Raw genomic sequence first — 72,089 nt, 5'->3', positions numbered from 1 at the left:
ACTGTGAAACCAGCTGCTGCCTAACGCAACAAAGAAGATAAATCCTTGAAGATCGTCTCGAAGTATGTTGTTCTGTCAGACGCAATTTTAGTGTTGCCCTTTTTGTTTGAGATTACAAGAATAAGCGAATTGTCTAACGAATGTGAATAACATTTGAAGCAATGTATCGTCTTTTAATATCATTATTTGGATTTTTGGTGAGTGTGTTTACATAAAAAAGATTGCTATTTATAGTGTATTCTGACTACGTCATCGATAATATCTTTAGAAATATATCGAAGCCCATTGATCAGTCGCTTGTACATGTATGTGTAATTCGGGCTTCGTTTACGTTTCTGACTATTGTTTGGAATTCACAATGAATAATATAAGGTGTCGTATTTCATGGTTAATAATTATATATATATATATTTAATTATAGGAACGCATTTTACATCTCAGGAGTATTCATTTGTTTTTGACATCGGATAAAGTGGACTTAGTCATTGAAACAGTATATATTATTTATTTTAAATCCCATCACATATGCCTTGTCCAATATCACATTATTCTAAAACACAACACAAGTATTGACGGTCAAGCTATTCTCTATTGGATACATCTGCATTTTATTAAATGCAAGCTTTGTTTATCTTAAAAGTTAGAGTTTTCACGCATATTCGACACCGAAGTGGTCTTCATTGATAATCCCCTATTGTTTCGTCCAATATCACAATTTTTAAAATCCCACACTTGTATTGACCATAATATGATCAAGATATGCTCTAGAGGATACATAAGGTGTTTGCTTTTCCTTGGACATTCATTTTATCGATTTTTAAGTCATTGATAGCAGTTCAGCATTGAGAATATTTAACTGTGCATATTATACGTTCAATGAGCTTGAAATTATGGACTATATTATTAGTATAATCCTGGCATGTATGCTTCAATTTTTCATATTTTAGATATCATTCCTGTTAACTGACAAACTCATTGTGTTAATTCCTAAAATGTTTTTTTTTATCATGTACTAGTATATGAACTTGTTTAAGACTAATTAAATCATATGTACAAAGCTGGCCAAATGAGTATTAATTATACCCCGCCATAGGCGAAGATATATTGTTTTGGCGTTCGTCCGTCTGTCTGTCTTTCCGTCCGTCCGGCACTTTTGTGTCCAGAGCCATATCTTGGAAGTGCTTTAGCGGATTTCATTAAAACTTCGTATGGGTATATAATATGGATTAGGGTATGATGCAAACTAAATGGCATAGTACACCATCTCTTAATAACGTAAACGAGTTATGACCCTTTGTATATTGAAAAAATGCTTTTTAATATAAGCTTGGAGATTTATCTCTATTAACACATGAGCGAGAGCCAGGCAACTTTCCATAGTTGTTCTAAATCATCTGGGGGTGCTTCATATTCAACACCAATAATCCTAGGGGCTAAGGTCATGACCCTTTGTATCTTAAAAAATTGCTTGTTTATATAAGCTTAGAGCTTTATCGCCATAAACTTATAAGCCAGAGCCATGAAACGTGTCATAGTTGTTCGCAATAATCTGGGGGTGCTTCACATTCAACACCCATAATCCTATGGGGCTAAGGTCAAGTTCACACATTGAGGTCAAATATCACAAATTTGATGAATTATTAATTGTATAGTCATTCCTTTACTATGCATCAAGGGGTACTAACTGTCCCCAATTGTTCTCCATTATCTAGATGACTGTCAAATATAAGATCCAGATTGCAAGGGTCATGGTCACAGTCACACACAAAGGTAAAAAACACACACACTTTGATTAAATATGCCTTATTTGGTAACGATTTTACGATACTAAAATGGATTCTCAAAATGTCCTGATGTAATTGTTCTCAAACAAAGTAACACATCAAAGGTCACCCATTTGTAGAAATATTTATTATTTAGCCATTATTTCACTATGCATCAGTGGATTTTTTAATAACCTTCCATAATACTTCTCCATCTTTGTCCTTGCTGTGCGTCATATGTAAGATTCATGTCTAGGGTTAAAGTCAAGGTTCGAGTCTAGGGTTAAGGTAAACGTCACACAATATACTTCATGTAAGGCCATACGATTCACATCAGGGGTCAAGGTTACACAAATGCTCCATGTAAGGTCATACGCTAAACCCCTAAATTTACCAGCAGTTTTTTTCCAGAATTATGTATACATCTTTGTGCTTAGAAATTACAGGTACAAACGAGTTAAAAAAATAATTTACAAAAGGCATAACACTTCGTTTATACCTTTTCTGTTAGTACTACAACCATGCGTAAACAAAATTTATTGGGCGGGTGATATCAATTCAACGAATTTGCTGGTAAATTATATATTGTACCAATGGATTATATTTCAAGCTTATAACATGAAGTATGTGTTAGAAGTATTGTTACTTAATGACTGTCTTTAAAGAGTTTGTCGTGCGTACAATATTTTCAACTATTATAACTTTTAATGTACCATGCATTGATCTCAATTTACGCTATACATGATATAAAAAGAGCAATAAACTATGCGTGCTTCCAATGTTATTTGATTGGTATATCTTTATAGGTCTCGACTTTGACTTGCAGATGACTTTTCGACCGATTTGTATTATTAATATTTATGGGATATATTTTTAAAAGCAGTTTGTCTTGTATCTGTATGAAGGGCTGAACATCGATTCCTTGTGTGCAGAAAGGTCGATTTTGTATTGCAGCCGCACAGTTTAGCTGTTTAGTACAGAGACTGTCTTAAAGTTCAAATATTTATGACCTATTTACAGTTTAGTGACGGAAAATATATAAGTTGACTTTTGAAACTAACTGGTCTAATGTACTCCTCCTGTTTACCAGCATTTTAAATTTGTCAAAACAAACGAACGAAACCGCCAATATTTGTAGTTTTTTCAGCGCATGCACTATCCACGTTTTTTAGACTGAAATTCAGAAACAAAACTTTGTTATTATTATTGCTTTATTATATCCATGTAGCTACTCGACCTTTGAAAGTGGAATTTTGCACATTTGAATAATAGGCAAGCTTCTTTATTACAGTGCTGTAATTACATACTTGCGTTATATATATTTAACTTATATTCAAACTTAATATTAATCATATACGTTATGGGAGCATAAGTGACTGGTCAATGGTTGTTTGATTACTTTCAAGTCCAACATTACACATGTGTGTCAGCACTAGCACGAATGCTTTATAAGTTTTGAGCATTTTTGAAGGGAAAATGTCAAACAATAATGCTTTAATCAACTTCGAGGTTTGTTATCACGTTTTTACTGTCTGATGTAATGTTGACACTATCAGCAATTCACAATCATTTTCAAAACGGTGTGTTCTAAAATGAAAATGTGATCGGCTTAGTCCGTTTAACGGTTAATTTTTAACCCGCATTTCACTTGAAATCTCAAAAGGCAAACAAACAATATACAGACACTCATCACAAAAGTAAGGTTCATGTGACCGTTCCTAAATCACCACGCGTCATATAAGATATTAATAGCTATTTGCTATTTAAAGAAGCACGTGACAAGCTCTTATTGCCATCATAAATATAGTGCAACAATGATCGAAATAATTATATCCGTGTGTAGAATCGACAGCATACCATGCACCTAACATATGTCGCGGATTTCAGTGCATAAGCGGTCCATCAGCCTTGAAGTAACATACGATGCCGTGCAATGTAGTTAATTATCGGATATCATACATAGAACAGACATACTGTATTCTCTGGAGGGATACAATGCTCTCGGTGATAATTGGTGAGGCATTTTCAAGACGAAACATAAAGGAATATATTATATTAAGAAGTGAAACTCCAGCTGCTGGAGCAGTATTGAATTCTTATTTTATACAATTAGTTGGTCCTTTATTTAAGGCAAGTGACCGATTGACAAAACAGTACAGAACAACACAAAACAGCACAAAACAGCAGAATACAAAACAACATAAACACATTATGTAGAGGCAATACTTGAAATTCGAGATGCAAGTATACTTTCCTAATCGAGATCATTTTTGGGTATGTACCTATCGTTTATTACATACGACAAATACTTCGTGTGATTGTCTTTTGTTCACGTTTATTTTCGTTGCAACTGAACTCTAATGCATGCATTATTGACTTGAATATCTATTGTATAATATGTTCTATGAATATATCTCATCGTAGATACAGCAATTGAAAATATAGTAACTCATGAGCATAAAGGATCAACATATGAATAGGTAATAATTATCATAACGAAACATATGTTTAATATGTAAAATACATTAATATAATTATGCAAAGAAAGCAACACATCCACGTACAGAACTTTTTCGGATTCAGAAAAGATATCGGATGATGGGTCAAATTTAAGTTCCAGTTGTTTTAACATCATGTCATATTTTAACAGTTTTGTTTTCCATGGTTTAAATTACAGTAGATATATTTCATTCAGGTTTTCTATTTAATATAATGTCTCCACTTTCGTTGTCATCTGTTATCGTCCTAAATTCTTCCTTAGAAATGGATTGTGTCACTCAGACCTTATCTGCAGTTGTGCAACTGGAATAACATAGTTACTACATTTATTGTTACATAAAGGATCGCATAGACTGATGTTTTGCACGCAAAATACGATCAGATTGTTGTGTTGTAAATTCAAAAAATAAATATCGTCATTTCCGGCTTTAACATATTGAAAATGCATACCGGCAATGGGTCAATACGTTTGCGTTAAAGTGCGAACATGAAACACACGGTATTCAAGTGAACGAATACGATACAATGACTAGTAGTTTGTACTTAGGCGATTTAACAAATGTAACGCATAAACATGTTTTTATTTTATTAAAATTAAATTATATTCTGCTCAATTAATTGCGAGTTAAACTAAATAATATATACTGATTCAATTTTATATGATGGCTTGACAATGTATACTAACTAAGTTTTCTTCATACAATAGTGGGTTGCTAGGAGTAAGAAGTAGAACTGCACTTAGTTCAGTTCCATGTGCATTTAATGACAGAATGTTATTCTATATAATTTTATTGTTTGTTACCGTATATCCAATTTGTATATAAGGGCTTGACAATGTATACTAACTAAGCTTTCTTCATGTAATAGTCGGTTGCTATGTGTATGAAGTAGAACTGGACTTTGTTAAGTTCCATGTGCATTTAATGACACAATGTTATTCTGTATAATTCCATTGTTTGTTACCATATATCCAAGCTCTTGTTGATGCCGGTCTAATGCATTATCGTAATTCAAGTCAACGTGGTAGACTTGTATTGTTCATTTCTAAAAAGAACGTTTGACTGTACATTTCGTTTTAAATTGCGTAATTACTGCACTTACATGTACGCGAAAGAATGGCTCTAAGCATTTTAAACAGTTTAATTAATATTTTCCTTATTTTAGTCATCGAGTTTCATCCATAGCTATGTGTTATCTTGAAATGGTTGATTGTCGACATTGTAAGCTTTGAACCGAAATTTAAGCCCGGGTTTTCGCAGAGGATGATTCATGTATTATACCATCCAATAGGATATTAAACAAATGTTAGCCCTTGCGACAATTTCGTTCACAACACAAAGGCAAGATACGAAGTAAGATTTCAACAAATATTTCTTAATTGCCAAACCTATTATATAATCGGCCATAAGCACTCATATAATCAATTCACAATTAAATTAATGTTCGGCTTTAACATGCTTAAACAATTGTTAAAATAATGAGAATTAAAAATAAAATAGCCTATTAGTTTCATTTTTTATTAGCTTTTACATTTTTTTCATTTATGTAAAATAAGTTAACGCCAATAATGCAATGGGTTCATGATTGTCCTTTTTGTTTGCAGTATATACATTTAGTAACATTTTATCAGAGACCAACTGATTCAAAAATATCACGCAATGAACCATTTTAAAAAGTGTGTGCATGTAAATAGAACATCCCACTTAATAATTGTCAAGATGTAATATCCAATATAACCATTATAATATTTTCAAAATTTGATATGTTTTTATGCCCCGAATGGAAAGACCTGGGGTATCTTGTTTTTGGCCTGTCTGTCATTGTTTGTGTGTGTGTGTGTCCCAAAACTTTAACCAAAACTTTAACCTTGGTCATTACTTTTGCAATATTAAAGATATCAACTTGATATTTTGCATGCATGTGTATATCATGGAGCTGCACTTTTTGAGTGGTGAAAGGTCACGGTCAAGGTCATCCTTCAAGGTCAAAGGTAAAAAAAAAACAAATTCAAAAACTTTAATCAAAACTTTAACCTTCTTCATAACTTGTGCAATATTGAAGATAGCACCTTGATATTTCGCATGCATGTGTATCTCATGGAGCTGCAAATTTTGAGTGGTGAAAGGTCAAGGTCAAGGTCAAAGGTTAAATTTATGGCTTTAATGCGGCGCAATAGGGGCATTGTGTTTCTGACAAACACATTTCTTGTTTTAGATACTCGTTATAATATTATTTCGAAATTTGAAGTGTGTTGTTTCGACATTTTTTTTCATAAAAAAGAATTAATTGAAATCTACATTCACGCGCTGCATTAACCCAACATTGTAAAACCTACTAATTCGATATGTATCGCTCAGTTAAAAGATGACTTTAAATGACAGAACGGGGTTTCCAATTATGTTGGTGGTCAATTGATTGGCCTTAGGCTAAGAAACCAACTGATGCTTACCGCAACAAAGAAGATAAATCCTCGAAGATTGTCCCGAAGCATGCTTTTCTGTCGGACTTAATTTATTGTTTCCTTTTTTGGTGGGAAAAGAATAATTATAGCAACAATATATGACTCTTAATTACATTTCAATTTTTGAGCAATGTATCGTTTTTAAAACCAATGTTTGGAAATACCATATGGCACATTTGTAGATGTGTATGATAACTGTGTTTACAAGAAAAGGATTGCCACCATGTGATTCTCAAATCAGCCCGTTACTAAAGCTACTCCTGATATTCGGTTTTTGTAGTGTGTTCATGTACTACAAAACAACACAAAAACAATAATATTGTATACCTAAGTTTTTGATTATACATCAGGAAATATATCAAAGTCAATTGACTTGTGTTGCATTGTGCTTGTATGCGGAATACGGGAAGCGTTTACTTTTTTGACCAATATTCAGAAAGTAATAGGAATACTATAATATTCCGTATTTCATTGCTAAATAATCCGATATGCAGTGTATTACATGAAAGCTTCTTACACCTAATGAGTATTCATTCGTTATTTGACATCAAAAGAGTGGAATTAGTCATCAAAACTTCTCAATGGCTTTGTAAAATGTTCATTACTTTTAAAACACAACACACGTATTGACCGTCAAATTGTCAACATTTTTTCTAGATACGCATGCATGTTATTAAATGCATGTTTTTGTTACATCTCGTGAGTTTTCATTCTTATTCTTCGATGCTGAAGTGAACTTTGTCATCGATACTTTCCTAGTGCTTTGTTAAATATCATACATTCTAATCATACTACTTGAATTGACCGTCATATTGACGAGCTATAGATAAGGTGTTTGCTTCTGAAATAATTGCAGTTATTAAGATGTTTTTCTTCACAATTTTACGACATAGCTGTTGATCGTGAATAATGTTTCCTTTTTCGTTTAAAAAGGTTGAAGTTCTGGACTTTATCATTTATATAATCGTGGCGTATATGCTTCATTTAATCGTATTCTACTTAATATTCTACTTTGCTTTCGTGATACCTGGCAAACAGATTGTTTGATCTGATCAGTATGACTTTTTGAATCATTTCCTAGTGTATTAACTAGAGTTAAGTTTTAATATAAGTTTTCAAAATGATTTTCAATAAATTAAATGTTGTACTAGTATACACAATTCAAGTTAATAACGTGTAAAATGCTTTGGTATTGTTCTTTCTAGATGATTCAATATGTCTTCTTTGCTCGGCGTATAAACATCATATGTGATAAATGTTTAATGGAAGCTTGCCATTTATATTAATAAAGATTTATAATTCGACTCTTTAATGTTCCGAAAAGCCGTATTTGTAGTATCGTCGTACAGTATTGATGTTTATTACAGTGTTTTAGTTCGAATATTATCAGCCTATTACAGCACAGTTAAGGAAAACTAACTACCGCCATTTAAACTTTGTTAAACAATCGACATAAAGAAAACGCCATTGTTTGCGCATTCGCTTTACGTGACTGGCTTCCATAGAATATTTTTTTCGGTAATTGCCTTAATATATCCGTTTTAATCCGTGTAGCTACTCGAGCTATGAAGTTAAAATTAGGCACATCTGCTTACGATGGAGGTAACTAAATGCCAATGCTGTAAATACATAATTGCATGTCATATGTTTTAATGCTATTCACACTTATTACTTTAAGCTTGTATATGATGGGTGCATTAGTGACTGCTATACGTGTTTTGTATATTTCAATGTATAAATTTATACATATATACCATCACTAGCATAAATGCTGTTAAAGTAACAAAAATATCACAAGGGTAAATGTAATTAAAGGATTGTGTAATCAACTGCAAGGTTTCTTAGCACGTTTTCATCATCTAATGAAATGTTGACGCTATCAGAAATTTAAAATCATTTTAAAATGATTTATGACAAAGAACAGAAAAGTGATCAGTTACAACTGTTTTACTGTTCAGCATTAACTACTATTGACATTAACTACACTTAAAAGTTAAAACGGCAAGCATTATACAAACAATGATCACAAAAGCCAAGTACGTTTGACCGTTCTTGACCTCGCGTCATGTAAAACACTAGTTAATTGCTAGGTAAAGGAATATGTGCCGACAGGGATAAAGTACAGCTCAGATCGGAATAATTATATCCCTGTGTGGAATCGACTGCATATCATGACGACGACAGACAAACGACGCGGATTTTATTGCATTAACGGTCCATCAGCCTTAATAACGCATACGATGCCGTGCACTGGAGATAATTATCGGATATCAAAAACAGACCAGACATACTGTATTCACTGCGATGCCATCGGTGGTAATTGCTGAGGCATTTTCGAAATGATAAACACATGAAAACATTACGTAGAGGAAATATTAAAACACGAGATGCAAGTATTATCTCGCCATCGAGATCCTTTGTGGTGATGTATCTGTCGTTTTAAATATGACATTCACGAAAAATAATTATTCTGACATTTTTTTTTATTTCACGTGTATTTATGTTGCCAACGTACCTTATTGCATACCTTTGAATTGTATCTCACCTTTAAAGTATGTAGGTTTATTATATCTCTAAGTAGATACATCTATTGATAAACACTCATTCCTGATCTAAAACAAAAAAAAAGGGAAAACGTCGTGATACCAAAACGAACCATATGTGTAATGTATAATAATATTTATATAATTATGGAAACAGAAGCATGCATGTTACATAATGTGTGTATCTTATAATTGTCAGTTAAGTTGTAAGCACGCATAAAATGTTTTGGATTGAGAACAATATAACGGATGATGAGTCAAACCTAAGTGTTATCTGTTTTGATATCATATTATATTTTATCCATGCAGAACGAAATAGACTCGTCCGACAACCACCTTATTTTTAATGCTTTGTTTTAAATAGCTTACATTATAGTCTAATTTTGGCACATTTTGCATTGAAGTTTTCGATTTAAATAATCTTTCCACTTTCGTTGTCATCTTTTCTCTTCGTGATTTCGTTTTCAACAATGTATTGTAGTCATTCAGAGGTATCTGACGAGGCTTTGTGTGTCATGAATATCGAAGCAATAATGTCACCAAATGCTTATTTAACATGTGCAATTCATTACATAAAGAATCGTGTGTTTCTTGTATTAACGTAATATATTTCGTTTCGACGTTAGTAAGGGACTGTCTGGTCATTGTGGGAACAATCCATAAAGCAAAAGTATGCTGCAGTGAACAAAAGTCACTACTTTTATTGTTACATTATGAAGGATATACACACAAATGTTTTACACGCACACAGCGATCGCATTGTGTTCAAATGGAAAATGATTGAAATCGTAATTTCCGGTTTAACGTCCTGAAAGCTCGTACATGCAATCTGTAAGTACATCTTCGTTAACGTGTCAACAAAACACACACGGTATTCACGTGAACGAATGTGACACATTAACTATTAGTTCATACTAAGGCAATTATTCATAAATATATTTTGTTTTCATAAATGATATACAGCTGAAGGTTACTCTTGTAATTGTGAATTAAAATTTCCTTCGTCATATCACACGACTCAAATCTTACTTGTGCATATTAATTTATTGTTATTATTATACATTATTTTCTCTGTACACGGTGGAAATGGTTCTTAGTATTTTAATACATGCGTTTGATAATCATTTTTAGTCATGGAATGTATTACGTAGCGCTTTTGTCATTTTTGTTGTCACTATTGTAAACTTCTGTGTCGACCATATTCCTTCCTATGTTGCTTATGAATAGCAGAATATTATTCTAAACATTTCATCACCGACCAGCATTGTGGGTTATGCACATTCGGTCGACCAATATTTGGATCCATCCATGCATTTGTGTTGGTCGCTAGCGTACGGTCGACCGTTTTATTTGGTTCTTCGACACTGATCTTGGTCGACCAAACACCCTTAGAATATTTTTCCCAATTTTCGAAAGGCGACTCGTTCATGTTTTGTTGTTAACGAACTTAAATCATAACAACAATTATATTGTTCTTACAACTTATACTATTTAACTAATTTATTGTATTAATGTGTTTCAAACGATTTGTTCATACAATGTATATGCCATTCGTCATTTATGATAAACTGCTATCGATTGAAGAATATGTCTGCAGTGTTTAATTATAATTTATTTATGTGTTTGTACATTTAACTAACATTTCATGATATCATATATGTCCCGATCAGTTCTAATGCATACCAAAAGTGTAGTTTTTTTATACCTAAACATGATAAATAAACTCGCAAATAAAAATGCACATAATTCAACCCAGCAAACATGCGTCGTCAATACAACGTCAGGTGATGGTCGGATTTTGGTTGGCTTGTTATCAACCAAAAGCCAACGTTGGTACAACGTTAAAATATTAACATCAATACAACGTCAGTAATCAACGTTGTACCAACGTTATATATTGGTAAGAGTTAACCTTGACGATCACCCAACCGGGGTGGTTTAAACCACTCCAAATATGAAAGAAAGGGTAAATAACTTGTACAGTAATCGCTATAAATCTTCGGGTGCCTATTTAACTCCCCTGCAAAATATCGAAATAGGTGGAGCTGCATTTCAAGTCACAATTTTCGTACATAATTTATTATGTTTTTTTATTGAATTAATTTTTAAATAAAAGTAAAAAACTCAATGTTTAAATATGTTATTGTGTCTTATTATGTCAATAGAAAACAAAACACGATGGTAAACGCATGTAAAACAATGAAAATTAAAATGCGAAACTGTGGCGCATTCGCTTAGCAAACCGGCATATTAAACAACCGAATGCGAAAAATCACCCGAAGAAAAAACCTCCGATTCAACGAAAAAGAGAGAAATAAATTGACCAGGAAAGACAGGTATTCAAAGTTATCATGTTTGTTCATGCATGATGCATGAGTATGCCGAAATAACAGCATGCCGACCGTCATTTAAAATGCAAGTCCAATGTCTGAAAGTGGGTGGGGTAAAGTACTGAACTGACGATGTTCTATGGGCAATATTCAGCTGTCCCTAACTTAAATAAATTAATTGTAATCAAAATTTATTTTAATTGTTTGGTGTCTGTTTAGTTGATAACTAATCTTGAGTGAAATTAATTGCAACAGATGTTTATGTTAATTAGCTTTATTATCGGATATAAATCATAACTTTGATTGCCCACTGTTATATATATATATACACGCGGACCCCCTTGTTTCGACCAGAGAAACCGGCATTTAGTGTACCCTTTATGGTATGACAAAAAGGTCAACAGCTCCAGAAATCCAGCTTTTACGTATTCTATGGTGTTTTATAATATTCGAGCTGGAGACAATTCCTATGCGAAAACGTATTTGTATCGTGCCAGTCATCTGTTACACTCGCATTTTAATTTCCCTTCAGTAATGCAAGGCGGAAAAATATATTAATTGATAGTTTAATCATTAAATTTTCAATTTGCCAAATATAAACATGCAGATTACGATAATTTATTTAACGACACCTTTATTAGTTTATGTTACAAATAGGTCATAATTTTTTGTATTCATGTCCGCAAATTAAATGTTGCAATGTTTTCAAATGACATGTCAAGGGCTTGTTACTCCGCCTTCAAAATTGGAACCGTTTCAACAGTGTTTTTTAAACGTAACCACGTAGTATTTGAAACATGGATTTAAGTATTTTTTACACAAGTGCCACTTTAACATTAGATAAGTTCATTGAAAATAAATGAATTATTGATTATTTCATTCACAAATTTCTGGCACGCATGACGTCCCGCTTATTTGAATATCATGTGTGCAAACAATTCAATGTAAACGGTCACTTGCTTGGTAGATTTTCTTGTTTGTATTGTCAATTTGGACTATGTTCTACTGCAAATTGTGCTTAATGGTGGTTTAACCGTTGTTCAATATATACAGACCATTTTTTTCACGGGGCAAGGTAATTATTTAACGTTTCATGATAGATGTTATTCAGGTACGTTTTCATGCTGGCATTTCTCCATAACGCTGGGTGAGCGACCATAGTAAAAACTAAATAAAGCCGCATTTTAGAGTTGTGGAAGCCATTCAAGCCAGAACTAATTCCGCTAGAGTTCGCTAAAACGACTTTATTAATTCACTGTAATTTTGTAAATTTTCGTGCATATTATATTTTTGCAAGTTTTAAAACATTCTCATGTAGTATTGGTAATTCAAATAGATACAATTCATCAGGTCCTTAATTTTGTGTCAGTTTTAATACTAATTTAATGCAAGGCGACAAAAACGTACTATAATTCTCTTCACAATTTTTGCAAAGATGAGTTTTGGGATAAACGAATATATAAGTTGCCGATGTACAGGATGGAGATGGTACGGGCTGGGGGAATAGGCGCAACCTACTATGACAAGCAATATTCTGTGTTGTATGCTGTTTACAACTACAGTGATTACCATGCATGATTTTCAATATATATGAAATATCGCCCTTAATTAAGAGACACGGGAACTTTTGAAATAATTAGACAATTAACCCACACCAAAATTATGCTGTATTTCAGGTTAATAAGCATGTTTGTTTGCAGCCCTGAAAAACACGTGTATAATTCTTTCAGGCTAATAATCTTTTACTGATTGGTGGATCAAATACAAAGCAGACTGTGCAGAACATATTAGAAAGGTATCACATAAAACTTGTTTGTTATTGTCCCCTACCGGTGAAACCGGAGGGGATTATGGTTTGCGCTCTGTCAGCCTCTGTGTGTCTGTCGGTCAGTCTGTCTTTCAGTCCGTCACACTTTTTTGGATCCTGCGATGACTTTAAAAGTTCTCAATATTTTTTCATGAAACCTGAAACATTGATAGATGGCAATATGGATATAATGCACGTCATTTCATTTTGTTCCTACGTCGAGAATTCTATTTTCTATGGAAACAAATAGATTAGAAATATTGCTGAAAATGTTGGAACCTGCGATAACTTTAAAATTTCTTCATATTTTTTTCATGAAACTTGAAACATGGATAGATGGCAATATAGAGATTATGCATGCCATTTCATGTTGTTCCTACGCCAAGAATAGACTACAAATATTGCTGAAAATGGTGGAGTTTCACCGGTAAGAGACTTGTATTGCTTGGCAATAGTCTTGTTCAATATTTTAATTTCCATTGAGCTGTTTGAAGACCTTGTTTGGTGTGTTATTTGCTCACTGTCTGACATTTTATAACCATACTTCCATCAAGATTTTGTTAAAATGATCTACCTTCTCTTAATGAATGCTTTCAAACACCTGGAATAGTCAATCACTCTTAATGTGTTTCCTTAATCTCTTTTTGCTTTCTTACTATTGTTTATTTAGTGGAATTTATTCATATGTTGACTTGCATGTTTACTATTTCAGATATATGTCTAAAAGACTGATGCGTAAATGTAATTCAAAGGGAGTTAAAGGGAAGCTCTCGTTCGATTTATCAGACATTCAAAGTTGTAATTGGTATGTTTATTTGCCTTTAAAGTATAAGTACAAAACACATGCCAGACTTATGCCTCAGTCACACATTCATGGATGCCATTGCCGTTCCACTGCGGATTAAATCTCACGTATCACCCTTTAAGTGTCCAAGTTCGTGGTCTAATATATATATATATATATATATATATATATATATATATATATATATATATATATATATATATATATATGGATCATGTACTACGGCGTTACCATTTGTTTTCACATAACTTCTAATGATATTGACAGTTTTGAATTGTCATGGTACGACACGATTAGATACGGAGCTGACACAGATTAATTCTAACAAATGCGTACGATTTAAATTATAAACACAGACTTAAACGGATCAGTACTTTCTGGTACAGTTAGTAGGGATGAGCTACATCTGTTTGATCCATAGTAAATTTTGAACATGTCATGAACAGGCAAGTGCTACTATGTATGACTATCAATATCTACAGAGACAATACGGAAAGCTACAGACCACTAAGATTGCCACGAATGACGCCGGATCGTATCCGCGGCGTAGTATAATCCCGTGTCATTTCTGTGTGTGTGACTGAGGCATAATATAGTAGCATAAAGATATGCATAGAATATACCTTTTTGTAGAAGCGCGAACTGTAAGTAAAATAAAAATGAAAGTAATATTAAATGGCGTTATATTACATTCCCGGGACAACATTTATGATATAAGTAAATTATAGATTATATTAAATTTAGGCGGCTTTAACAATGTACAATGAAAATTAATGTAAAAAATTCTTATTGCAGCTAGTGCCAAGAAAGGGAACACAGAAAATGTGACAGAACACACAATCAAGGAGCACATCAGCTACCATCTAAAATACGCCCAAACGGAGGAGGAGGTGGCAAAAGATACATTGACAATAATCTTTAAACTGACACGTTTAGGATGCTTTTGCGCTTAGGATGATTTTGCGGATAAATGTTTTGTGGCGTATAGGTGCAGTCAAGCCTCTACAAATAAGTTTGCTACTATTACTGTCTGTGATTGTTTTGTTTTAAACAGTCTTATTCTACATGTATATTTTAACGTTTAATAACAACGTGAAGAAGGCAAAGATTTTGTATTTTATTGATCCATAGCTTGTAAATAACTATGTGGTCTTACTATATTTATAGCAAACATGTGCTAGACACTTTTTCAAACATATAATGAAAATGCTACAACGAACATTTTAATTTGAATACACGTTTGAAATCTCAAACTCCGTAATATCATCATGAACTGCTCGGTCGATTTCCATCAGACTAAGTCTGTAATGTATTACTTATTTAAAGGACTTTTGTGAGCGATCCAGGCAAATTGTGTTCTAACTTCTTCTTTACATTGCTTTGATAGATATAACATGTGAATGTTATTAATTAATTCATATTTAATGAATTGACCATGTCTGTAGACATCTGTAATGAATATACTTCTTGGAAGAAGTACACAAATGTATTGTTTGTTCGTTTTCATTTAAAGAAGTACTTTTTGAAAACAGATAATTATGTAAATATGTGGTCATTGGAATGTCTGTCAAAATCCTCTTTGAAAAATAACATTGGAAAACAAGATTTGTGTTATTTCATTATTTGTTTGGAAGTAAGATTGTGTAGGGAGGTTGTACACTATGATTATCAGGTTGTATTTTGTTTGGGAGCTAAGTTTTAGGGAGGTTAGGTTTTGCTTGCTTGGCGGTTGCATGATAGTTATTTGGTTTTGGGAGAAGGTTGCATGCTAGTTATTTGGTTGTGGGGAGGTTGGGGAATGGTTGAATTTCGGTTGCATGATAGTTATTTGGTTGTGGGGAATGGTTGGGAGCGATTTGCAGGTAGATTGCATGGTAGTCACTTGTGGAAAGGTTGTATTTGGATTTGGAGAAGGTTGCAGGGAGGTTATGAGATGGTTGCATTGTGGTTGCAGGGACGTTGTGAGATAGTTATTTGGTTGGAAGAAGGTTACAGGGAGGTTGGGAGAAGGTTGTTAGGAGGTTGGGAGAAGGTTGTGGAGAGGTTGGAAGAAGGTTGTATTTTGGTTGAGATTTAGTTAGAATCCGACGTTGGGTCAACGTTGAAAAAATGACGACGCAAAAGTTTGCAAAATCAACCACCACCCAACCTTCTCCCAACGTTAGAATCTGACGGTGGTGCAACGTTAGTACAACGTAAAATGCTTGCTGGTAATGTTCGTTGTTTAAGTTCGTTGCGTTAATAGTTTCAATAAAATATTGTATTTTTTATAGTATGTATCGTATACAAACATACAAATGAGTTCAATCTGCGTTATTGCGTTATCTTTAAAAGTACTTTAATCGGTTTATAGTAACTGATGTTCGCAAAAATCCAAATTTAAAAACAAATAAAATCACGTTGTAGTTATTGTATATTTAAACTATTTTACTTTAAAAAAACGCAAGTTAAAATGAAGAAAACTTACTTGCTAACACTTTGATGATGTACGGTGTGTGTAGATTAAAATACACGAGTCTCAATCATATAAGCTAACTTCATAGTTTGACGAAATAGGCCATAGTAAATGTAAGTAATCGACATAATAGTCTAGCAGTAATTAAGTATGTTGCACTGCCTCTAGGTTTATTAACAGAAAGATGAACGGTTCTTGATTAAGTGTTTCAGACAATAAATAATATTTAAAATAATTTCACAGAATATTCAAACAGTGAAGATATGTCATTATCCGGATTAAAAACACGTTTAATTGAAAGGCGGATTCGGACAACATATTTTTGTGCAACAACTTTTTATCTATCAATAAATTTTACAGAAAATATCTTTACTATATAATAATGGGTGACCATATTTTTGAATGTAACTAAATTGTTATGTATGCGGTTTTATATATATTCACAATATTGGTATGAAATACAAAAATGATGCTTCCCTAAGGGTGAATTATATCAATGTATACGATGCATTGAATAAAGCCATAACTAAAATTGGTCAGTTGGCTAGACTTTAAAAGAGAAATACAAACGCAAACACTAATGCATACACTGTTAAGTTAACATATTACTTGACTTGATTTACTTAAAATAAATAACTGGAAAACTGTAAATATTATTTGTGAATTGATTTCATTCAGATGATTTAATTCAGTAAAGGTTAACGGTGCGGTTTATAGTCTGCTTCGATATAGATCTTCAGCCGACTTCGACAATTACCCCAGATCACTGAGATCTAAGTCGTCCGTTTACATATGGCGCACAAGGCACATTGTTTTATTTCCCTCACAGGTACCCATTTATACACCTTGGTTGAGAGGAGCAAGCGTGGGATTAATTGTTGCTCCGAAAAATCCAGTGCCCTGGGCGGGATTCGAACCAGGGACCTTCCGATCCCTAGATCAGCATCTTACCACTAGACCAGTGTCCCCACATAGAGAAGTATAACTTCTGTTCGCAGAACATTCACAATATTACACATCGCATAACCTCCCTTTGAAGGTCTCACATAGACCAAAATTATTAAGTAAACATAGAACAATGGAAAACTAAGATCGAACACTTGTGACATTTAATTTTAACGTGTGCAGATTATAATGCCGATGTCCTTCTTTTAATAATATAAATACGCATGACAATAAAATGTGTTCCTGTTTTTTTAACATCCGCGACGCTTCAGAATGCTGACTGACGTGTATCCGTTTTCATTTGCAAATAGACAGCAGTAATCCATCTGTCTTAACCTGTAATCCTAAGAAGACTATTTACCTTTTGATGTAATCATTCCATGATTGGTTTGTGTCCAATGTTATTGATATATTCGTTTGTTTGCTTGATCTTGTCATACGATGGATTACTAAAACCTCTAAACAGTGATGGTTGAGTCATGGATACGTAACCATATCGACGTATTCGACATACTTATGAAGTGCTTTTTAACATTTTGTGCCGATACTAACGAAATCATCAATTTGGAAAAGATACAAGGGCTGTGCCAAAAGTCTTTTCAACGTCTGATTGATTTCTTAACTACTGATGATATTTTAATATTTTATGCATTTTAGATCGCTTTGATTTGAACACATTCGCATGCATAGGTTCGGATGAGTTAAACAATTATTCACGTCTAAATAACACGTTATTCATACGCAAGCAGTCATTTTCTCTTCAGAAGTGTTTTTTGTATTATTGCTTTAAATTGGAATTTTTGTCTTACAGTATTCAACTTATTTCGTGAACACAATACTTAACAAACTCAATGATTTGTTTGTCTGAAACAATGTCCCTTGTCTTTTGTTAATAAATTACATTTATATTTCCTGATATACACTATTATAAATATCGATAAAATAACATGTTACTTCAAAGGCGAGATTAAACAAAAAAATATGGACTACACTTCAAAATAATAAAAAGCATACTATTTTGACGACATCTGTCACTCAAGACGTCATTTATACCAACAACATTATTATCAACATTGAACGATTAATAATAATCTACATATTTTTTTATTTTCCATATTACTTTATCAGTTTAATACACTACTTCAAAAAAGAGTTTGAATCAATGGGAAATAAGTTATTAGTCTTGGAAGCATGTCAGATCAAGCAAATGCGAACGTGAATCATTGTTATTGTCATATTTTTTATCAAACCGATCTATTAATGAGTTGAATTAGTTAAAGGACATTGTTTTGATGTAATGCATAGTTTTTACATTTCCTAGCTGGTTCAACAATTATTTATTTAGTTTTTCGTAAGCACATGTAACCAATAAAATACAAATGTAATACTACTTTAAGAAATTGTTTCAGAAAGATATTGCTTAACATAAAGACTGCTGAGAACAGTTTAACAGAATTGAAATAAAACCGCTGTAGTCTTATGATATGTATCTCCTCTATCAGTTGGAAGTGCTGCTGATGTGGTGTAAAACACCCAACGAGTAAATACAGTGCAAAGAAATATCAAAAATAGAAATATTACAATTTAATTAAGGTATAGGCCTGGGAAAATGATACAAATTATAATACAAAAGATGTAACAAGATTATGTCGATAACGGACAAAATGAAAGTACGTCTGCATTATTTGTAATATGCTCAAAATAGTTACAAAATGGTTAACGTAGCAGATTTTTAGAAGTAAGAATATATTGTGATAACACAAGAATTAGTTGCGGTACTGAACATTGTTTCAGAATATGTTCATGACATTGACGTTAAAATCCATGACTTTCTCGGATTATCAACCTTTAAAGCCCCAAAAAAGTATTTGCAACGTTATGGGTTTGGTAATGCATGTATTAACAAAAAGGAAAGATGTTAATTCGTATTATATTATAAAGGGTGTAAGGATAAAAATAGATATTTATCTTCGATTTCAATACAACGACATTATGGACTTTCTTATAAGTTTTTTGGTTATATATGTTCATGTTATTTCCTTTAATGCATTAGCAAATGTTCAATAAGAATATTAGAGATCCGCTTACCATCATAGTAGTTTAGGGGCATTGTTTTTTTACCTTCGTTTAGTTTTTCTTCGAAAGCAGGGAAAGGAGGAGCCGATATAACAGAGTTTTCCATAGTGTTATGATAAAAGAATCGCTCAAAAAGCGGGAATGAGCATTGAATGCTGCGATTATTGTCAGAATAGCGATTTTGATAAACCATTCTTACACCCGTGCAAGATGGCATCATTGTACAAAAATATGGCGATGCCAGTAATTTAGACACCTTGCAAAAGATGGTCAATTTAAATTGTGTTCACTTATAAGTATTGGTTCAAGAGCCGATTTATTATATGCATTCTCCAATCATGTTAACGTGTTCCCCTACTAATTATCATATCTGCTTACTAGTGAATGTTTCAACGTATTATTTCGTATTGTGTTCAATTATAAACAAATGCATTTGTAAAGAATTCGTTCAAAACATTTATTGTCAACGATTAAAGCAGAGATTGGTCTCTAGTTACTTATATAAGACCTTTTGTAAAGTTAACACATATTCGATTCTTACCAGCTCTGTAAAACTCTACCGGTACTGACTGAACAATTAACACAATTTTGAAATGATCCTGCAAATTTAGCTGCGATTCATTTGAGTACTTGGAAATATTGATCTTATCCTTAGGCTTTTCTATTTTTCATAACGTTGATATGATCTAAGACATCTCGACGTAAAATGGAAGATCTGTTGAAATGGGACAGTCTGACTCTTGGGAATTTAAGATGTGAATATGCGTTTTGGGTATATACAGAGTATAATGGAGTAAGGAATTATGAATACCGCATTTGTTTTATATTATTTTATAAGTGGTGCTTTTATTATTTAAGGGAGGTAACTAGTTATCAGCGGTGTTTATGATTTTAATAATAGTCAAGAAGTCGGATGGGTGGGTGTTTATAAATCGCCATTTTTAATAAGAATAATAGCCGACCATTAAAATTAACAAGACATAGTGGTGTGTTTAATGCCTTTAGTTTTCATTGTCAGAGAATAGAACTAACCCATCCTTATCATGTACAAACCTATAGCAGTGTACACAAAGCAATGCCCGGTTGAAGGAGATACTTTTATGACACGCTATCATACACCCGTAAGCACCGCAAGGAGAGGAAGAAGTTTAGTCATACTTGTTCATGTATTAATGCGATTTTAAAACCTTATTTGATAAAGCTTTATATTGGGTTTTGTGAACACTGTAAAAGGTCGCAATTTGTCTGGTTAATTTTGGAAACTGTATGTTGTCTCTTCACAATTGTCTTTAATGCATTAAGCTGTCACTTGCAATCTTGCAAGCGCGTTATTATAGGTGTAAGCCCTTCTTAATTGAGGTCAAATATAAAGCTTAGAAGTAAAAAGTGCAATACTAAAGGTATCCAGGATTCAACGAAACTTTTTGCGCCAGAGACTGACATTGTATATTTAAGTTAAATATGGTATTTTTGAATATGTAACCGTATTTGATATTTTGTTTGTTAAGACTTTGTATATATTCGATATTAATATAAAAATATTAAATATGTAAATTTACCTAGTTCCGACTACGTGATAAAACATATGTTATTATATTAACAGTCGAATTGAAGTTTGATAACTCAATAAATGTTAAAAACGCTCATATTTATGATTATTTATAAGGTTTAAGTACATTTTTGTAATTAGATTTAAAACGTAATTCTTATTCCTTCAAACATTTATTAAAATTCTTAAATTAAACGTACGAATATTTATGTGTTTACTTTTAGGGAATATGGATTACGTATGCTGAATGTTCTATCACAGATTTGGATCTCCATCAATCAAACGTGCACAATAATTATTATTGTGCATGAATATCGCACGCACAGATATACAACACACTCGTTTTATGTTAAGACCAAATTTGCATTTTTGGAAATTTGTAACATGGCAGAAAACTATACAGTAAATAATAATTATATACAACGTATTTACTAGGAATTTTTGAGACAGTAAAATAACTCATATATTTTTTATAAATGTATGTGCGTTTACTTTTGATGTAAACGTGGATTCAAACGAGCATGCATTTTTTCAATATTTGTATTATGTATACTTGGTAAATATAAACTAACATAAAAAAATTAATCATAGATACTGACAAATAGAGAATAGACCTTCTTACATGTCATGTAGAACGTTCCTGATTTTTTTTATTTTCATTGAATACAAACTTTTTGGTTTTAACTAGGTATTTCACTTCCAATCAGTACGTAAATATCAGCATAACTTATAAAGAATGTAGACCATCTATGTTGATATCTATGAGATGTTCTGCTGAACAGTGAAAAGTTACACTCCTTTAGATTAATACTTATTATTATTCAAAACTTTCACAACTTATGACTGAAGAATTATTATTGTCTCAGTATTTCTATTGTATTAGCATACTATCCACTTTGCAGTTTACTAATATTAGTCATCGAAATACCCTTATCGAAATTAACATTGAATGTTTATATATTTTGTTAGAGTATATTTTCATTTTAATTGATAAAATGATATTCTTAGCATAAAACATAAACAGATGTTATGCCATCGTCAGTACTCGCTAACTATAGTGTATAAAGAGGGCACCATAATAATAAACTAACATTTCATTCCATTAATGTTGACATACAATTTAAAATATACCTTAAATGTTATTTTATAAGTATTTCGAATATATAATACATAATAGTACTGCCGTATACACATTGGTAATTAAAGATGTAAGACAACAACAATAAATGATAAGCAAATGATGCAGGCTATTATTTATCAAAACGTTTGTGTTAAATTTCACGTGTTATATAACACACCAAACGATGCTAGCACACTGAGCGATGAGAACAATACAATATGCATGGGCGGATCATACTTCGAATGTTGTATAGAAGAGCAAACGTAAGTAAGCATGTTTATTTGTATTCGATAGTTCGTCAAACTAAATTTATATTATCAGTGGGACCATACATACATACGGTTTCTGATCATGACCACTTTGAAGAAAATAAAAGGGATCTTAAATTTACTTAAAACTATTTACCCTACATTGCGTTATAAAATGTCGCGTTTTAATGTTTTTAAATAATTAAGCCAAACTAAGTTGCAATAGTGATTACATTTCTCAAATGGTGTGTGTGAATGTTACCGAGATCATAAACATTTGAAAGCCCATTTATTGTTTCGGATGTAATCATTCATAACATCAGCGAAAATATAAGCCGCAACACAGAGGACAACATCAATGCATCTACAACAATGGCAAACACGTGGACCATACCTGCTTTAGCTTCTACGATATTCGCGACATACACACCTCATGAATACACAACAGCAAACAATACAAATGGCATATTTAAGCATTTCCAAACTTGATATACCAACAGCATCAGCAACAAATCTGATCGCACCGTACAGCACGCCCACTATAACTACTCCTACATGTATAATCAAACTCCTGAAATCGGGTTTATGGAAATCCTTGATGACATAATTGGCTCTTCTTCTTCCCCAATTATTATGGTGATACTATAGAGGTTATAATAGTTGTAGTAGCCGTTGTCATCGTATAAAAAGGTATGTGAAGAATTAATGTTATTGTTAAACCATGACAGGTACAATAGAAAATAAGGTTTACGGTGAATTGAACTGCTTTGTGTGCACACAGAGACAATATGTCATGACACACAGCAATATATACATAATATAGTCTTTTCTATATTTGTGTACTTGGTTATTCCTTTTGAAAAGTACAACATAATTAATGAAAAGTGAACAGATAATCCTTCTTATTTTTTCACAAAACGATCGAATCTGCCACTAAGTATACACATACAAGACACACACATACACACGAATTGCGTTGTGTGATATTTGGTTATTAACAGTCTTATTGAAATTGTGTATCTCTTAATTTCACGGTGTTTAAAAGTTTAGCAAGGATTATAAAAATGAAGCAACGTCAATGCCTGAATAAACGTGATTTGCATAAACTTTGAACACTTTCAGCTCCAAACACAGATATACTTTTTCTTTGAATCTATTCACATATAATTTATGATAACAAGTAACCAAACGATGTTAATTGTCTTTAACAGCGTATTCATACGCACACTATTTGCATTAAAAATGCTTTTATAACATAAAAGCATTAACTCGATATTTATAAGAATCACGGATAACAATAATTATCATCATCAGCCATATGTTAATATGACTGATTTATATATGAATATAGAGCTTATTAAAGTAAAAATGCAAGTAACGAATACGAAAACAAAGAATTCTTTCAGAGAATAAACTAGTTTATGAGAAAAAGTAACATATTGAGCAAATGTGATCAGTAGACTAAATCTCTAAATTCTTCTTTCAGGCGCTCGACGCCTAGTTATTTGATAAGTGCGAGTGCGCCAAGGGTCGGCTGCAAAAATTTAGCTCTGATCAAACGTTGGATTTTAGTGATTATTTGGACTTGTAGAATCTGGATTTTCGTCACATTGTAACATAAACACATAGCTAAGTACTTTTTGCTTATTTGTAGTTAGTTTTTCATTTTAATTAGTAAAATAATTAGATACAAATAGTCTTATAAATATTGTGTATATAACTTTATACGTTGTACATTAATTGTTACCTTTTAGTGAGCGAAAAATCAAGGGATTATGTCGTTCATTCAGTACAATAGAGATCAATTACTGCATTGTGCAGGTGTGGATAGAAAATTGATAAAACCGGACAATGAAACTCTTTCACTATTGAAATCATAAGTATCTTGAAATACAGAGGCGCCCGGGGCGGTTAACATAAGCTGAAACGAAATCATGACATAAACCAGGGTGTTCACTTGGAGAATATTAAATTACTACCAAGAGAAATTCCTACAATATCCAGTAAGTTGTCAAATACAGCAAAACCTCTGCAAACCGCCCAAAAGACTACCATTCATGATAACCTTATAAAAGTCCAAATTGAAGCTAAAATCATCGTTAGCGGGCAGAAAAACATCCAAATATGCAACATAAATCCTAGATCTGTAAAAAAACAAGACCCTGTCTCTCAACGATTTTATATCAACTTATGAGTTTGATCTTGTAGCCATAACAGACACCTGGCTTGGCAAATCGACAGATAAAACCTGCTTTACCAAGCTCTTATCTGAAGGCTACCAAATAAAACATGTAATACGTCCCAGTGGTCGCCGTGGGGGCGGAGTTGCTCTAATACACAATACTAGCATTGAAATAAAAGTCTTGACTTCAACTAAAGACAAACAATTCACTACCTTTGAACACATGGACTGTAGTGTACAGATTAAAGACTACTTTCTTCGATTGGCTGTAATCTACAGACCACCTCCATAAAACGACACTGTCTTGAAATCAAGTACTTTCTTAGAGGAAGAATGGTCCCAGTTTTTATCAAAATATGTAACAACAGATAAAAACATTATTTTAACCGGCGATCTGAATTTCCACCTTGACGATCCGTCTGATAAAGATACTCTAAAATTCAATAACATACTCCATTCTTTTGATATGATGCAGCATGTAAAAGAGCCAACACACGTACGAGGACACACTCTGGACGCTGTGATCACCAGGGACACTGTGGATACGGTATCCAACGTAGTTGTTACCGATCCTGGACTTTCAGTCGGCTCAGGAAACTTTTCTAAAGACCATTATGCCGTCATCTTTAATGCAAGAGCATCACAACGAGCTCAAGTAAGAAAAACTGTAACCTTTCGGAAACTACGAAAGATCAATATTGAAATATTTAAACTAGAATATCACAGAGTCAGAAATACAATTTGAAAATATAGATGACCCTGAAACCCTTGCCCAAACGTATGATACTAAACTTTCATCTTTGGTAGACAAACATGCTCCACTAAGAACAAAATCTATAACCCTGCGGCCGACTTGCCCATGGTACACAGATTAGCTTCGTGACGCTTAACATATCAAACGAAATTTGGAAAGAAAATGGCTAAAATCGAGACTCACTATTGATCATGAAATTTATAGAAACCACTGCGCCAAAATGAACAAACTTTTGAAAAAAGCACTCGTAGATTTTTATTCAGATAAAGTAACATCCTGTGGCCGTGATCAAAAGAGCATGCACAAAATCACAAACCACTTACTGGATAGCCCATCTGAAATAGCTCTCCCGTCTGGCAAAACATCCGATGAGTTAGCACAAGATTTCAATAATTATTTCATAAATAAAGTTAAAGGTATCAGAAAAGATATCTCTGAACATGCCCTATATCAAGCAAATTCAAAACAGAGTAATGATAATAACCCAACAGCAGAAACATGCAGTTTGACACATTTCCGTCCGACAACTGAGGAAGAAGTTGAAAAAATCATTATGCAATCCCCAAATAAATCTTGAGAGCTTGACCCTATTCCAACTTGGCTCCTGAAAAAATTCAAAACTGAACTGCTTCCAATACTGACAAAAATTATCAATCTTTCGATGGAAACAGCAAGTGTGCCAAGATCTTTTAAAACATCACGAATAATACCTTAATTAAAAAAGCCCACCTTAGATAAAGAAACACTACAAAACTATCGCCCGGTTTCGAATCTGCCATATGTTTCAAAATTATTGGAGAAAGTTGTCAGCAAAAGAATAGATGAACATTTGACAGAAAACAATTTAAATGAAGAAAACCAGTCTGCATACAGGAAGTTTCACTCAACAGAAACAGCTTTATTAAAAGTTCAACACGATGTCCTACAATCATTAGATAAGAAAAATGTCACTGTCTTTGTTATGCTGGATCTCTTTGCCGCTTTCGACACCATCGACCACATAACCCTTTTAAACCGCCTCGAACAACAGTTTGGCTTTGCTGAAAAACCACTACAGTGGGTAGCTTCCTACCTATCTGACTGCTTCCAAACGGAGAGCGTTGACGGCAAGGTATCAGAACCAGTGCTGCTGACCTTCAGCGTACCCCAGGGATTTGTGTTAGGCCCAACATTTCATACCATGTATACTAAACCTGTTGCGGAAATTTGCAAACAAACATGGACTCGGGCATCACTTCTACGCCGATGACTCGCAGTCTACCTTTCCTTTGAACCCACCGATGGAGCAGCCCAAGACGAAACACTAAATCGAGTTGAAAAGTGCCTCCACGATATCATCTCGTGGATGAATACAAATATGCTCAAACTTAACACCGACAAAACCGAGGTCATAGTATTTTCAAGTCAAAACAACGCCAAGTACGTAGATGGGTTAACTATTAAAGTAGGGGACTCGACAATTAAACCATCGGAATACGTTCGAAATCTCGGTGCTTGGTTTGATTCAAGAATGAACATGGAACACCATATTAATGCTATAAGTAGATCATGTTTCTGTCAGATTAGGCAAATAGGTCACATCAGGCAATATCTTACACCAAATACCACAAAATCCTTGGTCAATTCACTTGTCGCGTCTCGGCTAGACTATTGCAATGCACTGCTCTATGGAACACAAACATCAGCTATCAAGAAACTACAAAATGTTCAAAACACTGCGGCGCTAGTTACCACAAGAACATCCCGCTATAGTCACATAACACCGATCCTAAAAGAATTACACTGTCTCCAAGTAGAAAAAAGAATCCACTTCGAAATACGTACCAATGCGTTCAAAGCCTTAAATGGACAATCGCCTGTATATCTGAAAAACCTACTTGAAGTATACGACCCAAGGCGAAACTTAAGATCAAAGAACGAAGTGACTTCATTAGTGATTCCAACGAAGATACAATCCGTATCATACGGGTAGCGAAGTTTCATGTACGCTGCTCCTAAACTCTGGAACTCACTTCCATCAAACATTCGAGGTTCTTTAACACTGAATTCATTCAAAAAGGCACTGAAAACTCACCTCTTCCTCCAATTTTATGCAATATGAGCAGTGCTTTATTCAATTCATTATATAAAATCTCAGTCATCATGAACTTGAATTTACCCTTTTAAAGGAAGCATTATTATTCCTTTGAGGGTTTGTGGACTCGTGGTAATGGTATCCTGACGTTACCATTGTCTCAATCAGCATGAACTTGACTTTACCCTTTTAAATGAAGCATATTTATACCTTTGGGGGTATGTGGACGCGTGGTAATGGTATTCTGACGTTACCCTTGTCTCTTTCCTGTTTTGTCTCTGGTTTGTCTTGCCGATCTTTCAAATCTATGGTTACTGTGTATGTTTTTTGTTGTTTTACGTTTTACTTAAGTTTTAGATTTTATTGTTTCATTAATTGTCTTATAGCTATACACATAGGGTAGTTTTATAGTGTAGTGTTGATCTTTCTAATCTAGGGTTACTGTGCATGTTTTTTACGTAGTACTTATAGTAAAATAGAGTAGTATATAGTAGAATTGAGTAGTTTTGATCGATTTCTTTTGAAACAGTGTTGCGAAATGTATTCGTATCTGCGATACGTCAAATGTTCTTATGTAAAGCGCCTTTGAACGTGCACTCTTTCATGAAAAGGGCGCTATATAAATCCGGTATAATAATAATAATAATAATAATAATAATAATAATAATAATGACACGCTATTGAATATTTAACCTTTACAATTGAACGCATACATATCTACTGTTAATACAAATACACGTTTTATACTTTTTTCATAGTTAATGACCGGTGTCTAACCATAATGCGCCTGTATCGTAATACAAACGCTCCAAATAAGCAGGGAATATTTATTGTAAGAAAGGTATGTTTCATATCATTCGAGTCGCAGTTTGCAGCTTAATACAGTTTAAATTAACTATTCAACTACACAAACACTTTCAGGATATTAAATATTTGTTCACACTTGCTTATGTTTGGTTATTTATTTGTTACCTGTAACCTTTACCATAAAGGACAAAACACTTACGCGTAGACAAGCAAACATGATTTATTTAAATAATACTTCTCAAAAAAATCAGCAACATGCATAATAACGTTTTAAAATGGCTGTTGATAAAACAGATTAATATATAGATGTTCTTTGTATAAATAATAATGTTGTCAAAGGAATAAAATGGAGTTTTCAAATATTTCAACTGACCTGTATGTGTAACCATGGCATTTTAGGAAAGGTTTACGGTTGACAAGTAAACCAAGCGTTTACAATTGTACAAAGTTATTTCAAAATCCATCAAATTGAATAAATTGTATGTGGACAAGATATGACTTAGACAGATATTTTCAACATTAAACTTTGTTCTCCCTATGTGAATATTCTGACCTTTGGGTTAGAGAGTCGGGTTTCACAATCGATACGCTGTCTTATTATAGATTGAATGTGTGCAGATATATTTTTTTAATCCATTAATATACGTCAAAGGTAAAGTACATTCTGAAAGCGTTGTCGGGGACGCACAGTGGCACCGACGGACATGAGACTTCAAAAAGGGGCATCAAACGAAAAACAAAAAATTGATTTTATTTTGAACGGGTTATAAAACATAATTGAAGCACAGTGATGATTAACATATCATTACAAAACATAACAGGTCGTTGAATTTTAATATTATTATTGTAGAAATCCCAAACATATTCGTACTTTAATTACTACTTCAAATAAAAATATGTGTATGTAGAAACTGAGTAATAAAAGTGTGTATGCTATATTATCTGTGCATAATTACGAAATCAAATAAAAAGAAATGAGTGAATTATACAAAAATATGAGTTTTCTAAACAATAAGTGTAAATTATATATAGTCTACAATATTTACACACACAATAAATTAGACAATCAAAGTGAACATATACGAGTATTTCTAATAGTGCTATATGATCAAGTTTTATAACTATTTTATGATATAAATGCTCGAGTGGTAGATTATATTTGGCAACATTTGAGCTTACAATCGACATTTTTAATATTGCATTTCTGTAAAGCATACCTAACATGAATAGATGCATTTTGTGTCGTAAATATATATTTAACTCATACACTGATTAATATAATACAAAATAAGGAAAAAATTAATCGTGCACTAAACAGATGGCTTTGGCATCGATGAAATGGTTAATATAAAGGCATACACACATTAACGGGACGACTACACCATGGCTGTTGAATTGTAGTAATACTTTTTTAATGTGTGATGATGATTAATGAAATGTAGTTATCACTTTATTCATTATATGGTATCACCTCAACAACACGTACATATCTTGATGATATGACAAATATGTACCTCTGATTTGAAACAATACAAAATAGTTGTGTTCAATAAATCCTCCTTACTGGTTCAAATTGTTCATAGAGACATGTAGTTAAAAGTTCTATACTGCGTGTGTATAAATGTGTTTATAGCAGCATGTGTTCTTCACCTATAATATTATTTACAAATAAGGCTAGCATCTAAACGTTTATTAATGCGTTGTATCAAAGGCTGTTTATGGCTTGTCTATTAGTATTACCAGACACACCGGATTGAAAAACTGACTTTTTTAGTCTTATCAAAACTTTGATGCAGTAAAAACGTATTTAGATAGATAAACTTTTGTTTTCCTCCATTCATGAAGAGCATAACATATAATACAGATTATATATACAATTAAATACAATAGAGTATATACACATACAAGATATCAAAATGAAGCAACTCAATAAAGCCATTAGATTATTTACAAAGATAAGTAACATAACTAAAGTATATATATATAAATATTTGTAAGGTCAATGACATGAATAAAGTCAATTATAATTATTTTAATTCAATAATACACACATACACGCACGCACGCACGCGCGCATGCACACACGCACGCACGCGCACACACACACGCACACACACACACCATACGTACACACATGCACACATAACAAGAGAAAACAGATAAGAAAAGCATATTGTAGAGACCAAGTTTAAGTTTAAATACTAAGATATTATGTATTCGACTACAATATGTTTTTAAGCGAAAGCGAAAGTAAAGACATAATAAGCGAACATATGTGATTAGCAAATGCATGGAATTTTGACACACGACCAACTAGATACAAATCACAAGTGTTGCCTTCCATAGAAGACTGTTGTAGTGAAACGTATACAGTCATAGAGAGGTCAAAGTAGTTCCTCTTGGGAATATCATATGTGTCATACACTACATGTGTAGTTTTAATTTACATATTTATATCATACAATGTATTATCTACCTTAAATTAATTTGATTTAACATACTTTTGCTTCTGTATACATTTGTTTCAACACACATGCAAAATTTAAACATATGTGATCATTTAATTTTCTAAAACTACGGATGTAACAGTAAAGACAAAAAGGCGATTATTTGCAAAAATAATTGAATGTACATTGCGTAGATGTAAATTACTGATGCTAAGCAGAAGAATATTCAATTATATTGCCCTTGTTTGGTATCAATGCAAAAAATACAAATGCTGGGCAAAACCGACATTGTCCGATAACTGGTTAGATATATCCATAACTATCCCCTTCTGATTGTGTAAAATACACACCAGAAAGCTCACTTCTTTGACATTTAGAAGGTGGAGAGTATGCATCATTGGTTGGTCAGAGACCGATAGGATCAATCTCGTCGTATATTTCGTTTTCGGCCTGTTGTGCACAGTTTTTGTGTTCCTTTTCCTGTAAAAAAGTGTAAACACAATGTACTCGTCAACAATACGCAACATTTTCAACAATGCATGGTACACGCAAAGAAACTCATTAACAAACTACTTATATTCCAGGGGTTCTTAAGAGCAAATTTATATTCCAAAATACAATCTGTTATCTATGCTATATAGCCATTTGATTTCATTATCTTAGAAATAAGAGTTCGTGTCTACATAAAATTGAGCTGCGCCTTCGAGATTTTCCGCCACCGAAAATGTTTTTTTGCAGATATCGCCTTGTTGTAGGATGACAGCTTCATTCGCATACAATGCCTGGTCATCGGGGAGATTATGTAGGAACCTTGCACCAGTTTGTGTTTTTCTTCCGCATCTATACATCGTATAATCGATTTCAAAACTATATCTGACTTTTCAGTCAACAGACGTTCAAATTGTAAAGTTGTTTCTTAGAGAAAAATACATTATCTTTTAAATAATGAAAAAGACAAGTTATATCATGGTAAGAAAGTATTTTTGAGCTGAATATATAGAACAACAGCAGTTTGTGTCATATTAAATGAAGCTCACATTCACAGTTTCCTTTGTCATATATAATTTAGCCCAAAGACCAAAATAAAGGTTTTATGGTTGATTGGTTTGTATTTGGACATAGATCACATGTATGAATTTGTCACGCGTTATATTTCTTTTACAAAAATTAAACTCACATTTGGGTTCTAGTAGCTTACACGTTAAAACACTAACGATAAACTAGTATACGAAAACTTAACAGTTTGCGGTTTGCATACTTTCTGTATACGAAGACGATGGCAACACCAATAACGACAATAGCTACGGTTCCACCAACTCCGGCTCCGATGTAAATGCTTTGGGAAGAGAAAGTTATTTCATTGCTGCTTTTATTTTCCCAAGGTGTTGATGATGTGGATGATGGGGTCGATATTAAAGCTACAATGCAAATAAATTCCTCCAAAGCATTAAACACAACACATCGATTTATGTTTCAATAGCGAATGGTTAAATAGATATGGGATTGTTTTTAAACCATTACTTTTCTTTATATAAATATCGTATCATTTAACCAGTATGTCGGATTGACAATAACACTCTTATCTAGGTGTCAATGACGTATAATATGTAACGTAAATTGGATTGATCTAGTTTGAAGTTTTGCCGAAAAAAGCAAGACTCTTAAACTGAGAGAAAAGAAAGTATTATATACTTACAAAATATGTGTTTGTGCGTGAGTTAAACAGTGTGGTTATTTGTGTCATGCTTTTGTGTGTTGTGTGCGAACATAAAGTATCAATAATGTGTGTTGTCTCTTAATATATACCACTAGGGCATGTTTTTCTATCCGAAAGCAGTTGCTCTCCGTCAGCGCATCCACAGCTGAAGCTGTTCGGTGTTGGGTGACAGAACGTGCTACAGTTTCCACGTCCGTTGTTACTGGTGCAACGGGACTTGGCTATAATTTTAATTTGATGTTTAGATACTTCAAGAAGTTACAGTTCATCAGACAATTGAGAAGAGCCTGCATCCATGCATTAGAACTGAATGGTAAACAAATCCGCATCATCGCACATTCGTTAAACATTGCTGATATATGGTAAACTAGGTTATGCAATTGGGACCAATACACGTTTGATTCATCATTTATGATTATGAAGGACAGTCTTATAAAACGGAACAGGTAAAGATAATTTAAAATACAAACATATCTTGAGACTACTAGATGTACATCAGTTTATCTTGGAAAAATAAATACAATGGAATAAACGAAATTTTCTCTTTTTTCATTGAAACCAATTGATGACATTGTGTATGTTCAACCAATATTTTAAATAATCTTACCATTTGATGGAAGTAAAGCTGTAGAGTGCAAAGAAATGGAAACCAATCTGCCGAGTTTTGCATTGTTGGCGAACTGAGCGGTGTCATTTGTGTTTGTTTTATGCATTTTAGTTATGTACCTGAAAACATATGATTGAAATAATCTTTTTACAAAGCGAGTGTATATTTAAATGTCATTTCAATAAAAGTTTTTTGTAGCAAAGATACTTGTCATTTATAAGTAGTGTATAAGTAACAGGTTAATATATATGAAAAAAATATATCAGAAAAGTGTTATTGTTATCATTTTGCTAATTTAGTGTTATACTCGATACATTTAATGTGAGTATATAAAAAGGAAAGTGCAAAGAAATGGCACAGGTCGTTAGAATAAGTATTTCATTAAGTGCTTTTTACGATTGCATATGCAAAATAACCCTACATTTTATTCCAAGCAATGTAATAGAGATAGTTGCCGAGGAGCTGAATGTCCATGAGATTAGCTCCAATGTCGCTAAAGTATTGAACACACGTGTTTGCCTCATATCCACAGCGGTAGATTATGTCTCTATTGCCATCGGTAACGTACAATGCGCTCGCTGAAAACGACAATTTATTTAAAACAAAGATTCCGAAATTAAAATATCCTTTTGTTAAAAATACATTTACTAAAGAGACTTTTTCTGTTTTAGATATTTACCAAAACACATTATCGTTCCATGTATACAAACTATGCAACCAATAAGGTATTCTCAGCATCACAATTGAATTTAATGCATATTTATTTCTGTATTAGTATGTGATCCAAAAGCCAATACCAATTACGTACGTCGACTTTACAATGTATGGTATAGTGTGTCATTCATCCATAAAGCAAAATGTTTATGCTATGCAATTTATTCTTAAAGTATGCATGGCATTTGTTCGAATACCTTATAATCTCTCTAATGTAAGCTATGGTTTATTAAAATGTGTGATGCATATTAAAATAGAGAGTGTTAATTTGTTATGTATCCTGTAATCCATTGTTAAATGTAATGTATTACCAGAAGTTAATGTCCATACATTTGCATACAATGACGACTGATGATAAACAGGTGTACGTTTTATTTTAATGAAATTTAACTGCATTTGATACAACTTAAGACGTACGGAAATACAAAAATGAGTGTGTTTTATTAACCCAAGAAAGTAATTTTTTTTTTTAAACATAAAATAAAATAATTAAAACAAAATTATTACATAGCTTAACGTTTAAATTCACATTTTTTTAATTGTGAAGGGTAAACATAAAACGTAAAATGTAATGCCATACCCGATGTGTCAATAGCGATCCCGTTCGGCAAAACCATTGCTGTATACAGTGTTACAATTGTGGTGCCGTCTGTATGAGCGCGCTTCAATACTGCAGGTTTTGTACCCTTGTCAGTCCAAAACAGAAATCTAATGGGAATAGGTAAACCAATTGGTAATTAGTAGTTTTAACAATTTATCCAATCAGAATCATTTGTATATAAAAACACACAATCGTTGCAATTTTTATAGAAGGTAGTTTAATGTTTAAAAACAGCAAACACAACACAATTATACCATCCTTAAAATCTGAATCATGACTTACATCTAGAAGTTTGATTCTAAGTATTAAATTCGTATCAACCATTTTTGGCTTTGTATGACTAAAACAACTTAAATATATGAAGACAACATTGTATACGACAAGAGAAATGTCATAAATTAAACTGAAGTTTTAACCTATAAGTACGAGTTCACCTAAAACACATGTAAACATGTATTGTTCACCAAAACAAAAGTATAAATCTAGTGTAAGAAATAAATATAGTGCATATAAATCCAAACTCTGTTCTCCGGCATTTAACATCTCCATATAGGGTTTCTTCATGCGATGAATCAAATGATCTAGTATCTCAACTATACGCAGTCAATTTCTTTAATTGTGTAAGTATAAGCAAATTTATCTGATACTTTGTTTATTCAAATGTGATTTGACAATATTTAGCTCTTGGTTTTTAATAATTAAATGTATTAAAACAACTATTAATTTTCCTCTAGTGCTGTGTAGTTCTCATTATTAAACTTGTTTTTCGATTAATTGTGTACTTGACTTTGATTTGTGTTAAATTGTACTGCCTTTCTACCGGTTTAACTAACAATTCTTTGACTTGACTGTTTATTAGGCGATGAACCTATCTTTAATATATTTGTGTTATATGTCGTTTTGTTTGCATTTTCCTATATCGCTCATTAGTCAACTGCCTTACTTTTTTTCTGACAATTTAAAAAGAATTGCAATATTTGTGTATATACTGAGAAACTTCATAATAATGACTTATTAATTAATAAGTTACTGATTTTTACTGATTTCCGTATTTCGATACAATTTTGTATACGTTGTATTACCCCATAACAGGGTCAATAGCAATTGCCCTCGGTTCAACACCTTCCGATATCAATCGTCTATGGATACCATTGGGGGTTACAACTCCGATTCCAGTGAAACCTGACGGCAACATACTTGATCCTACAGCAGTGTAATAAATGTTCCCCGTACTGTAGTCAAGTACCAGCCTTTCGGGATGTGCGCGATAAGCCCCTGTTAATAAGTAATGGATAGACACAATGTAGTTAAACAATAAGACGCGAAAACGGTTTCATGTAATGTGATGGCTGATTCTATTTTTGCAACACAAACAATTAACAAACGGCAATATTTAATTTCAATAGAACTGTGTTGATAACGGCATTCAATACCAAGGAAATCGATCAATGAATACCATTGTTAATAAATGGATAAAAAAGCTACATATCTTTAACTGTGAATGACGTCGTACAATTGTAAAACAAATTTATCAGTTGTGCTATTCAAATCAATAACTGAGTTCCACAAATAAGGAAATATATAATTAGCAAATAATTGCAGACAATTGCATGAATAACCAATTAATTTAACAACCATCTCAAACACCATTTTGGAAAGAGAAAGTTGGAGGAAACTTCGTTCTCTCAACTGGTTAACTATATGGAGAGTACAATACATGATTATTGTCGACTGTGCGATACTAAACGGTAGGCCATTTTTTTTCTGCAATGTTTATTTCAAATAATTCATCTTAAATAAGATAATCGTTCGTATTTTATTTAAATATTTAAATGATTTCATGCTTATTATCTGAAATAAAAATGATATAAACGCTATTGCAGACGCAACAGTGATGCAAACTGAATTTGTATAGTAATCAAAAAACAATACAGCTATACTTGGTATGTGTATCAGGAATGTTCTTACCGACATCAAATAGCACTGAATATCCTGTACCGTTTACATTTGCAGACTGAATATATTTAGATGTGCTATCACCCCATATGATTCGCCCCGCAATTGAATTGTAGAGTACACCAGTAGGGTCATCGACGAACGGACTGTCAAGGGCGTTAACAGCGTTATCTATTAGAGAAATTTGATATACTCTACCATGGGTCCAACCCGAAAGATACATAAAATTGTCCGTCAGTGTTTCTGCAATAAAGAGTGTAAATGAAGCACGTTGTTTAACATAAGCATACCATTGGGATATAAACTAATACACGTTGTTATATAATATGTGTGTTCATAACATTATGAGCAGCCGTTAATGAAATCCGCTATATGTAGAACTTCAGGAAGCTGTTCCTCACTTTTTTCACAAAGTATTTCAATTGTCATGTTTATCAAAATGGAGAGTCCATTCAATTTCCTAACCTATCAGCATTTCACGCTTATTATTTTTACTTATTTCATCTTGCTCCTTAACTGACAAGCTCCCGGATAATGGACAATATAGCTTCTAAACATCAATCAACACAATATTCTTCATAACATTTACAGGAGAATTCCGTCTTTTTAAGTACCTGATGAACATGTTTCCATGTTGTTATCAAGAACAAAACCAAAGCTACATTGACATATTCTGTTTTGACCAAGCGGGACACAGATGTGCTCACATTCTCCATTTTCTGCCTTGCATGGACCTTTAGAAAAAAACACATGAGTATACATTTGATAAATATCTGCTATATTCGTAAAAAATATACTTAACGCAATAAGTGTTATTATAATATTAGTGTACACACTAGATATAGTGCACTTTACAAGTGCAAAACTAAGAGTAACTCAAGCTGACATAATTTACCGTATTCTTCTGGTTGTTCGGTGATATCAACAAAACTTATATCAGTAACTGCTACAAGCGGTAAAAGAGTGTACGTTGTGTTTTCTGAATCTGTCAGAGACAAAATATCCAGATTGATGCCTGCGTCAGCCACAAGAAGGTGATTCTGGAAATAAAAACTTGCAATATATAGGGACAGTACGACGGTATTGCATTTTATACTGACTTGCGCCAATAAAAAAATTCTTTGCAAACGACATGACTATAGCCGTATAAATAAGTATACAAAAAAACAATTTCTGACAAGATGGTTGGATACATATTTAGCAAAAACAGTTAAATATTATTAATAAAGAACGCTTCTATATTTTGATATGCTGCTTTTGATTAGTATTACGATAATCCCTCATAAAATGAATACACATGACTAATATTTCTTTATTGTGTGAATTAGGGCGCTTAAATATGCATTACAGACATTTTGTAATCACCTTGTATAATTGAAGTTTAAGAGGAGGCAAAATTGAGTTAGCAATTTGCCCAACTTCTGTCAGTTTAGTTCCATCAAACTGCACTGATTTGAAACTGTTTCCGTCAATAAAATAAAGTCTGTAAATATAACAACACACTTTTTTATGTAAAATTGCGAGACAAATGATCAACTTAAAATGAATCATTATAACAACTAACGATTAAATCACGATGGCAGATTACATAAACGAAACAAACATAACAATGTTTTTCCGTGTAAATAATGTTTTATCAGGCAATCTAATTTAATTAACAGCCACCATAGTGCATGCGTAATACATAAAGCAAAACATATCGTATATAGACCTTTGGGTTGTTGCATCAACTGTAAGGTCTCGAGGTTCGTACAAGTTCGTCCAACTTAAAATCGTCTGAATATAGGTTCCTTGCAAATTGGCCATTTTGATCTGATACCCTCCTGGTCTCCCATCTATCCACATCAATTTACTAAAACAGTAACCAGCTCCACAATTATCGAAACGTAATCCTTTAAGCGTAAATGTTTTTTATTCATGTGGAAACGACAATTGTTTGACTTTCTAAAATGTCGTAACTAGAGTATATATTAGAGTTGGTTTGCTGATTGTGTGAGCCTATTGTATTATGATTTCCCTGCCGATGAATCAACTCGATACTTTTATTACGATTTTGTACGCATGCGTTTTTACGTGTCTTACCTTAGCAATGGAAGAATTATCAGTGCCTTTGGATTGTTCAACCCGCTTGAGATTAGCGTATTTGTGTTGGATGTTGTTTGAGAGAAAACATTTATTTCCCCTGTTCCAGATTGTTGTCCTTGGCACCAGTACATATTTTTGTCTCCCCAATCTACTGCTAGACCTGATTGATATTGTTAGCTGTATATTTACATGGTTAAACTATTTACTTAGTAATGAAAGAACATTACTTGAAGTAATTGTGTCGATGTACTCCAAATTACGCGGGCTGCTCAAAGTTGAAGGTAACGCGGTTACTCAATAATGACAACCGAAAACGTTTATAGGAAATTAATATTAATGTCTGCTTTTTTCTAAGTTTGATTTGTTTGCCATTTTCAACCGTACGTTAACTAGGTTGACCATCTTACATCAATTCCGGCTGAGGTGGTTAACCTTTATTAGATGTAAATACTTATGACATTATAAACTACCCTACCTCAATTATATACAGGGGAAGAATGGTCGTTCAACATGACCATTCCCCCTAGACCGGGGCTCGCTCCCGCTATCCTTCAATTTTCTTTTCATAACTCTGCAAAGTGAGCTGACTGGTCCATATACCATTTGCTTTTAAATTTCTCATTTTGGTATAGGTATTTAGTGCAGGGTATCTGTGACATTACTTAAATCGTAAATAGTAAATACTTCTAAGCAGCGCCTCTCTGTCGGTACGACCAAGAATTAGGCCAATGGAATGGAAACATCAACGCTTTGCAATATATATAAACTCGAATGTCAATTTATTAAAAATTGCAAAGAGATAATAAGATTGTATTGTTCAACACACTTTGACGTTTGTTACAAGTACCATTTGTTCTTCCAATTTCAGCTGTTTATCAAAACTTGAAATATTGTCTGTTTAAATGTAAAAGTGCACCAACTATAATTGTTCTGTTGAAGCAAACCGAATAATGTATCATTTATTAAACATAATGCCTTATTTTCCCCTTAAATGAAGGAAATAGGAAAATAATATAACGTTGTTTAAACTGTTAAAATGTTAAAGTTACTGCATGCAATTAGTGTTCAGCCGATTCAAGGTACGGTCTTTTATGTTTTTATAACTGTATGTTTTAACGAAAGCCTACACGTTCACATCAATTTGAATATTGATTTTGAGCTGAGGAAAAGATATCTGAGTCAATGAAGCGTTTTGTTTTTCATATAAAAAGTTAAAATTAAAGTTCAATAAGCAATTTTTATATCAAAGGGTAATAAACCACTTTGATTTAAGAACATACGCATCACATTTATAAACATAGCTAAATGTTTCGCATCATTCAAATTTAAAAGTGTTAGGGTCATTTTAGTTCTAAATTCCTAACATTACCTGTCACGTTTTCTGTTGCTGATGTAATACGTTGCTTCGTGTGAACCCCACCTAATGTCATTTGATAGATGTCACTGCCGTCCGCAAATATAACCACTCGATCGTGAGAATCTATATGAAATTTATAACTTTGTTTATATCATACATTTAATACATCATTACAAAACCGCTCATTACCATTGTATTCAGTCATCAAATCTTTCGAAACTTTCATAAAGCCGTTAAGTCACATACCGACTGTAATCCAATTTATGTTTGACCCAACATTCGGAAAACATGTTTTGTTCTTTGATATGTATTTCTTTTCGTCATGGATCCCTCTTACATCAGCAGCACATATTGTGGTTAGTGTAGCCCAGATTAAGGCGCGATGAAGGGACCCTGTAGTCTCTGTAAAATCATAAAGAGATCTAGACTTGCACCACTCGTAGTGCATGTATTTTACTGCCTATGTTACATTGATATATGTCATCAATGTAATAACAAACAGGAACATAATGTAAATTAAAGTGTGGGTGGCCGAATTGAACGTTGCACGAGTACGACTAATTTTGACAATATTTGTAAACGTGTTTATGCAATATCTGAACGCGTTAAATGCTTTTTGCGCTAGTTTACATGTTGTTAAGCAAAATTGACTTTAATCTACAATGAATGTATTTTTAATGTATTGTTATTTAAAAAATAGTTAACGAAAATATTGTACCAATATGCGCTGTTGCAAGCGAAATAGCATGCAAAATTGTAGTGTATTTAACAGTTAACATTTGTTTGCAATAAGTGATTATTTGAGTTCCAAATAATGTATATTTGCCGCGTGCTTAATGACACCGTTTAGATTGCCATGATGTTTTAGGAAATATTCGTTTGAAAATATTTTAAACCTTACGGTTTGTGTATATACCCTCTTTTCGTTTTGCATTGAACAAAACGAAAAATAAAAATCTACGCGTATTAGTTCCTATTCCGATTTTCTAATACCCGAAAAAAATACGAAATCCAAATTAACTTTTTTATATCATTTGTTGATGTAATAGTTATAAAACTCGCAACGTATTGTTCAATCCATATTTCATTTTAATTTTAGTATTACGAAAATCAGGATTTGAAATTTGTATTGATTCCATTTACCGTTCTTTGTTCTGTATAACGAAAAACGAGTTGCGCTGCTGTCTTGGGAAGACTGATTAGTGTTTTTGCGAGCATTTCTCTTCCTTGTTCAATACCATACCACTGATTTTTGTATGCATGACATCGCACATGCTTTTTAAGAGGAGTAAAAGACACGCCGTAATGGAAAAAGACGTAGATATGTTTAAATTTCGAAGTATTTTCCAGGTATTGTATTTTTGCAAATTGAAATGATCATAATCTGTATATTTAAAGTTTACCAACGAACCGGTATTTCAGATAGATCCAGCCAAGTAGATCTGGAGTCTTTGATTAGCCTTGTCGGATACGTATTGTTCTTTGCCCCTATGCTTTGTATATACGGTAATCATTTTACAAGAAACTCGTTTTAGTCCAATTATCAGAAGGAGTTACTTTCATTTCAAGAGCAGTAATACCATGTCCCCGGAGTCTCGTATTCCTTTTTTTATTATCATTTAGTACCTCGCCCCTCCTTTATTTTTTAAGGTGGGCAATTATTTTAAATGCGAATCTCACTTTACTTGTCTGTATAAGTAATCGATAAAACGCCTTAAATACAGTGAAAATCTATAATATTATGCATGTACATATACAACAAGGCATCACGTTTTTCTTGCGAGTAGCACATTTGAGTACTAGTTTCAATTAACTGACACGGAAATAACAGCTACGTAAGATAATCTCTTTCTTAAAGGGACTGTCAACCACGAAAGACGAAAAAAGAAAGTTCTAAATTACCGTATTTTTTTACAAGTATTAGTTTATATTGATTAAAATATCACGACTGGTATATTACATTACTTGAAAAAAGTTCATATTTTCAGTATATTTGGTAATAAAATTTCGCGATGTGAAATCGAAAGTACATCTCGAAAATAGGTGACATAACGATATACACACTATAAACAACGCTAGTAGATTTATCATCTTCTATTTTGGATATATACAATTCACTACGCATACACAATTAGAATTCCTGGGTTTACCACGTGACAATGATGATCAATCTACTGGCGTTATTAATAGTTAACTGGTAGTTACCTGGTAGACATACCCAGTAAAATTTATTACCAAATATAATCAAAATATGAAAACTTAACAACTTTTTTCATGTAATGTAATATACCATTCGTGGTATTTTAATCAATATAAACTAATAATTGTAAAAAATACGGTATTTTGCAACTTTTCTTTTCTACGTCGTCTTGGTTGACAGTCCGTTTAATTCAATGCATTATATCAACTGCCGAGAATAGCATTTCTAATTAAATCTTCGAAATTCTCGGCACGTTGGTACACATTTTTATTTACGATAACTATGTTCTATGCATGCAAAGACCTATGCAACTTCCAATTATTAATATTTTTACATGAGCCATTAAAGGCCCCCATGACACTTTTGTTTATTGTACATGGCAGACAGTTGAATAATAATTCTGGTTTAAAGTTTATCAAATATTACTTTAAACAAATGAAAAACTGGTCTATGGGCGCTCATGAAAAAAAAAGAGTAGCATCACTATAAAACATTCTAACTTTGGTTGTCGTATAATTCAACCGTGCCTTTGTCATGAACTTTGATACAAATCGTGTGTTTATAAATGAATATATATCTTATAATACTTTGTGGTATGATAATAAAAAATGAGTACTAAGTTGAAATGTCCATTTAAAATTAGACCCAAGAACATATTTAACCATCTATAGTTGGTTAAGAAAAGTGCACCATAATATATATATATTGATATAAAGTATCTGATTGACGGGCAGTTTTAGAGTAAATCTTAGATTTTTAACGAAGCTTAATGCACACGTGATACACGATATCCGTTTCTGAATATAATTCGTTTTAATCTTTAGGAAGATTTTATTTTGACATCTTCTAACTCGAAATACCGCAGACGATTTTGGCATGAAATGAAATCTATTAAACTGATTCATTTTCGTTAATGAAAGGAAATACATGTGATAAAAAATAACGGAAATATCCGTTGAGAAACTTGTGCCTGCCTTTGTTTCACAACCGGGCAAAAACGCTGATAATTAATCGGGAAAATTTGTTACATTAATTTGTTTTATTGATCCGATTAAGGCAATTACAAAACGGGAATTCGAAACAAATCAATTGGTTATTTAACCGTTTAGACTGACACATGACTAAAAGCTAATAACTTTCAAGTATAAATATATTATGCAAATTATTCCAAATAATAGTTCTTTACATTACACATTACAAACATGTGTTATTTGTGTAGCATGTCAGTAAATTCGAATATACACAAGTTTTGAGAAGTAAAAGTTTGAGGAGTAAAAGTGTATATCGAACGAACTGCGAATTTCACATGCATTTACAATTTTGATTTTGAACAAATAAGCTTCTGTCAAGTTTCAGGTGATCATTGACAAATGTCACAGATTGTTATTGTTATCATGTAGTTGGCTAAATTTAAAAAATGAGGAATACGTAACAGAACAAAATACCCAATATTAATTAGTTTAACGCATATCTTCAAAATAGATTTAACATTTGAGAAAGTACAGCTTTCAATAAAGATACAATAGTAACTTAAAGAACAATTTTATACAGCTTTTTAACATAGATTATTATAAGTTACTCTGTACTCTGCACTTGTGTGCTTTGATCTATTTGACGAAACTTATTTGATTATTTATATATATATATATATATATATATATATATATATATATATATATATATATATATATATATATATATATAGAGAGAGAGAGAGAGAGAGAGAGAGAGAGAGAGAGAGAGAGAGAGAGAGAGAGAAAGATATGCGTGAACAACCAGATAAACAGACATACAAACAGCCATACATATTTCTATTGGAGACTTCGGCGTGTGCGCCTAGCTACGATGCAGAATGAAGCAGACATAATGTGAAATCCCCACCCCCCCCCCAAAAAAAAAAGATGGTTCATTCACAGTTATATACCTCACACTTACACCGCAACACAACTCCAACGTTGGAACAGTTTTACAGACACAGAAGGGACAGTTACATGAACATTTATTTACAAACATGAAACCATAGTTGTATTTGGGCCCGATCCGATAAGGATACATAAATACCCTAACACTATGTTAGAGACACAGCGGAAATACGTTGAATCTAGCAGATACAGTGAAATTATGAGTATTTTTGTCTTTCAAGGGAGATAATTATATTTCACAACAACGTTATTTTCATTTCCGGGATCTATTACTAGATACTCGTTCAAAGTCGATTATTGATATATATGGGGATACACACACACACACACACACACACACACACACACACACACACACACACACACACACACACACACACACACACACACACACACACACACACACACACACACACACACCACACACACACACACACACACACACACACACACACACACCACACACACACACACACACACACACACACACACACACACACACACACACACACACACACACACACACACACACACACACACACACACACACACACACACACACACACACACACACACACACACACACACACACACACACACACACACACACACACACCACACACACACACACACACACACATATATATATATATATATATATATATATATATTGCTATTGTCTCTTGTCTTAATTTCGACATATATGTTTGTGACATTGCTTTTTACTATTGTTGTGTATAATGTTATAAGTACATTTATGTAAATATATTGTTTTGTGAATAATAAATTATATACAAACAAGAAATTACAGTAAGTTACATTATGATTTCTTATTAACTGTTACTGAGTTTTAAATTAACATTGGTTAAAATTAGAGATTCGTCGCATACTTTTGGATGCTGAAAAATATCAAACCTGTGAAAAAAGGGTATACAGTTCGTATTAAAAATACAACTTAATATGACGTATATTACTTTCATCTGAGAAACTGATTTGGCAAAAGGTCCCATAAATAGCTGATTTATTTTAATTATATTTTGTTTGACAATAACAAATTTGGCAGATACAAAAATGTCCCAAATGTTTAACGTTTAACGTCGCTTACATAATGTAATGCTTAAGTTGTATTATAACTGCAAATATTGAAACTGAAGGAATTCATCTTGCAAGATGTCGTCAATACAGGCGGAAACATAAATTAAGAAAATAATAATAATATAAATTGAGAAAATATCAATTAGAAATAAAAGCATTACTGAGTCGTAAAGGAAATTCCGCAAAAAAAACATTTTAACCAAAATTCGACCAAAAAGAATCTAGAACAAAACTTGCCCAACTTCATGTAAGGAAAGAACAAAATAAAAATATTACAATAAATAAAAATGTATATCAAAATCTTATGGAATGGTAAAATGCAAGATGTGCAGAAACAGTATTTCAATATATCCAATTAGTTATATGAAGAATAAATAAACGTTACATTAAACAAGTTAACGCATATGTGTCGGTCGATTTTAGCTCCAAAACAAGAGTAATACCTGAACACCTTATATGATACTGTATTGCGCTTGAACAAAGAAAAATAACACTTAAATAATATTAATTAGTTTACCTTTCGAATAAAAATATAAACAATAGATTTCATATCTCGGAAAGAGAGCTATATATAACTCAATACAAACGAAATATTAACCTTCCGATGATATTATAACGCCGCGTCAAAAATGGGACTTTTTCAACGTTGTGTTACATAAAGCAGACGAATACCAAGCGTCAAGCCTTCAGAATCCAGTTGCATGAGTAAAACATTTAAAATAATCCGCATAAGGCCCTATTTGTTTCTAAAAATGACATATCGAATGAAATTATTAAATGGCAAACCAGATTAAAAATCGGTAGCTATATGTGTATGACTTGCTGAGCTAATGATCAACTTTTGTTTTCAGAATTTATGGTAGTATTCATTTCATTGTATACACATAATGTTCATTTGATCAGTACTTCAAAAAGTGGAACGAATCTGGACAACACAACAAAAACGTTTCACAAAGTATTCATTAGTTTGTAGCCGTCTCAACGTTATAACTTATATGGTGCTTGAAATAGTGGGCACTTATTTGAATATGATGGTCTTGCAAAGAATTTCAAATATTTTCATTATTTCTAAAAGAACATTTTCTCTGTCATATAAAGAAAGCTCCAAACATAATTATGCTGATATTTGTTATAAAAACATACTGTGTCAACCCTTTTGTCTAGACATAACATGCTTTGCCCTGAAATTTATAACAACATATAGTGAATAATTCAGGATCAATGTCGCACCCTATATTTGCAACTTGTTGCCAATTCCTGGTTGGATCCAATGCCCATCGCCAGCCAGATGCCCGAAGTGCAGGCATCAGGACGGCATGTGACATGCTGTGACAAATGTCTCCACACTAACTGGAGTTATTAAAAAGAATCATTTTATCATATATTTTTTAGTTTAGTGAAAGTTAGCTTGACCCAACTTGCCTCAAATGCTGAATCTTTATGCTGGCTTACCGTATTCAAAGTTGTATCAAGGTTGGTATATGCCAACTAAAGTTACTGATTAACAAACACTTAAATTTAAACCTAAATTATATAAATAAAAATGGGACATTATTCTGCTAAATTGCAGGTCACATTTATGGCCCATGGTCAGTAAACATTTATAATGACCACTTAGACATACGCTAGTATTTTATAAAAATTGAATGTCAACCGAAGATTTTATATTTCGTACACGGTTCTGAAAGTAAATTTGCAAATGTGCATGGTCTTTGACCACTGTTGATGTAAAATACGTCCATTCATAAATATTCAACAAGTTTCCTTTTCATTTAATTAATTTTATTTAGATTGGACTGGTTTGAATATGCAATTAATAACAAGTATCAACTCTGAGCTCTATTATTCATAGCAACAATAATCTTAGGGAGGCTGTTCATAACTTTTGTAATGATGTGTCGTTATTGCGATAAAATTAGTTGCATGTAACCTTTGTGTTGTTAACATTAGGAACTTCCAGAAAACCAGAAACATATTCAACCATCTATGTTTTTAACACGTAAGATATTTCCTGTCTATATTTAACGTCATTTTGGTCTGATATTGATATTTGTGTCGAAAATAAATAAGTTACCCTTAAAGAATAATATAATCATCTGTATTGAAACAATTCTTCATGTAAGGAAGAGGCTGACAACCCCGTTAGGCTACTGTTTTTATAGATAATAGTTTAACGCGGATTAGTCAATGTTGTTTTAGCGTCACGTGATTTTCTAGCGTATATAAACTGTATCTTGAAGAGTCGAGTTTAGTTTGGATCCTGTCACCGAAAGAAGCGTGTCAAGAGGAAAAGGGCAATTGATTGTTAATACAAAATAGAGTATATTAGGTAGTTTTGGATTCACAGTAGTCTCCTAGCAATGTTAGGGATGAACTGAGTCAAAACATTCCATATAGCTTAACTCTGTTAGAAGAACGGAGCATTAGCAGACCGGTGCCCGGGTATTCCTGGTGTAGATCTAGTAGCTTCTGTGTGACGGTGCTATTGCAGGAATAGGTTCCATGCTCGAGGTTTGGAGTGCATGGCGGGTTTTCCTGTGTAGATCTAGTAGCTTCTGTAAGACGGTGCTATTGCAGGAATATGATCCATGCTCGAGGTTTGGAGTGTATGGTGACTCCAGTTTTGAAACGCCCAGATAGAATTGTATTGTCCACTGTGTGCATGATAAAAGTGTGCACTGTTTTAGGGCATAGGTATTTTAGCCGGCGTAGTGAAAGCACGGTGACTGTATTTAATAATTGCCCAGGCAGGCGTTTTTTAGGTGTCTCAGTTATTGTTGTTAGTTTTGATTGAAGTTAATAAATACGTGTTTATATGCCCAAATCAGTTGTTTACAATATCTAATTATAAGCCAGGTAGGCTGGAGTAATAGTATCCGTATATCTAAACAGTGTGATCACACCCCCGTATACGTTAGAGAATTTGGCGACCAACGTGGGGCTCATATATTAATTTCATTGGAAATTAGCTTACCCGAGGAATAGTTTGAAAGTGCAGACTAATCATGGCTGAAGTTGGACAGCCAAGTAGTGAAGAATATAGGAGATTGAGGGTGAAAATTGAGCTACTCGAACTTAAGAATCAAATATTAAAATTGGAGCAGGAACTGGCTGATGGGTATCGGTGCAACGATCGGACAGTAGATAGTTTTACTGCATCAACACCACGTTATAGAGACGACCGAACACAAGACAACATAGGCCTCAGCGCCTTGCACCATTTAAAGATAGCATGAGGCCTGAGAGGTTCGTGACTGAGCGGCATAACACTGGTAGGCATGGCAGCGGCATCGGACAGGATGTCTTCAAGGCAGATACTGATAATCAAAAGAAAAATACAGTCATGAAACCAGCAACATATGATGGTTCGGCCACTTGAAATAATTATAGAGCGCATTTTGAAGCATGTGCTAAGTTAAACAGATGGACAGATGAAGAGGAATTATTGTATCTATTCTTCTCCTTAAGGGGGCAGACACAGGGTGTGTTCGGTAATTTGAACACAGGTACCACCAACTACAAAGAACTAGTGAGAGCTCTAGAAGAAAGGTTTTCACCGCAAAATCAAACGGAGCTTTACAGAGTTCAGCTCTGACCGATGACAGAAGCCATCTGAATCTATGGCAGAACTTGGTCAAGATATAAAACGCCTTACCAATCTTGCCTATCCCAGTGCACCAAATGAAGTGAGACTGAAAGTAAAAAAGGCAAGGCCTTTAGACCTGAATGATGCCGTCCGCCATGTGGTTGAGCTAGAAGCATTCTATAGGTCAGAGAAAACGTATCAAGAACAAGTAAGATCTACTTCTATAAATGACGATGAATTGCAAGGTTTAAGAGAAATGATATGCAAGCTCACCGATGCCGTACTGGAAATACATTCGTGTAATTTGCCAACTAATGCAACAAGACAAGGCGATGAAAGAAAAGGGACCACCAGGTAAGACATTTGCACAAACAGCAACTGACCAGCGACGTGCATCTGAACGCAGGTATTATAAGCGAAAGTGTAATGAGTGTGGATCAGAAGAACATCTGAGACGACAATGCCCTAAAATTAGAGGTCAGGGAACATGCAATGCTGGTAAAAAGTCAGAACCCACTAATCATGTCATAAATCAGACAGAAAGACAAGCCACTGGACTGTACACATCTGCGGAAATCGATCAGCTACCTGTCGAGTGTTTAATTGATACTGGGGCATCATTGACACTTATCTCCTCAAGGTTGTGGAATGAAATAAATTCGAACCATACCATCGATGCATTTGAGACACCACTAGTGTCTGCATCGAGAGATTATCTTGATCACAGATTCCAGTGGTAATAGTCGAGCTCGATGAAGATGTAATTATTGGCATGGACTTTATGAAAAATTACGACGTATCGATCGATATCAAATCCAAAAAAATGAATGTGCAAGGTCAGACCGTACTGCTCAATTATACTGGAAGTAATGGAAGTTTCAGGATTGTGCTAGCGGAGGAGATATATGTCCCGGCCAGGTCGGAGATCATAGTTAAAGGCAGTATGAGTCAACCTGGTATAAAAAGATATCAACAGGGGCTCGTCGAAACAAGCGAATGTTTTGCGAAATTGTGTCAAGGGATAGTGGGTAGATCGTAAGTAATTGTTGATGAATGTATACCCGTATGGCGTATGGCGAATTTTTCCTCCGAAGTTCAGACGCTGTATAAAGGCTCAAATGAAGCAGTGTTGAGCCCAGTGGAAACAGTTGAACAACGGTTGAATGTTTCAACAATTGAAAAAAAGTCTTCCTGATCATGTGAAAGATCTTTATAATAGGTTCATAGAGGGAATGACTCCACGAGAAGCCCTAGAAGTAGAATCTTTATCATTGAAGTACTCGGACGTTTTTTAGAAAACGATTATGACATTGGTAAAACAGGCATAATCAAACAACGGATAAACACAGAAGATGCACATTCCGTTAGGCAGCCAATGCGCCAAGTCCTTGTACATAGGCGTGATGAAGTGGAGAAACAAGTAAATGAAATGTTGGAACATGATATCATAAGCACATCTACAAGTTCCTGATCTAGTTGAATTGTACTTAAAAAGAAAAGACGGTTCCAGTCGTTTCTGTGTCGATTACCGTAAGCTTAACTTTGACAGACGCATATCCTCTCCCACGGGTAAACGAGTCTTTAGAACAACTCTCAGGTGCGGCATTATTTTCATGCCTTGATTTGAGCTCTGGGTATTGGCAGGTTAAAATTGACAAGGGCGATTTGCCTAAGACAGCATTTACCACTCGTAAAGGACTGTTTGAATTCAACACCATGTCATTTGGTTTGTGCAATACACCTGCTACATTCGAGCGTTAAATGGAAGCAGTATTAACAGGGTTACATTGGAGTATATGCTTAATCTATCTAGATGACATTATTTTGGTAGGAAAGGATTTCAAGGACAATATTTTAAACTTGGGAACTATTTTCTCGCGGTTCCGGTTGGCCGGTCTCAAATTAAAACCCAAGAAATGCCAGCTCTTCAAGACCGCAGTTGAGTTTCTGGGGCATGTTATCAGCAAGGAAGGAGTGTATACAGACCCCTGGAAGATAGAATGTGTAAAGGAATGACCTACGCTAGAACCCATTACTGATGTGCTATCATTCCATGGTCTTTGCAGTTACTATCGTCGCTTCATACCGAACTATTCAACTGTAGCAAAATCGCTATATAAGCTGATCGAGAATGGCAAGAAGTTCGAGTGGCATCAAGAACGCGCGGACGCCTTATTTACGCTTAAGCAAAAGCTGATTACGGCGTCAATGCTAGCTCAACCAGACTTCTCGTGTCCATTCATACTGGATACAGATGCTAGTGACTTTGCGATAGGTTCCGTATTGTCACAGAAGATAGACAACCAGGAGAAGGTTGTCGCCTTTGCGAGCAGAACACTGTCATCTCCAGAAAATAAATATTTTGTGACCCGAAAGGAGCTGCTTGCACGTGTCTACTTTTTCAAATATTTTAGACATTATTTATATGGAATACACTTTGTAGTAAGAACAGGTCATGGATTAGTACACTGGCTCATGAATTAAAAAAACCCAGAAGGACAGGTTGCCAGATAGATAGAAAATGTTTCATCATACCCGATGACAATTGAACACAGAAATGGTAAATTACACGGAAATGCGGATGCCTTGAGTCGTATCCCGTGCAGGCAATGCGGACAGATAGACGATATAGAAAATAAAGATACACAGGTCACACAAACGATTTTCAATATTTCATCGTTTGTGGAAAGTGATGATTTAAAAACACTTAAAAAAAACTGACCATGACCTTTGAACTGTAATGAGTTGGGTTATATCTGGACAAAAACCATCATTCAATGACATAGCTTCTGAGAGCTATTATGTTAAATCGTTATGCAACCAATATGAACTACTAATGGTCATTGTTGGGATACTGGTACGAAAGTGGGATGACACTGCCTTGAAACAGACACTTTGTCAAGTAGTTGTCCCATCTAAATAACGTCGAAAAATACTTACACATGCCCACGATATTAAATTATCCAGACATTTAGGATTGAGAAAAACATTGGGAAAAATCAGACAGAAATATAACTGGCCTGGTGTACAACGTGACGTTAGAAGATACATAAGTGGGTGTGAAACCTGCTTAAAAAGTAAAAGATCAATACCGACAAAACAGGCACCTATGCATGTTGTCCGTAGTGGATATCCGATGGTGAGGATCGCAATCGACATTTTAGGAGAACTTCCAGAGACTGAACAAGGAAACCGTTATATACTTGTTATCGCGGACTGCTTCACGAAGTGGACAGAATGCTTTCCTATGAGGAATATTGAGGCTGGGTCGGTTGCCATATTGCTATTGGAAAATGTAAAAGCAAGATTTGGAGTTCCAATGCAAATACATTCCGACCAAGGAAGAAAGGTTCGAAAGTCGACTTTTTCAGGAAATGTGTTACCTCCTTTGTATCAATAAAACTAGAATCACACCGTATCATACACAATATGACGGGATGGTAGAGATATTTAACAGAACCTTGGTTACAATGCTCAGCGCATATGTTATTGAAAACCACAGAAATTGGGATGAAAAAATACCGTATGTATTAATGGCATACAGAAGTTCCGAACATGAAAGTACAGGCATGAGCCCAAATATGATAATGCTCGGACGAGAGGTATCTACTCCTTTCGATCTAATTTACAAGTTACCATCAGGCAAAAGACATATACCTACGCATGAATATGTCTGGGAGCTACAGGAACGTATAGAGAATGCGCACACCATAGTACGTAATAACACTACCAACGCAATACGACGTCAAAAAGCGATATACGATAAACGGACAGCATACAAACACTTTGAAATGGGTGATAAAGATTTAGTGTACTTTCCAGACAGAAAGATTGGGACATCCTCGAAACCAACGTCATTTTGGCGCGGCCCCTATTCTATACTGGCTAAGTTGTCAGATGTTCTGTATTAGGTACATTGTGGTAGAAATCGTTCGGAACAAATCATTCACTGTGATAGGTTACGAAAGTGTAGGAATCAACTGCTATCAGGAAAAAGTAAGTGTTCCATGGGTCTATGTGTTTTCTACTTTCAGGTCACAAATGGCAAAAACAAAGGTTACACCTAGAAAGCTGCCAATATGTCCGATGTGCAAGACCGGCGTTGCCTTCGAAGTAAGATTTGAAGACCATTTAAAAGATTGCGAGAAAACAAAAGAAGAGCGGGACAAAGTGACTTGCGAGACATTCGGCGTCGTCTTCAAAAACGTGCTTATTATTACAAACACGTTAAAAATCTACATGGCTCATAGAAGAAAAGCCCCGACAATGAGACAGACGACGGCTGGGGCTCGTACAAAGATCCCGACATTAGTATTGGAGAAACGAGCTATGTAGGCGAAAGGGTCGTCAGGGCATGTGGGACTGGAGACGGGATCGAGCCAGTAGAATGTCGAGCACAAGATGAAATAAAATTGGGACGAACTGTCAGGAAGGCAACAACACAGTTGATGCCCGGGCCTCAAAGGCGACACTGTCTCTCGGCCGCGAGCAAAAATGCCACAGAGGAGCCAACCCAGCCGGATCAGCCCAAGCCTGGAAAGAGGGCTTATGTTGAGTTTGTTCGTTCCAGTGATGGAAGGTTTAAAACTTAGAAACTGCGTGTACAGGAATGCGGAAAGGTCCGCTATGAAACTACATCCACGTGCTCTAATGTGGTACCGATGGCAACGGTTAAGTTGTGCCTTGTGGATATGGTTGGACAGGGACATGTGGATGTACGGGACATATATGTTGAGGCAGATGCGGAAGGTGAAATCACCGGGTCTCTGAACATTAAAGATTAAACTCTTTAAGGGACTGTCATGATCAATAAAGTTAGAACTTTTACATAGTTGACAGAACTGTTTGAAAATTATTTTCTTTGTATTTGTTTATATTAATATGGACTGTGCAAAGTAACACATTATATGTAAATGTGTGAATTTCCATTGTTTTCATATTTTTTTATCCATGCGGGTTTCATGAACCTAGCGGAGGGGGTAATGTAACGACGTGTCGTTATTGCAATAAAATAAGTTGCATGTAACCTTTGTGTTTGTTTACATTAAGAACTTCCGGAAAACCAGAAACATATTCAACCATCTAACGTAAGATATTTCCTGTCTATATTTAACGTTATTTTGGTCTGATTTATATACATGTAAGTGCCGAAAATAAATAAGTTACCCTAAAAGAATAGTATAATCATCTGTATTGATAAAATTCTTCATGTAAGGAAGAGGCTGACACCCCCGTTAGGCTACTGTTTCGATAGATAATAGTTTAACCCGGATAAGTCAATGTTGTAGCGTCACGTGATTTTCTAGCGTATATAAACGGTGTCTTGAAGAGTCGAGTTTAGTTTGGATCCTGTCACCAAAAGGAGCGTGTCGAGAGGAAAAGGTCAATTGATTGTTAATACAAAATAGAGTATATTAGGTAGTTTTTACTTCAAAGTAGTCTCCTAGCAATGTTAGGGATGAACTGAGTCAAAATATTCCATATATCTAAACTCTGTTAAAAGAACGGAGCATTAGCAGACCGGTGCCCGGGTTTTCCTGGTGTAGATCTAGTTGCTTTTGTGTGACGGTAATATTGTAAGAATAGGCTCCATGCTCGAGGTTTGGAGTGCATGGCGGTGTTTCCTGTGTAGATCTAGTAGTTTCCGTGAGACGGTGCTATTGCAGGAATAGGATCCATGCTCGAGGTTTGGAGTGTATGGTGACTCCAGTTTTGAAACGCCCAGATAGAATTGTATTGTTTACTGTGTGCATGATAATAGTGTGACCTGTTTTAGGGCATAGGCATTCTAGCCGTCGTAGTGAAAGCACGGTGACTGTATTTAATAATTGCCCAGGCAAGCGTTTTTTAGGTGTCTCAGTTATTGTTTTAGTTTAGAGTGAAGTTAATTAATTCATGTTTATATGCCCCAATCAGTTGTTTAGAATATCTAATAATTAGCCAGGTAGGCTGAAGGAATATATTCGTTTATCTTAACAGTGTGATCACACCCCCGTATACGTTACACTTTCACTGACTTCATTAGCAATACAGTATGCAGTTCAAAAAGCGTTTACATAATGATTGCCTTGTAACACATGTCATTAAAGTAAATACAATTTAAAAAAAAACTTACATGATGCATTTATCCGCACCAGAATAACGTTTAATTACGTTTTTTACCAAATTATTATTTTTTCAATCGAGATTTAAAAATATAACCTGTTGATTCTTCTGATCATGGTCAATTCGTATCAAAGGGAGAAAACTATGCACGAAGAGAAACCATAATTTATCTCCCAAATACAGCAGCATGACTCGTTTTCCGTTTACCGATTTTACCAAATCAAGAAAGGTAAATGGGACCAGTCACTTCGTTTCAAGTTTCAAAAACTGATTTTCTTATATACATATAAATTGAAACGAAATATGAAAAAAGAATACGTTTCGTGGTTTGTTTTATAATAAGTATTATAACACAAATATATAAAATATCAAATGGGTTTTCGTATTAGGTTATGGTTTCGGTGATTAGAAAATCGGAATATGAACTACTAGTAATATTTGGTTTTCAATTTTTTTGTTGACTAATGAAAAACGATAAATGAAACCCCGGTATATATAATGACCCCTTACCTGAACACGTGCGTCCATCCGCATTCAACGTAAAACCCTCACGACACAGACACACGAGTCCTGTCGTTTCGCTCACACAAATACTCTCACAAGGATTGTTTGAACAGTGATCTGTATAGTACGTAAATATATGATTACACATCTTATACCTTTTATACATGTAAGACGTTACAATTTAACAAGAAAACTTTAACATATTGGACTAATACAATAAACGTGAATTAATGCTGCTTCAAAAATATAAACCGTATATTTTAATAGGAAGTTAACAGTCTGCTGGCTTCATTAAGATCTTCCTGTGATAATAATAATATAAATGGTAAACCGAGAATTTCATATTGAAAATAATCTATTTATTTAATTACGTATTTACATCAATTTATCAATTCACATAAATCAATTCATGGGATTGAAGCATTGGTAAACCTGTTATCGTAGGTTGTGGTGCATAAAAAGCCACGCATGTTATTTTCGAGTTGTTATATCGAACAAGAGGCCAGCTTTTGTCGTTAATGCCAGTATCCTTGCTAAAAAGACGTACTTTTCCTCCTACGATTGGATCAAAATCTGTTGCAAACACAACGTCCTGAAAAAAAACCACAATCATTTCACTGACTGAGAAAATATAATTGCCGAGTATACCGCAAATGAATAATCAATGAGTCAATGAGAAATGAACCCAAAACCAACTATTACAAATACTTACGAAAAATACTTGTATATCGGAAAAGGTAGTGTGCAATATTTTTTTGACAGTCGATCGTTCTGTTCCATCTAAATTTGATCGCTCCACAGAGTCGAGAACAGAGTCAACCCAGTACAGCTTTGATGATGCAATGTCGACATCAAGGGCTGTGGGATAGACTATGTCCTGATACAATATGATTATACGGGCGGTTCCAGATAGTGAGGAACGCTCAATCTTCGGCAATGATCCAACGTCGCTCCAAAACAAAAACCTTGATGATAAAGATATACATATGCGTTTAAACAAACTCGAAGTGTTCATGAAAATTATATCTTTTTGAAGAAAAATACTTTTAATAACATAGTGGCAAGGGGGCAACATAAGGTTATTTTATTATGTATTAATTATTAATTAAAATAGCGCTATAATTAGACACCTAATTCTGCACAAATTACCTTAATTGATCCAAAACCAATTTATGGCAGCTTTCTTTGAACAATTGAATAAAACGCACAATGCTTATTTAAGACCAACTGGTGTGCTTTGATTTGATTCGGGTTAAATAAAAAAAATATTTCTATAGTTGAATTATACATAGTGATTGGAAATACTTAACATACATACTTACCTGTTTCCGTGCACAAAATCTTCAAACATGATTTTTATTGTTTGGAACAATACATTTGCGTTCAAATCATGCAACAACGAAATGTCATGAAAGCAACTAACTTGTGAATGGGATCAACAGCAATTCCAGTAGGCTTCTCGACGTTATCATAAACCAGGATTCGATAAGGTCCATCAGTTCCATTAGTGCGCAAAGACTGTAATGCGATCCATTTGTACGTAGGATCTGTCCAGTAAATATTGTTTGAAATCCAATCTAAAGCTATCTTTAAATTACTCCTAGAAAGTCCTGAATGCAAATTGATTGCGGTGTCTTTTTGGAAACCGTTTTCGGGGTAAAAATTAAGCCTTTGAATATTCCCTGTGTAGCGGTTATAAAAGTAGATCAGTTTTCGGGCGTAGTCGACATCAATGGCCATTGGTTGTTCTAAGTCGTTCGAGAACGTAATTGTCTGTTGACGTGGTGTGTCTATTAATGTGTTGCCAGAATTCGTCTCAATCGGTAGTGCGAAAAAATGTGCGCTATTAGGACCACCCTTAATTGATCCAAGAGCCAGATACCCCGCTGACAAGGAATCTGAAAAATATGTTCAACAAACATTATAAAAATGCATGTCGATTATTCAACGAATGGTCTAACGCTATTAAGGAACACTATATATTTAAGGTGTCATCACAAAATATTTATGTGCGTCTCTCATGGAAAAGTATGGTATTGGTATTTTAGCTTTGCATCTTAACTCTCTGCACGAAGTGACTATTTTGCGTTGATATCATGATATCACACATTCATATTTTACTTTTAGATTGTTCAGTTGATCGTTCGTCCGAAAGTTAAATCCACTATCATTTGTGAAAAGCGACTGTAAAAAGTGATCGTTATTACCTCACATAGCATGCAGCAATACATTTGATCGAATACGGACTCTGTAATAAAGTTATAAAGCCTTAATTACAATTGAGAACAATACAATCAATGCCTATAAGTTTATATTCTTAATATTTCAAGTAATTGTACATGCGATACATTAAGATATATGCGTAATAATTGAAAACCTAATTCCCCTTTTATAAACAGTACGTACTCGAATCATCATTCAGTGACTTTAGAAAAGTTCATTTGCTTTGTTATGCCATTTTGTAGCATCAAATGTATATACGCGAATATATGAAAATCAATCAATCCACTTGAAGCTATTGCTTTACGCTCACAAGTCCATTATTATTTACAGTTCTCATGAATTACAAAATTGGAAATTATTTTTAAAATAATTTAAAAAAATATGTGTTTGTGAAACACTATGTCCCCCTTTGATCTAGAAGGATGACCTTGACCTTGTCTTTTTACAACTTAAAATGTGCAGCTCTATGAGATACACATGCATGCCAAATATGAAGTTGCTATCTTCAATATTGCAAAAGTAATGGCAAATGTTAAAGTTTGACGCACACAAACCAACAAACAAACAAACAAACAGACAGGGCGAAAACAAGATGTCCACAAGTATAGACTACGGGGCATAAAAATGCAGCATTTTCTTAATTTACTCGTGTAAACACTACACGCATCCGAAAGACTGTATTAGTCCGTGCTGTAAGTGGGAAAGGTTAACACTTATTCATTTCTTCTCATGGTTTTCATAAGTAAAAAGTTGTTAATGCCGGGCCTTCTGAGAACGACAGAATACACTAAGCCTTCGCAGAAATCGCTTTTGTAAGTTACAACTGAAAGAGTTCCATGGTATGAGGAAGAATGTTGTACGAACGTTTTACTCGTACCCCGCACGAATATATACATGTAAGTCAGTTACCTTAATAAGTAGATGAGAAGCGAATATTTTACTTTTTCATATTTTATATTTCATGCAGTTGTAAGAGTTAACCTGTCTTCTCGTATCGCCGTTAGACGTCAACAAATGTGATCATATTATTTTTTTTTTATTAATATGCAATGCTTTTCTCAAAAGTTTTCATTACTAAATATTCGACCTAACTATGATTTGAATTTAATTATATAGCATGATGCCACTGCAATGAATAATGTTGATATTTATATGAGTATGCTTTTGATGGCGTTGGTGTTGTTGTTTAATAGCTGTTGAGGTTTATGATTATGGTGATGTTCTGCGTCTGATTATGATGATGGTGAGTAAGATATGGATAAGGATCGACAGGCAAATAAAATGATCAACATTATTTACTTTTGCAAGTTACTGTTTATGTATCTTCTTCAACTTGTACAAGTTCATACATTTATTAATTTTGTATTCTTCGAGTGCGTGTTTTAATGTAGTACAATTTGTACATGTTTTATTGTTGAATATAAACTGGTAAAGGTTTAATATTTTTTGAACAAGGTATACAAGTTTGTTTAAATATAAAATGCTAAAGTTTTAATAATTAAAAACAATGTTTAAATGTTGTGTTTGTTTTTTCGAAACGTTCTTATGAATAACTTGTATGAATTGAATGTTCTCAATGGCATTTGAAGTTATACTTAAGTCGTGTTGATCATAAAAATACGCATGGTGTTGTCATTAAAAATAAAAATCCCCATGCATATACGCGTATGATGAAATCTCTGCTGAACTTAATGTATATGTATATAGTCAAAAATGATATTGCATTTTTATTGATTATGCTAAATGTTATGACAGTATAAATCGTTCATTACTGTGGCACAACTTAATTACCGCACACATAAGCTCTCTAATGGTTTCTGCACTCAAAGCCATGTATTCATCAGTGAAATCATCCGTCAGGCTTACCAATAAAATATCCGAATACATCAAATCATACTCTGGTGTTAAACAAGGCGACCCGTGCTCAAGCATCCTATTCATGATGTTATGTTATGACATTATAGAGAATATTAATTCTAATATTGAAGGAATAATATCGATCAACGATATAAAAAAAATGTATTGTCTTATGCCGATGATCAAGTCCTATTTTCAACTTCGCACACATCAGCCTAACTTATGTTAAATGACATTGAAAAGTGTGGTAATACATATAAATTGAAAGAAAATTTTAGCAAAAAACACAAGTTGTTATTTTCGAAAAAAGTAACCGACAAACAAGTTTTAACTTTACACTAGATGAATATGGCGAAACATTAGAAATCGTCACATAATGAAAATACTTGGATGTAACTTTATTCAAAAACTGAAACTGATATAAAACAATAAAATCAATATCAGAAAACGGTAACAGAGCGCTTCATCGACTGTTATCTGTTGTAAAAAAAAATATGAGTTCCCAACTAAAGAAAAATTTAATCTTTTTAATAAATAAGTAACCCCGGTTCATCGCTATTCTGCTGCAATCTGGGGACAAGATTCTGGAAAAGAATTAGAGATTATTCATACACAATTTTTAAGAAAAATTATATGTGTCAACAAATCAACAAATCTATTAGCGCTATATGGCGAATTAGGACGATACCCCTTATCTGTCATTCGAAAATTACACATATTTTAATTTTTGTTTAAATAATTTCATGTTCTATGATCTCATAAAAATAACATATACATTACTGTTAAATGACGCAAATCAAAACATAACGTAGAACAAAAAAATTGGGCTTACCAAATCAAATCAATACTGGTGCAGCTAAGTTTAACTTATGTTTTGACTGATCAAGAAACCCTGACAGAAAAATCTGAACAGACATACACTTACAATCTAATTAAACAACGTTTATTTGATCATTACAAACAACACTGGTACAGTGAAATTTATAATTCGTCAAGACTAGATACATATTGTCGCATCAAGAATACATTTAATACATAATTATATCATGACATAATTACAATGAAACAATTTAAAATAACACTAACTCAATTCCGCCTATCATCACACAGCTTAGAAGTAGAACGAGGTCGATACCACTATATTGCTCGGGGTAACAGATTATGTAAATTTTGTAATCTTTATGTCGTAGAAAGTGAATATAATTTCTTATTAATATGCCCAATATACAAAGATATAAGAAAAACATATTTAAAGTTATGTTATCAAACATGGCCAACATTGAATAATTTTGACAGGTTAATGAGAACACAAAATAAAAAAGAAATAATTAATCTTTCAAAATGTATATATATAATGCGAATTGTTTAAGGAACAGTTTATAAACAGATTAATTCATCTATGTATACTATCTCAGAACTTGATGTAGAACAGTGTATTCTTATCTCATTATTTTTATTAGACACTGTCATTATCGATGTTAAAGGAACAAATTATATGTTATAAATCAGTTAAATCTTTGTTAACATCTACCATTTCTTCATTTTCATAATTATTATCATCCATATCGTCACACGTATGTATTTTGCATTTGGCTTAAAAGCAATTGTTATTCTTTACAGATAATGTTTTTGTTGTTGTTGTTGCTGTTATTGCAAAAAACGCCATTTAAATATACTTCTCAAAGTATACATGTTATTCAAAAGTTAAATGCTACAGGTTTTCCAAACTGTTAACTCATAATACAACTCACAGTTACCTTATCAATTTAAACATACAGTTATTTATATTGTGTATATTCGCTTGAGTCTACTGTCTCAGTGTAAATAACTACAGTTGTTCTTTGGTGCATTGTTGTCTTGCTAATCAGATAGTTGCATGTACATAAATAACAAACACCAGCTCAACGGTCGGAGACAAATGCTTTCCCCCCACATGGCACGGACACACGAAGTTTTGCAACAAAATTGACCATACGAGTTCATATTATCATCGTATTGCTTCTTCTCCTTTTAAATAAGATTTTAGTTGACACAGAATTTTGAACTTCTGTTAAAGCATCGTTTTAATAAATGGGCTGAGAATATTTTAGTATTATAACTAGGGGTCATCTACTGCCCAAGGCCAATTCACATGTGTAGTATCAAGCCAATCGGTCAACGCATTGACGAGTTATTGATCGGACACGATTTTAACACTTATTATGACAGTGACCTTCACCTTTGACCTTGTGACCCCAATTATAATAAGGCCCATCTACTGTCTAAGGCCAATGCACATGCGAAGTATCAAGCCAATCGGTGAATACGTTGATGAATTATTGATCGGAAGCGATTTAAAACTTAGTGTGACAGTGACCTTGACCTTTGACCTAGTGACTCTGATTTCAATTTGGCCCATCTACTGTCCATTGCCAATGTATAAGTGAAGAAGCAAGCCTTTCTGCCAATTCTATGACGAGTTATTGATCGAAAACGATTTTCACACTTATTGTTGCAGTGACATTGACCTTTGACCTAGTGACCGCAACTTAAATAGGGGTCATCTTCTGTCCAAGACAATGCACATGTGAAGTATCAAGCCAATCGGTCAATTCGTTCAAGAGTTATTGATCGGAAACTATTTTCACACTTATTGTGACAGTAACCTTGACCTTTAACCTAGTGATTCCAATTTCGATAGAGGTCATCTACTTTCCAAGGCCAATGTGCATGTGAAGTATCAAGCCAATCGGTCAATTCGTTGACGAGTTATTGATCGGAAACGAATTGATCTACCGACAGACCGACCGACGGACCGACCGACCGACATCCAGCAAAAACAATATACCACCTCAGCTTGGAATGGGGACATGAAAATACGGGAACATGCTGAACAATTAATTTAAAATAATTAATAACCCATCCGAACCATCGACTACAAAAAAGAATATAGTCACGGTAATTCAAAATGTTCACATTTCGACAAAAGCGTTATTTGTATTTTTAATATACAGTCGAATATGGATTGTGCAGGTCTAAATGCGGAAGTTTTAAAACTAAGTTATCGAAGGGTATGGATCGTGACTAGATTAACGATTTAATTTATGCAATAGCGCTTGCTATCTTGCGTTTGGTATTAAGATGTAACGGTTCCAGAACAGTTAATTATTTATTTATTTGAACTTTTTGTTAGAAATAACTTTCTTCACAAATATGAAAACATGCGTTAAAATTAAAGTTAGCTTATACGATCGGGGTCATATGCATTCTTCCGGAAATATATGAATTTGTTTAAATCACAAGACAGAACATTGTCGCACTTAGTGTTACAAGTAATTTCAAGTTAAATTCAATTAAATTAAAGTTAAATTTAATTAAATTAAGGTATTCTGTAAAGTATCATTTTGCCAACGAATAGGCGCGATAAAAAACTGAGCTTGGGTCGAATATTCTGCCATTATTTACCTATCAAACAGAACACTGAAAATACCGTTTGAACATTTTGAAGCCACATTTACGAGCAAACGCGAGATTGGATACGGGCAGCTTATGAGAATTACGTCGTGCTTCTAATGCTGCCCAAAGCCAATCTCGCGTTTTACCGTAAATGTTCGAATATTGTCGCGGGAAATTCACATAGAATATATTGTGACACAAACAATGAAAACGAGCATTTTGGATCTCGTTTTATATATGTTACCACATATATACTCATCTAGCGTTGAAATGTTGGATATTGCCATAAGGAACACTGGTTTTTGTATAGGTTAACTTTATTTTACGAAATATTTTACGAAATATTCCTTGCTTTTTTTAGTATTTATTTGGCTTAAATTTGCTAAATATGTTGTTTAACCATCAAATAGGTTCAATTTAACAAAATAGACTTGCTAAATAAAATATGCTTATTTAAAACTCACTGATGATTGTTTTGCCCACACAATTAAAATCACAAATGTTTGTTTTTCAGTTTTTATAAGTTAGCCCTATTGAAAAAGTCGGACCTTGGCATTGTTAACGGGGACGGGTGGGCGATTTCTTTACTGTTAAACATTGGTAATGCAGTCAAATAAATGTATTATCAAAGTGTTGGCGCCTCTTGCTGTGCTTTGTGATTTAACATATGTATTTTTTATTAATAAGTCTGGGTATTTGTTCATTCAATTCGTGGTTAAGAAAAATCAATAACAAGCCATGGTAAAATGAGAACATTCTCGTGACATGGTCATAATCATATCTTTAATTATTTTATATTTTGTATGTAAAGATGTAAATACAAATATTGATTATTGCTAAATAATGACTTGTAGTTATCGAGGCTTAGAAAACATAAATCACCAGTCATTGGCACAGGAAAACACTCTGGTATTATTCTAATTAACAACACTTTATTCGCCGCTTATTTATACGTCTTTGTGTCGCTTCATTTTTAATTAACATATACAAATGCTAACATTAAAACAGCATAAAATAACGAGATAAACATAAATAATATTAATAACATATCGTACTTTTGATTTATTCTTTGGTGAAATGTCTCTGAGCTGTTCTTTTATCCATGCAGCGATATCAACCAAAACTGTGCAGCGTTTATTTTAATAAATGCATTATTTGAACAATAAAGTACTTACCCACAACACCGATTTCATAAAATACACAAACAGTAACAATAAAGCGAAAATTCCACATTTTGATAAACATGTTGATCTCTCGATCGAAATGCAGTAAAGTGATTTGCGTCAACTTCACAATACGGAAGTTTTGAAACCGACCAGTTGAAATACAAAGTACCGTGACTAGGTTTGCTTTTTAAATAGCTTTTACAGCGTTTGCTTAAATCTACGTTATGACTCACCAGACTTTTGTTGATTGCACATGGGCAAGACAATGTATTCCTACGCAGCAGACAAAAGAAGTTCGTCTAAATAAGATTTACATGTCTTCAATCCAGTGTTAAACTGTCACAAACTACTTAAATTTAAATGTACATTGCAGAATAAAAATGCTTTGTTAATAGTCATTCATATAGTTTCTTTACATCCGATAGTTGCTGATGATTGTTATGTAGATCGACACGAACATAATATACTCTGTTTATATTAATTTTATATAATGGCCTATTTAATGCAATCTAAAACACGAAAGAATTGTCAGTTAAACAATTGATTCTATAACAGCATTTCTTTTGACTTTTAAAATGCGTAGATTTTTTATTTAGACGATTGGATGCTACCAACGTGGGAAATAAATGTAAGTTAAAATGACCTCTCAAAAGATACTCTAATACTTCATACGTTTATTTTACACTTGACACAAACAGTACTATGCATGTAAGTTTGATTTAGTGATACGTTTAGTACATGCGAGATGTCCATGTGCGGTGAACTGAGCTGCAGAATGACAATAAGAAAATAAAAAAATAAAAAAACAAGCTTTTTTATGCTTGGCTTTAAAAAATCGATTATATATCTGATTATTTTCAAACGTTTTGTTTATACGGAAGGTTTTTAATTCATGAAAATGCATGTTTTCACCATGCTAATAAATATTTGTTTTTTTAATAACCAAAACATATTCAGGGATTAGCATAACAAACTCATTTACAAATTTAGCTTCTCAAATTTCGAAATTTATGAGTGCTTATGCTGTGGTATTTAATTAAACATATGATGTTTGCTTTTCATAGAATCCAATCAATAAACTTGAGAATTTTCCATGAACAGATTAAGTTCAGAATGTTTATTTTCCAAAAAATTACAAATTAGTTTATTCTAAAGGACCGAGTTAGATCAAAACATGTTGGTATGATCAGAGTGCCTACACAACATACAACAAAAATATATATTAACATACTTTGCACACATTGGATAGCTCCTTTATAGTTTTTAGGGACCAACAATATTAACATTATAAACCATAGGTATTTTTAAATTAACGCAAACACTCATTGTACAGTGTAAAAAACAGCCCAATTATGTCTGAATCCGTCTAGATCAGTATTGACAGACGCCAGTAAATGTTTCTTGTGTCATCTAATGAAGGACCGTTCAAAACACACAAAACTAATGCCCTGTTTATGTTGTTGATATTTCATACTCAAAACAAATATTATTGATTAAATATCGTAACTTTAATAACTATATGAGGACTCAAAATTAGTGACCATCAATATTTACAATGCCAATCTCTGTTACGTTTCGGACATTTCTGTTTGTTTGCATTCATCGTTATTTTATCATTATCACACATAAGACATTTAAATTTATTACATCAAGCGATATACTATTTATATTCAGAATATTAACAATATTCTTCGGATCAAATACAACGCTATCTTAACATACATGCTTTGACTGAAGTGATACTTTGGTTCCGTGAATACATCAGGATGTGTTGTTAATTACTGCAGATTGTTTGATTGATGGTTGATTGTTATAAAATGGTTCCAATCAGGAAGAAGCTACTAATATAAGCGCTCTTCCTTGAAAAATATTAAACTAAACTCGACATCACGCTACTTTAATGAACAATGAGTTACAAAGTGTCCCTAAGAATTTCTTTGTGTGTTTTTCAAGTAACTAAATATGTTTTTCTTTAACATATTAAGTTATATTATTAATCGCATTTGGTTAAAGGATAAGATAACAAAAGCTTACACTTTATGTTAGTTTTTATCTGTTTTAAGCATTTACCAAAAATAATCGTGATAAATTCCTCGATTTTAGTGTTTTACGTATAATATAATATAAATAAAATGGCACATCATAATCTCAAGTTTACATTAGTTTACTTAGTACTAACCTACTTTCATTAATTGTAATTAAAGGGCTTGTGTAAATAAATGTGTATAATGTCATATTCTGCTCTCCTTATCATCATCATCATCATCATCATCATCATCATCATCATCATCATCATCATCATCATCATCATCATCATCATCATCATCATCATCATCATCATCATCATCATCATCATCATCATCATCATCATCATCATCATCATCACCACCATCATCATCATCATCATCAGCAGCAGCAGCATTATCATCATCATCATCATCATCTTCGTCATCTTCGTCGCATGTTTATGGCTTGCTATATAGAGAATTATAGGTTAATTCCATATAATTGTCTTATATATCAGGTGAGGCTTAGAATAAAAGAACGGCATTGCTTGCCGATGATGATATATTACATAACGATAGGAAAGGTACCAATTTTTAACATAATTCTGCGTCCACATTTTAAAAGAAATAATGATCACTACGACGCTGCATTTTTAGCGTGAATGTGTATCATGTTTGACGTTTGACATATTCATGATGACGTCCTTAGCACTGTCGCCGACTACTTGTTAAATAATTTATTTGCTGGTTTGTTTTGGCTTTTTGTATGTAAAATATATGAAATTGTTTGTATAGTTGGATTTTATTTCACTACAGATTATGACTTTATAATTGATTTATACGTACAAATATTGACTGATATAACAACTTCCCATTGACGTGATATTCATAGAGAATAATAGGTTACTGCCTGATCTTTTGGTAATGTATCAGGCAAGGCTAAGAATAATATAACGGCGAGGCTTGCGAGTCTGATAATGAAGAAATTGAGTAGGATATGGATAAGGATAAACAAGAAAACAAAATAATCATATATATACGTCGCGAATGATGATTTGTCTGCTGCTCTTTATGTGTATGATGTGTTTATTTCGAAACAATGGAAAGTAATCATTATAGTTCAATCTGCATTAAGTTGACACTTATATCTATTGTCAATTAGGTTTCTAAAATCAGAATTGATTAATAATTGTTTCCGAGTAGAATGTACAATTAGCTATACTTTCCTAGCGAAATAAGATCGGTATCAATAACATTTATAATTACTTGTATAAGCAGACACGAATATTCAATTATAATTCTTAAATAAGGCCTATCAAAAATTTTAAGTTTAAATCGAATTGTTAAAACTATTCTTAATAAAGCGTGTGCCGAATTGTGTGGATTTTATTTTGGAATAGATCTTTTTATTATACAGTTTATGCTATTATTTCATTCAGACAAAATCCCATTAAATATCTAACTCTTTATTCATGTGAATGAATACACAACAAACACATATTATAAAAGGCATTGCAGGCACGTTGAATATTTATCAAACTATAGCAGTTACATGAACACACTTTCACAAACAATTACATCACGAAAGGAATTACAGTAAATTTATATTCAGTGCTTTCAAAACATTTAATATCTGAAACAACGAGCCGACATTTTTTTCAGTTTTGTCCATTATAACTAGTAAATAAAGGATTGCATATTATTTCACAGTCACCCCATAAAACATAAGCAATAATGCTTATGTCACGTAAAAAGCGAGCGGATGATGCAACCATATTGCTTATTTATTTTATTTTCCTTTGCTTTTAATGGCAGGCGGACGTTTGATGACCCGAGGCTCTGGCCAATTATACATTCATCCATACATTCATACCCTCCCCAACCAATCCATGCAACGTTTGATTAAATAATAATATAAATATCAGCATGTTTGCTATAACCTAGAAAACAATATCAAAATGGAATACTTTTATACCATTATTTCACACATATTCCACAATCTGTATGCACTTTACATGCCAAAAAATAACACCAATTATATAACTTGTAACTAATTATTAAAACACAAATGCAAATGCATATTATTGACGAATTAAGCAAATCTATGATATGTTTCTAAAATCAAACCGCAGACCTTCACACTCATGCGACACCCACTCCAATGCTTCTAGAGATAATAGACAATAAACCTATGCATAGCAAAACAACACCAGCAAGGCATAACGAATGGAAAAGTTATATATGGGCCTAGTATCACGAACGTTCTCAGGTTTTAAACTCAACTCAGCAGATGAGATTTGAGTTTCCACTCAGCTGAGAATTGAGTATGACGGGGATCTCACGAACGAACTCAAAACTCATCTCAGTTGAGATCGACTCAACTTTCCGACTAAGCTCAAATATTTATTATTTGTTAAAGATGTAAGCGACGTTCTTCAAAAGGAGATTGATTTATAACATTTTTACGGGAAATAGTGTCAGGTTTTTTTTTCAACTACGAAAGTGAAAATATCTCTAGGTTAAAGTATACTAAATAACCGTTTCATGTAGTGCTGTACTCTCTAAAAAATATCATAGTTGGTTCGAAGGCATGTTGTACACTTTAAACTATTGTTCTTGCTTTATCTTTTGGAGAACGTAGTAGGGCATGAATAGGTGCTCACTACTAAATCCCTGAAATATGATAAACTAATAGAATAAAGTACAACATAGCACGGAAAAAGGTTACATTCCACTATAAAACGGCTGGAAAAAAGTTGCAAAAACAGTCGATTTTGACTTTTGACAAGTTCTTTTTTGGTTCGTACATGACATATCTTTTTTATTGCACAAATCAACTTCGCTTAGAATGGCCTTTAAGAAAAGGTATGGTTATGGGGGTCTCTATGTACAAAATGTTGCGTTTATTTTCGCTTAAAGATGTCGCTTTTACATTGAATTATATAGGGAAACTATTTAGTATATTGTGACCTCTAGAGGTCAGATATTTTTCTGAAAGCGAATGACTCTGTCTGTTTGAAAAAATAATAAACCATTACGATGCGCTTTATTTAATACTGCACCCGCAGCCGAGCGTTGGCTACCGTTATGCGGTGCTCTTGTTTTTAAAGCATTAGTCTGTTTGGGCTAGTTGCCTTGCAAAATTACTACCCATCAGCACGTTAAACAGGCACGTCTTGTTTAACACATAAAGCAGATTGAAAATGCTACAAACTGTACAGAGCTTGGGTGTTTGATGATAAAATGGCACTATGTTTATATATATGCTTAGTCTACGACTATTAATAAGTATGTCTGGTATATTAAATTGTGGGTTTTGTGGATATCTGTAATATTGGGATACATTATTGCTGCTTTGTTGTTTAAACATAAATAATCAATTATCCAGGGTGTAAACTTGTGTGTCTGTGTTTGTTATGCTCCCCCCAAAAAATTTGGGGGAGCATATAGTCGCCGCTTCGTCTGTCCGAGCATGTGTCCGTCCGTTCGTGCAATTTTTTTGTCCGGGCTATTTCTCAGCAATTAATGACCGTAATTCAATAAAACTTTATGGGAAGTTTCACTACCAAGAGGTGATGTGCATATTATCAGCCGGTTCTGGTCTGATGATTTTTCACAGAGTTATGGCCCTTTGAAATTTCTATTAAATGTACATATAGTGCAATTCTTGTCCGGGCTATTTCTCAGCAATTAATGACCGGAATTCAATGAAACTTTATAGGAAGCTTAACTACCAAAGAGGACGTGTGCATATTATCAGCGGGTTCTAGTCAGATGATTTTTTTCACAGAGTTATGACCCTTTAAAATTTTCCATTAACTGTACATATAGTGCAATTCTTGTCCAGGCTATTTCTCAGCAACTAATGACCGGAATTCAATGAAACTTTATGGGAAGCTTCACTACCAAAAGGAGATGTGCATATTATCAGCCAGTTATGGTCCGATGATTTTTCACAGACTTATGACCCTTTGAAATTTTCCATTAACTGTACATATACTAGTAGTGCAATTCTGGTCCGGGCGATTTCTCAGCAACTAATGACTGGAATTCAATGAAATTTTATGGGAAGCTTCACTTCCAAGAGGAGATGTGCATATTATCAGCGGGTTCTGGTCGGATGATTTTTCACAGAGTTATTGTCCTTTGAAATTTTCCATTGTACATATAGTGCAATTCTTGTCCGAGCTATTTCTCAGCAACTTTTTACGGGAATTCAATGAAACTTTATGGGAAGCTTCACTACCAACAGGAGATGTGCATATGATCAGCCGGTTATGGTCGAATGATTTTTCACAGAGTTATGGCCCTTTGAAATTTTCTATTAACTGTACATATAGTGCAATTCTTGTCCGGGCTATTTCTCCCCAACTACTGACTGGAATTCAATTAAGCTTTATGGGAAGCTTAACTACTTTGAGGAGATGCGCATGTTATTTGTGGGTTCTGGTTAGATGATGTATTTAGAGAGTTATGGCCCTTCGAAGTTGCTAAACCATCCATCGTATTATTTTGTCCAAAAGTATGCCCCTCAAGACTTATCCTTTTATCTGAATATATAGGTCAATATTGTGACAAAAAAACACTTTGGGGAGCATCATCCGTCTCCGACGGTTTCTTCTTTTAATTTTTTTTCAACATTGATATACCTAATGACGTAATTGGAATGTATGACATGAGAGTCACATGCACATGTTAATATCGTAAGGCTAGTTAAATTTCATGATACAAAAACTATTAGAACCAAAACCAGCTCATGAAGCATTGAAGTCTTATTATTAATGGTTTGTGTTATTTTCAACAACCACACATGCATGATACATTAAATATCTGTATGTTTTGTCTAATACATATCTTTTTGGAATAAATACAATTTAAACTGTTAAATTTATTTACTAGCAGTGACATGTCAAGCATGAAGACACAGCTTCACATAAACCCAGAACAAATGCTTAATGAGTCCAAAACCAGAAATGACATTCTTCGGGACATAAACAAAAATTTGGATGAAGAACTCGTGCCAAACTCGTGTCTTTAAAAAAAGAAATATTTCAACGTTCAATTATTTCCAGAAATCTTGATATGTATTTACTGATATGACATGATGTGTATATTGTACTCTCTAAATATTATAAATAACTCTTAATAAATATGAATGTTCTTAATGTTTTATTCATTGAATACACATGAAATTGCAACTGTTATAAAACAAGAGATGTGTTTGTCAGAAACACAATGCCCCCTATTGCGCTGCTTTGAAATAAAATGTCAATATATAAAAAATAATTTGGCAGGTTTAGAAATTATCTCCCTTTTAAAGCTTATTACTTCCCTTGGATTGTATTTTTTACTTTTGACCGTGAATGATGACCTTGACCTTTCATCACGCAAAATGTGCAGCTGCATGCCAAATATCAAGTTGCTATTTTCAATATTCAAAAAGTTATGACCAAACTTTAACGAAGGTTAAAGTTTCAGGAAAGAAAAATACAATGATCTTTGACCTTGAAGGATGACCTTGACCGTGACTTTTCACCACTCAAAATGTGAAGCTCCATGAGATACACATGCATGCCAAATATGAAGTTGCTATCTTCATATTGCAAAAGTTATCAAACTTTAACCAAGGTTAAAGTTTTGGGACAAAATGACAGACAGGCCAAAAACAATATACCCCCGATCGATCGGGGCATAAAAACAAGTAAATGTTATCATCATAAATATGTTTATAAAATTACGAAACAAATTGCACCGGTAAATAACAGTTTTAACATAAATAATAGTTTTTAGGGTAACTAAAGACTTGATTCTTTAACAAAGCATCATATCAAGGATGTCTTTCAGTACATGAATTTTAACATTTGGCAAATATATTTGTTTATTTACCAAGCTTCTAATATGACAATAATATCCATGTTTATATACTCTACACTCTCTATAATTAAGTAAACATACATTTAAAAGCCTTCGTGTTAATGTCACTTTGAGAATTCTCAGTACTGATCTCCAATACCCATAAGAGTCAATGGTCAGTTTGCAAAGAAAAATCACTTGAAAAAGCGTTAATAGGGAGATCTTTTCTGCAGCT

The 72,089-nt window shown here is 33.5% G+C and overlaps 1 protein-coding gene and 1 long non-coding RNA gene across 2 annotated transcripts; both read right to left on the bottom strand.

The window, feature by feature from the left end:
• Positions 1-31,222: 31,222 nt before the first annotated feature.
• LOC127845980 (low-density lipoprotein receptor-related protein 2-like) lies at positions 31,223-64,135 on the bottom strand. The gene is made up of 18 exons (XM_052377159.1): positions 64,005-64,135; positions 56,738-57,212; positions 56,027-56,279; positions 55,747-55,906; positions 55,321-55,431; positions 40,149-40,304; positions 39,915-40,025; positions 38,543-38,705; positions 37,880-37,943; positions 37,356-37,500; positions 35,587-35,779; positions 34,484-34,611; positions 33,611-33,767; positions 33,190-33,308; positions 32,672-32,803; positions 32,124-32,283; positions 31,549-31,705; positions 31,223-31,345 (listed from the first exon to the last, which is right to left on the bottom strand). Exons 1-18 carry the CDS (start codon positions 64,072-64,074, stop codon positions 31,271-31,273), a joined length of 2,829 nt encoding a protein of 942 aa, XP_052233119.1. The 5' UTR covers positions 64,075-64,135; the 3' UTR covers positions 31,223-31,270.
• LOC127843742 (uncharacterized) lies at positions 37,081-37,945 on the bottom strand. Its single transcript, XR_008032317.1, has 3 exons — positions 37,826-37,945; positions 37,356-37,500; positions 37,081-37,194 (listed from the first exon to the last, which is right to left on the bottom strand). It is a non-coding gene; the product is annotated as an uncharacterized LOC127843742 (long non-coding RNA).
• Positions 64,136-72,089: the final 7,954 nt, after the last annotated feature.

This window comes from Dreissena polymorpha, chromosome 9 (genome assembly GCF_020536995.1).
Source record: "Dreissena polymorpha isolate Duluth1 chromosome 9, UMN_Dpol_1.0, whole genome shotgun sequence".
Classification (NCBI taxonomy): Eukaryota; Metazoa; Mollusca; class Bivalvia; order Myida; family Dreissenidae; genus Dreissena; species Dreissena polymorpha.
This window is presented reverse-complemented; position numbering and strand designations above follow the sequence as displayed.

What these genes read in the sequence shown, in the direction of transcription:
- LOC127845980 (XM_052377159.1), bottom strand. Translation starts at nt 64,074, where the DNA reads ATGTTTATCAAAATGTGGAATTTTCGCTTTATTGTTACTGTTTGTGTA. An exon ending in AGCAACAGAAAACGTGACAG is followed by an intron (nt 38,706 to 39,914) that starts GTAATGTTAGGA and finishes AATATCAATCAG; the next exon opens with GTCTAGCAGTAGATTGGGGA. An exon ending in AGCTTTACTTCCATCAAATG is followed by an intron (nt 32,804 to 33,189) that starts GTAAGATTATTT and finishes TTAAAATTATAG; the next exon opens with CCAAGTCCCGTTGCACCAGT.